At 40.8% G+C, this 71,422-nt stretch overlaps 8 protein-coding genes across 10 annotated transcripts in view; 4 read left to right on the top strand and 4 right to left on the bottom strand.

Moving 5' to 3' along the window:
- The window catches only part of RB195_007434 (uncharacterized protein), a gene marked incomplete at both ends in the record, with an annotated part of 10,372 nt that extends 2,013 nt beyond the window's left edge, over positions 1–8,359 (top strand). Inside the window, 4 exons of the mRNA XM_064181055.1 lie at positions 6,674–6,737; positions 6,820–6,923; positions 8,161–8,213; positions 8,267–8,359. Of these exons, the coding sequence (XP_064037875.1) occupies positions 6,674–6,737; positions 6,820–6,923; positions 8,161–8,213; positions 8,267–8,359 (314 nt within the window). The remainder of the gene's footprint in view (positions 1–6,673; positions 6,738–6,819; positions 6,924–8,160; positions 8,214–8,266) is intronic.
- Positions 8,360–28,179: 19,820 nt separating this feature from the next.
- On the bottom strand, positions 28,180–30,821 carry RB195_007433 (uncharacterized protein; the record flags this gene model as incomplete). The annotated part of the gene is made up of 4 exons (XM_064181054.1): positions 28,180–28,258; positions 28,313–28,360; positions 29,368–29,425; positions 30,731–30,821. The coding sequence occupies 4 exons, from the start codon at positions 30,819–30,821 to the stop codon at positions 28,180–28,182; spliced, it is 276 nt and encodes a 91-aa protein (XP_064037874.1).
- A 9,607-nt stretch (positions 30,822–40,428) lies between these two features.
- Positions 40,429–41,315, bottom strand: RB195_007431 (uncharacterized protein; the record flags this gene model as incomplete). The annotated part of the gene is made up of 4 exons (XM_064181052.1): positions 40,429–40,508; positions 40,654–40,817; positions 41,059–41,187; positions 41,251–41,315. The coding sequence occupies 4 exons, from the start codon at positions 41,313–41,315 to the stop codon at positions 40,429–40,431; spliced, it is 438 nt and encodes a 145-aa protein (XP_064037872.1).
- On the top strand, positions 40,450–40,728 carry RB195_007432 (uncharacterized protein; the record flags this gene model as incomplete). The annotated part of the gene is made up of 2 exons (XM_064181053.1): positions 40,450–40,482; positions 40,540–40,728. 2 exons carry the CDS (start codon positions 40,450–40,452, stop codon positions 40,726–40,728), a joined length of 222 nt encoding a protein of 73 aa, XP_064037873.1.
- A 14,313-nt stretch (positions 41,316–55,628) lies between the features above and the next one.
- Positions 55,629–58,799, bottom strand: RB195_007430 (uncharacterized protein; the record flags this gene model as incomplete). Of its 2 annotated transcripts, XM_064181048.1 has the most annotated exons (4): positions 55,629–55,755; positions 55,815–55,899; positions 55,948–55,964; positions 58,672–58,799. In XM_064181048.1, the coding sequence occupies 4 exons, from the start codon at positions 58,797–58,799 to the stop codon at positions 55,629–55,631; spliced, it is 357 nt and encodes a 118-aa protein (XP_064037870.1). The 2 variants fall into 2 exon arrangements, with proteins under 2 accessions (XP_064037870.1, XP_064037871.1); XM_064181049.1 differs by lacking the exon at positions 55,948–55,964 and having other exon boundaries at positions 55,629–55,758; positions 55,815–55,919; positions 58,717–58,799.
- A 216-nt stretch (positions 58,800–59,015) lies between these two features.
- RB195_007429 (uncharacterized protein) lies at positions 59,016–59,315 on the top strand (the record flags this gene model as incomplete). The annotated part of the gene is made up of 1 exon (XM_064181047.1): positions 59,016–59,315. The coding sequence occupies one exon, from the start codon at positions 59,016–59,018 to the stop codon at positions 59,313–59,315; it is 300 nt and encodes a 99-aa protein (XP_064037869.1).
- Positions 59,316–60,706: 1,391 nt separating this feature from the next.
- Positions 60,707–64,858, top strand: RB195_007428 (uncharacterized protein; the record flags this gene model as incomplete). 2 transcript variants are annotated; one of them, XM_064181045.1, is made up of 7 exons in its annotated part: positions 60,717–60,779; positions 60,842–60,960; positions 61,036–61,277; positions 61,536–61,629; positions 63,505–63,775; positions 63,846–63,884; positions 64,661–64,858. In XM_064181045.1, the coding sequence occupies 7 exons, from the start codon at positions 60,717–60,719 to the stop codon at positions 64,856–64,858; spliced, it is 1,026 nt and encodes a 341-aa protein (XP_064037868.1). The 2 variants fall into 2 exon arrangements, with proteins under 2 accessions (XP_064037867.1, XP_064037868.1); XM_064181046.1 differs by lacking the exon at positions 60,842–60,960 and having other exon boundaries at positions 60,707–60,779; positions 61,047–61,277.
- Positions 64,859–66,184: 1,326 nt separating this feature from the next.
- Positions 66,185–71,193, bottom strand: RB195_007427 (uncharacterized protein; the record flags this gene model as incomplete). The annotated part of the gene is made up of 10 exons (XM_064181044.1): positions 66,185–66,349; positions 66,408–66,560; positions 67,670–67,787; positions 67,870–68,028; positions 68,357–68,472; positions 68,986–69,161; positions 69,782–69,876; positions 69,933–70,036; positions 70,936–71,008; positions 71,069–71,193. 10 exons carry the CDS (start codon positions 71,191–71,193, stop codon positions 66,185–66,187), a joined length of 1,284 nt encoding a protein of 427 aa, XP_064037866.1.
- Positions 71,194–71,422: the final 229 nt, after the last annotated feature.

Genomic DNA, 71,422 nt, shown 5'->3' with positions numbered 1-71,422 from the left:
TTAACCTATACAGCATGTCAATTCGCTACGTAACTCAACAAATGTTCTAGAAAACAAATGCCTAGTACAAACGGAGGAAATTTTGCGCATCGTAAGACATTGCCGAAATCATCACTGGAATGTGATTCCTGAACGAAAGACATTCGCCAGATAGGATCTATCTATAGACCTTGTTCTTTAACACATTAACGGTGAACCAATTTTTCTTTCATGACACGCGTGTGGCACGATGCATTTTCTTTGTTGAAAATTTGTGAATTTTGTTTAAAAAATAAATGAGTAACTATGATTTCAAAAAATATCTGAAAATACAACAGGTGTTTTTTTCGCAATGTTTCGCATGTTTAAGAGAACAACCGGAAATGATAAACACTTCGTTGATTGCCATGTGCCTGTAGCGTGAAATCATGTCACAATGTTCAGTTCATCCGGGAAGTTTCTGCAGATAACGACACGAATACTGATCAATTCTGACAAATGAAACTCGGAACCCGGAATATCGTTAAAGGCATCACCCAACGAAATTGAGGTGGTGTAGGTTTCAGGTGAGTTATGCCTATATAGGGTCGTAGATTATGGACACGAGGGTAACTCCGTCCATTTCTACCTGATTGCCGTAAAAAATGGCCCGGAAGACACGACTTCTAGCGTTCCGGCGTGCTACTTTCCTCAACGAGTTCGATTGGAGCGCGTCAGCTTTCTGTACACGCCTTATCCTCCGGGCCGTTTTTTCCAGTAGTTAGGAAGAAATGGACGGAATCACCCCCCTCTCCATAATCTACTACCCTATATAAGAATACTCCACCTGAAATCCATACCACCTCAGATTCGTGAGGTGATGCCTTTAAAGAAAACTGGAAAGAAACTTATAGGACAAATCAGCAGGTACAAATGTAGTTTTCACTACCAAATAAAAAAAAAACAGAATGTTCCTCTCGAATTCAAGTTGCAATCCTAAGAACATAACTAATGTTTCCAACTAATTTAAAGGCAGTAGCACAAATCTGACGTGAGAGAATCCACTGGAAAAACCGGAGATGGAGTTATAGATTGCTAGATTTGATTGGTTCCGCTAACCTCTTTCTAGTCATCGTAAAAAAAAAAAAACCTGCGTGGAAGACGCTGATTTTAGTTGCAACGCACATCCTCCTGCAACGTGACACGCAGTATTTAATTCCAATAGATTCTTTGCAGGACTTTTCACGCTAACCAATATGGTTATAAAACCCTATAAAATCTTTAAATGAAGAAAGAGCTTCCATATATACGGACATTGGTTTAACAATAGTAAAAAATTATCCGGAATCTACATATTAGAGGCCTCTCCATGGTGGGTTCATGATGATTGCAAGAACACCTATGCAGAACTTTCTTTCACACTCTTTTCCCCACTTCTTTCTTTCTTTCACATTCTTTTTCCTATTTCCTTCCGTATTCTGCACTAATCTAAGTCAAAACTCTGAAGAATGGAATTTGTCGACATGAGAAGTGCTAGAAATCCATCGTCGTGGATTGCAGCTCATAGAATTTAGAATTGATCTAAGTATCATAACGAAAAGGTGGACCATTTCACAATTCCCGAAAGCAGAAGAGCATCACAGTGATCAGTTTTTCTCAACGGAGCATCTGTTTACACTATATGCGCTTTCATTTCATCTTTATTATGAATTTAGAATTAATCTAAATTTTAGGCATATTCCTGACATGAATGATCAATAATGTTGTGTTCGTCCCCTGCACCACACATATGGCCTGGATCTAGCACTTAAGACACTCCTAACCCCGTACCGTTAATCCCCGCAATCCGCAACCTAACGCTCGTAGCACTTTTCCTGACATTTACACAACGGGGGGTCATCCGAGAACAATAGACAAAGACATTGCTAGCGCAAATAACAACTGCGTAATTAAACTGCTGGTTTGGTTTACTGTACCATGCGATACTGTACCCAGCCAGTAAAGGAAATAAACTGTGACTTTATTGGTCACATATGTACACCACCAACTAGCTACAAACATCTTTTAGAGAGTTTTCTGGAGATTTTCTGATTTACAAGGTATTCTGGAGATATTCTGGACATATCCTGGAGATGACAATACTCGCCACCAACAAATTAGAAAATGATATTCTATTCTATTCAGTCAGTGAAACGTCCCTGTCCCTTTGGTGTCTTTCCAGCTTGCACTCAAAAATTCCTAGAAGTATTCCTAGTTTTTGTGAGTAACCAGGAAACGACTAATCGAAAATGAAAAACTATATAACTGGTCTGTTGACGTATTTCGCCGGCGGGAAGACGAAAAAATTGATTTATTTTTGTTATATTTATATTTTATTCCTTTCCTTTATTCTTTATTTTATTTATATTCTATTAAAGCTTATTTTTATATTGAAGATAATAGCAGCAAAGTTCAAAGTCTATGTAACCGACTCAAATGTGGTACTTATTGAAAACCGAAAATTTCGGACTATAAAAAAACTATCAAGGACTACAGGTTCGGCAAGGATGCATTTTTAGGATATGAGAGAAATTTTTAAGTTTCAGTCTGGACATCGGTATCCCTTTTCGAACCTAGTGCTAAAATTTTCACAGCATCTAGTGATTTCTCTTGTTTGTTTAAAGGATATGACCAGCATTATACTTATTTCTAAGCTCCTGAAAAAAATCTGACCATCGGATCAGCGATTTTTCTATTTTTCGTGTGCTTTACTTCCCAAAGGAATAAAATCGCTCACCATCCTTTCTTTCAACGGTTGTTGTTGTTGGAAATTACTACGCACTCCAATGGTGGCGAATCCTTAGCGAACTGACATTTTTCACTTATAGATTTTGATTTTAATCCTTTAATCCTGTAGGGTTAGTATAGTTCTTCTAAAACACATCATTCTCATCTTCTCATCATTCTTAGAAACGTTGATAGCCAGAAAAAAGATCGATAAAAATCTTGGTTCTGCTTAAAAAGTAGTACACAATCATTCTCATCTTATTTAGCAACAGCTAGTGACCGCTAGTGTCAAAAAAGTGAAGCCGAATCCGGTTTCGATTAGTTGGCGTTCATCAGGGATCAATAATTAATGGATGCGTTCCTAACAGATGTGCTGATTTCCACTAATCCTTCTCTTTCAGCAAGGCCAGACAGCTCCAGCAAAGTTATCCATTCATCTACACAACGAATTCCCCTCTTCGTTCCCTCGATCTCTCCTAGTCGACGTGAAATCACGGAAGGTCATTTGTGCGCACACAAAAAAGCACACATTTTTTTTTGTTTGCGATCCTCTCTATACGTGTGACGCAATCCGTCGTGCGACGTAGAGTGCATACATTCCATTGCGTATTTTTAGCAGATGTTAATATAGTTCGGACGAACAATAGCCGAACCGCTCATCAAACAAGCACAACGCGATGGCGCTGCACCTGCTTTAAACATGCAGTCACCATAAACAATAGCCACTATAATTGAGGTACACGCGCAAAAACCTCTCTCTCTCCGTTTTTTTGCGATCAAACATCCTCAACCATCCGTGGTTGTCGATTTCGTTTGTACAGTAGCTGGTTGGTTCAATGTGCGGCTAAATTTAGAGCGAATCCCCAGCCAATGAATTTTATGCAAATCATCCTAATGTGGCTTGACCTTTGCGTGATATAATTAATGACAACGAGCAGATGTTCGGATCGGGAAATCAATCAGATGTTCATCCGGAAATCAATCTAATAAATCCTCGTGTGATGCATTTGATCGCATTGAGACGAATTTTCTCCACTGTAGTACTTTAAAAAAATCGCTAAATGGATGACTCATCGTATTGTGGCGAATTGTTTTTATTTTTTTTTAATAATCATACAAGCAGACAGATGTTTCTTCCCACAGAACAACTCAGCTCTAGCCCCTCCTGACCTTCCAAACTGACTTGTACGTAGTTAAAACCAAACATATGCGGTTGCTGCGTGGGCGACTAGTTAAGAAATAAGAAGGGATGAGCAGAGTTAACCGCTGACAAGAAATCCTAACAGATCGGATCATAACATCCCACCCCATTACACTAAAACCACCCACAACACCCACAAATAATAATCGCCTCCTAAGCGGAAGTTACGTAGACCGAAGATCCGGAAAGATGATTCAGCTGAAGAATTTATCAACCATTTAAACAGGCGTTGCTATATGAGGTTCCTTAAAAGCTACTCGTTAATTCTGGATCTGGAAAGATGATGCAATAGAGATGGCAAGACTTCAGTGAGCCCTTAGATCACAAGTTCCAGTGCTATGTGTTATGGGTCTTTAATAATGAGCCGTTGGATTACAAGTTCTAGTGATATGTGTTATGGGTCCCAAATATTGAGCCGTTAGATCACAAGTTCCAGTGCTATGTGTTATGGGTCCCAAATATTGAGCCGTTGGATCACAAGTTCCAGTGCTATGTGTTATGGGTCCCAAATAGTGAGCCGTTGGATCACAAGTTCCAGTGCTATGTGTTATGGGTCCCAAATAGTGAGCCCTTAGATCACAAGTTCCAGTGCTATCTGTTATGGGTCCCAAATAGTGAGCCCTTAGATCACAAGTTCCAGTGCTATGTGTTATGGGTCCCATATAAATGGCAGGCAAAATTGTTAAAGGATGTCTCGACTAACTAAGCATTTGAATTCTGTCCCCACCAACTGTGAAGCAACAAATGTAATCTTTACCCGAGGATAATAGAAAAAAATGTACATTGGAGCCAATGGGAGCAGAAGGCAGGTCCTTATCCACCATTTCCCCAATGATCTGCTCGTTTACGCTGCGACAGATCCTACACGACCATTGCATCGGACTAAAATCCAGTTTAGAGGGCATTTCCCTCTAAGATATGACTTAAAATGTTGAAAATACGTCCTGGAATTCACATTTCGACCCCAAATCCTACAAAATTAAGATATTGAAGGTACCAGCAGCTACAAATACAAGCAACTTTTCTACTGAGGTATTTTTGAGCGTGGAAATGCATACATTGTGCTGTTTATGAGATAAAGTTCATTTAAATGAATGAGATAAAATGGCGCGGGATACACTCCCAACAAATTCTTTGAAGTCCCTCATTTTTCCTGCTTCCAGTCCTGGATCGATCCGTTCACGCTTTCAAACGACAGAGACGACATCAAATTAGAACAGGCGGACGGCTGTTTGATGGAGCCGTTACCTCATTCTCTAAGCAACGACCTTCTTTACGCATGGCTGCATTAAACAGTAGGAGGACGACACATCAAAGGAGCATCCGTAGCAGATTATTGCGAAAAGGAGCCGCGCTTTTATAAGTTAATTAAACGCAACCGTTGCTAAACACTAAAGTGACTAAGAGGTGTACCGTAGTATATCTGATCTAGTCATGTACAAGATATCTTCATCTTGATCACCTTGACTCCCGTTGATCTTCGAACTGGTCGAGCGGGCGCCAGTAATTCTTCCCTTTTTCCCGATCGCGTGCCAGAGTCGCCCGCTGGTTCCTCCTTTCGCGTGGGACACGAAGAGCATCATAATTTTCTTTGAAAAAATCTGACCATCGGGTCGGCGGTCTTACAAGATATCTTATATCAAAATAACTACTCTTTGGATATTGGCAATGCTTAGGCGATCCTGTAACCTTCAGGATACCAAAAACAATTTTTTCGAAGATTTCTGTTCTGTCGAGTCCCTTTTTTGATATGATTTTATTAATTTAATTTCACTTAGCATTTGTGACGCCGTGTTAGGAAGTTCCATTGCGACAGCATGATTCGTGGATCGAAACCGAACCAGAGCTAACCGAGCGTTTTATGTCAACGGGTTTGACACATTGGTACCAAATGTGTCTGGTACCAATTTGTCCTAAAATATGACGCAAAAACATCGTCTTGTTGATTTGCTTCAGCTCAAGAATAAATAAATAAAATAAAACGCTACGTATTCAACATGCCAAGATTCGAGGACAATCGGGAAAACACTGTCTTGATACAGCGGCAGATCCCTCCAATCCAGCCAGCATTCTATAGGCATACTCATAAATCTTAGACGATTCTGAAAGGGAGTCGAATCCATTCGAGTGGATCATCTCAAAGGGAATCTCACCGACGCCGAACACATTATCATTTATCATTTCACTGATTCAAACATTAATTGCTTTCCTTAACAAAGAGATGCTCTAAAAAGCGAGCAAAATCTCCAATAAAGCGAAGACGTTACAATGAATTTAAAGACAAAAATAATAATGAGCCGAATCTACGCTCCATTGTATTTGTTTTTATAACTTAACTCCTTTCTTTTTATATCTCTTTTCTTTCTTTTCTTAATATTTCTTTTCTTTTTCTTTTTATAACTTAGTGAAGTGGGTTTCAGCGAAGCAAACACACCATTTAAAAACGATCATTGTATTTCTGATGCACAAGATACACAAAGAAAATTCACTGGGATTTACATTGACAATTTATTGAATTTCAAATTGTTAAGGAATCTATAAATTTGATCTACTTTCCCAATCGATTGCATCGTCCACTGAAGAAAATCGTCAACAAATTTCACATAGAAAAATGCCGACCACGTTTTCTCACATTCACGGTGGACACAATTTAGATACGCTGGTTATCAGCACAGGAAAGAAATCTACTGATATGAAGGCAATATATAAAAAATCCTATCCATTAAAATTTAAAAAATCCGATAAAAGTCACCGCGTTTTGTGCTTACTCTACCTACTATGGGGATCCGATCACTCTAAAGCGAGTCTATCAGTCAGTCAGCCTCTTTATTCATTCTTTTTCTTCTCTTGGGCGAATTGCCCACGAGCGAATGAGATTTCGCGTCATCTTTCAGGAAGAGTTCCACTCAAACGAACGCAAGAATTTCCACTGATTTCTATGCACAAGTTACCTACAACAATCAGAGCAGAACTTTCCGACTGACGATACGCCTTCCTAGTGATTCCTAATCCTAACGAAAACGAAAACAACTATAGACTTTCTTTTGCCAATTATCTCATAAACCAGTCTAAACGTCCGTCTAAAGCCAGACTTCAAAGTTAATGTGGTGTTCGCTTCGATCATTCTCACTTTATCATTGAAATTACTACTAACGGCATTTTTTTTGTAAAATTAGCGTTGTTTTCCAACAACGCTTTCTTTTTTTTTAAAATAAATTTAGATGAAAGATTTCATAGTTTTCTTTGCCAGTTCCACATTTGGAGAGTATTCGGAGTACGCGGAGCAGTTACAGCTTTGAAACGCACTAGGTGCAGGGACCATTGCTATGAAACTGTTCACAACGTCTCATTTACCTTTTGTGAAGTGTACACGCTAATTTCATGTGAGGACAAAATTCCTCGGGATCTTGTCTAGTAGGATTAATCTTCTAAGTCGTTACAGAATCCTAATGACTCATGTATCATCCTAATGATTCATGTAACAAATTTACGTCTACATGAATCATTAGAATCATCATTACATCATCACCATTACATGTTTCCAGTCCGGATATGAATCATCGAGGGTGGGTGTAGTTTAGCGATTAGAGGTTCCGCACGATCCTGCACGATCGATCGGAGGTTCGAACCCGTCCTAGTGCTCACCAAGCCCTTCATCTCTAGACCTAGGTCCATAGATTGTTGTCATACTTATATAGGGGGATTTATAGGATAACAAAACACTGACTTGACACATCGGCTAGCCCCCGCAAGACAGATTGTAGGGCTGTACGCGCGCTCATAAACCACAGACGGTTCTGAATTGAAGTGAACGTGGGGGCGCATCCAAAGCGGATTGATTAACGCCAGACACTTTATCCTTTTATGAATCATCGCTTGGTAGGAAATGGAATGAATCATATGCGAATAGTGTAAATCGGTTACATAGCAACTTTAAGGCCTCGATCTTCTTCGATTTTGAATGTCTTGTTGACTGAGGTATATTTTCATGTCCGATTTGTTTCTTTTTGTATTCGTATGTTATTTACATTGTGTGCATCGCTTACTCTTCTCTCTCTTTCTCTTTGCATTCGCTTACTCCTTCTCTTTATTCGCTTTGAAGGATCGTTCACGTTATTGTATCAGTTCTTTCTTAGATCGCGTTGCTTGCACTAAACGTATAGCTTTAGTTATCTTCGTGCCTTATAGTCATGACAATTTAGTATATATTAAGGTTTAATTACCCAAGTTTGAAGGCTCTTCTTTCTCATCAAAGCTCGCGGCAATCAGTTTTGGTTTGGATGAGCAAGTAATGAGTTTCCTATCAACATGCAACTGGACCCATTCCACAACATTTTCTAGGCTTCTGGCGCTGGCGCACCAATCCGACGCCGGGGGACTCGTCTCCTTCTCTTTTTGGAATTTCGTGGCTCCCACACACAGAACACACAATAACAGAATAACCTGTTATTGTATAGCATGAGCATGATGGAATTTCTTCTTAGAGTTCCGATTTATCTGTAGTAAACGATTTTTGTTATTTTGAGACAAGAAGTTCAGGTGATTCCATGTTATCCCAACATATATGTTATATATATGTTGTTTTAGGAAATAAAACGTAATTCTTAGGTAAGTAGTAGCACATCGAAATTCGTGTAGTTGTTATTCGAAATAAATCCACGCACAATATCAATATCAAAAATAATATCATAAATATCAATATCATCGTAAGAAATAATCGTACGCTGTCTAAATATACCTCAGACTCCTTCCCGTTTTCTTCGAGTATTTCCCTATCAATAATGGAATCTTCCTAATTTTTTTTCCTCCAGTATGCGCAGCAGGGAGGCCATAACCCAGCGTCTACTCAATTACTCTAAATTGTGTTTCCCCCCATGTGGCCGTAAAAGTCTCCGAAGATAACGACGCTACAAAGTAGTATACAGACATAGTTGTCTACATTCATAATCCTCATAATGTCGCCCACGCTTAAATTTATAGTTTTTTTTTCAAATACTTTCAACATAGACGTAAAAATGACATACACGTCTTATTTATTTGTTGATTATTTGGATCAATTAATTAAATTATTTGCTGATCGGGGCAAGTGTAACACAGTCCAGTCACAAGAGGTTCTGCGATAACTACAACGTCGATGGTTCGAAACCACTTTAGAACCAACTGAGCCTTTCATTCTGGGGCGATAAATTTGCAGATTTTTCACTGCATTAACTCACTTTCGAATAGGATCACTAACTCTTGAACTCATAGAAATTAAGAAGTTTTATGCTAAAAGTTCCCCCTCCACACCAGAACACCTTTTTGATCTTGCGTTTTTTCCGAGGCGATCATCGCGATTCCCAGTCGTACCTTGCTAATAAGTGGACTTTTCACAATTTTTGAACTCTATCTATCACAATTCAGAATCTCTTCTGTCATTTTCCATTTTGCATCGAAAGAACTGGTTCGAGAAGCGCTCTTGTTCGATCGGGAAAAGTTGACTGTTAGTAAACAGTCTGAACGTTCGTCTAAAGCGGAACTTCAGAGTTACTGTGGTGTTCGCTTCGCTCGTCTTCATTGATCAATGAAACTTAATAGTAGTGGGATTTTCGGTGAAAATTAGAACTGTGGTTTTTTCAACATCGCTTTCCTCGTTTTCTTTGTAAATGCGTAAGTCCTACGTTTAGAGAACAACTATCATTTACACTCCTTCGATATCAATGGAATATAGACACAATGTGAAAACATTATTCTATTCTATTCTTATTCTCCATAATTATTTTTTCCTGCTTTTCCCCAACCATTAACACAGAGTAATGTGTTATCATGGAATGACGTGAAAGTCACCATCGTAATAATGAAGATAAGGTTCTACGTCAGATCACGTAAAGTGTCTGCTACAATGTAAACAGCCGTTCGCATATGTGTCTCCATATTCTTAAGAAAGAATGCTATCAACCTGAGGGAATCGTTTAGGGATATTGATACACGGAGCAGTACACTGTGGTGGAGCGCGACACATGCGGTTTCCACAGCTATGAAACGGTTCACAAAATTTCGATTACTCTGCCAAATCCATGCGAAGCTATTGAGCGATACTACCGCATCCCGCCACATCAGCTTCACGCCGTTCACATTTTTTCACTGCATTGGGAGCGCCGCTCACCAACTTGATGCCATGAAACCTTTCGCACCTCTTTTCACTGCAATGCAGTGCCGGCGCACCAATCCGACTCCGGAGGAAAATGGGGTGGGCCTGTCCCACCTCTTCTTACCGCTTTCTGGCGTCGACGCACTGATCCGATTCCGTAGGATCCCCCGATCCGTGCCAACCTAATACTGGGATTGATCTGAGATCGCATATACACGCTCCACACACACGCACCGGTACTACACTTCGTTTCCATTTATGCCACTCGAGGTATTCACAGCAAATTGCCCAGCGACGGCAATGAACCGAGCCGTAAAGGTTCCGGTTTTGTGAGAAGCTAATTTTAACCACAGTTTGCAATGTTTATGAGGACCGGATAGATGTATGGTAGCTGAATTCATTGATAATCCAGAACAAGTTACGGAGTCAATGATCCATTCCCTGGTATTACGTATTTATAGACAGCAGTACAATCAAATCCCATGATAGCTACCATTATTTGTAACTACCGTTTTTACTAGCGATCTCATAGTGACCTACAAAAATCGTGGTGCATATAACTATAAAAATTTATCGGGACGGGAAGCACAGAAGAGAAATCCTGAATTCGCTCCATGAGAAGTAATGAAGGAATCGAATGATCCTTTTTTGTGATGAAGAAATTCGTCTTGATACAGAGCCAGCTCCTTGGTCACGGCTATACACTCTTTCTTTCTATTCATTTTTGTACCTTTTGCATTTATCCGAAACGCCTCTAGAGTTCTGCGAATAATTTTGGGTTCATACGATAGGATTGTGGCGGCTATGCAGAAAAGAACATTATCATGATATTATCTACGATGAGCTCTGAGATGGGTTACTGCGTTTGAATGTTTCATCCCACCCTAGATGTTCTTTAATACGAACACAAAGAGGTCGCCCTCTTTCGCCGATGGATTGACCCCCACATGTTTTGCAACGACAGATAACAATCTTGGCTCTTATTTCATATTGTCAATCGAATAGTTGCAGTCATTATGCCAAGATTCAAATACGCTCGAACTTTACTCCTCTGTTATGTTCTATTGAAATCATTGTTTGTCTTATGACTTACAAATTTACTGTTTACCCGAATACTAAACTTCTGCGAACAAAAAAGGTCTAAATGGTCAGAAAAAGGAACTGCAACACACCTAAACTACAAGACTGAAGAGAATTTCACAGACAGGAAAAGGCATAGTTGCCTTCTTTTGCAGAATTTTGAGTGCGCCACGTTGTTTTTAGGCTTCACCCTCCCAGGGACTTCTCTCCATGGGCCCCCAAATTGCACTATTTTCAGCGCCTCTGGGGACGGTTGAGTGCGCAACGTTGTTTTGAAGCTCCGTCCTTGTGCAGACTTCCCTTCCTAGGTCCCCGAAATTACCCCATTTAGCGACTTTGGGCACGTCTGAGTGCGCAACGTTGTTTTTAGGCTTCACCCTCACAGGGACTTCTCTCCATAGACCCCCGAACTGCCCTATTTTCAGCGCCTTTGGGCACGTGTGAGTGCGCAACGTTACGTTTATAAGTGCAATATACAATTTATTCTTTTTTTTTCTGGAATTCTATAAATCCCTTCGAGAAGAACTTTTCTGTATGGACGATAGTGTATCGCTTTCTACATACGTTTGATCTGAAATGGGACTTGTCTGAGCCGCCTAGCGAGGGGGGAACGCCTCTTATCGCGCATGAGGATCCACTGTACAGGAACACACAGTTTCAAATCTTCACACGACTCCGTGACGACTGTCACGTTTCACTGCCGCGGAGATTTTCGATGTCGATAAGCGATCAATTTCAAATACACGTGCACGTTTCACATTTTGAGCTCTGCGATACGAATATAATGCGATACGATGCACGACGAAATGTGTTATTCTGCGAAGACACCGAGAAAAATACCGATTATAGTCAACCATAAACTCACCACAGAAATCCGCATATAACCGACCATAAAATCCGTATCAACGTTCGTTTTATTTTAAACGGTGAATTCTAGACTTTTAAAACCCAGGTTTCGAAATAAATAGCCTCGGAAATGCATAAAGAAATCATCTAGATAGATTTCAATTGCTCGCCCGATGAAGGAAGGAGCGCAGCGATGCACAAACCTGCCGCTATCGCTCAAAGTACGATCCACGTCGACCGTCAGAGTAAAGAAAAAAAGTAGAATACCTTCCTTTACGACGTATTTAGCAGTTAGGAGGTGAAGTTATAAAAATTTTGGAAATTAAAAATCTTCCTTCCAGGAAGTCCAGGCCTAGCTACAGCCGACAATTCGGTGCCATTACACTTTTAGTGGGAACTTTTTGGTTCATTGATCTAGACATCCTTGTGACCCTATGAACTCACTGTTAAGCAAGTAAAGTAGTCCAAAAATAAGCTTGAAATATAATTTGTTGTCCCAGAGGGTCCCATTAGAGCAGAAATGACAGTGAATTATGATAGACCAGATGGGTTTTGAAACTGGCCTCACCGCAAACTTCGCGGATTGGATAGGACAAAACGTGCTGCTGTGGCCAGAGTTCAGGCTGGATTTCCTCTTTTTCTTCAGAAATAGAAAGGAAAGTGGGCATTCCGGTTTTTTCCAGTATTCAAAATAGATGGAGGGAAGAAAAGCTTCAGAAAATTTCACGAACTTGCATGAAATTGCGTCAATCACTGGAAATACGTATGAAATGCGATCAGGCGGATAATACAATCATCCAGATAAAATGAATATAAAGTTGGATTTTAAATTTCGGAACAGATATCACACCTATACGACATTATAGCACACGAACTTTGGAACTTTTTTTGAATAATGCACTCAGAAATCTATCGCCCCTGTAGAGACATGGATATATACACATACATACAAGCCGAACATTAGATATAATAGCTTTAAAGCTAATTTTTCTCAATGTAAGAGAAAATGAGACCAGAGAACGTGGTTTGAAAATTTCTGAAATATTCGCATTGATCGGATACTTGTGCATTGGTCGCTTTAAATCCGCTGTATTCTAATTTATTTTTTTCAGCATTTAATTGTAATTATTTCAATTCTTTAACTATACACTGGTTCAACTACAGACCTTATTTATCTTTCTAACCATTCTAGAAATGGTTTGCTTTTTATATGAGTGTAAAGTAGTACCATAATCCAGCCAAACATTCAATTGGAAGACAGAACGACCACATTTTTTTGCGATTTTTTTCGAAGAACTCTCTCTATTCCTGGAACTTGCATATTATTCATTTTTTTAAATTAATTTTTAACTTTGACGTCTAGCCCATTAAAACCTCAGAAGATATGCGTTGATACAACTAGCAAGACGATGGAAAAAAAAACTCCAAAACTTCCGTTTCTCCCAGTATCCAAGACTCACGGTGCCGTGCTACATCCGAATTTCCGGATTAGCACTAAGAACGCCCAAAGATCAATCGCCCCGAGAGGTTTGAAGACGAGTCGAGGAGAAAAAAATCGATGTGGCATGTTTGCAACTAGAATTTGCAGGAAGCGACTAAACAATTCCGGTGCAAGAGTACCCGTAATTAGTAACTGGATTCTGCTGTCATAATTACAACTCGAGGACGATCTCTGTCTCAATCAACTGCTGCAATAATTTATGGTTATTGGTTTCGAGGTAAACTGAAAGTAAGCAATCGTGTCGTGATCATCAATCACCGCAATTAAATATTCTTCACATCCATTGCTTCGCTTTCAGTCAGTACAAATAGGAGATTTACAAGATGTGGAAAAAATTTCACACAGGCGTCCAGAGGAACTCATTTTCGTACCTTTAGTAAGTAGTTTCTTGTAAAAAAAGGAAACTACTAAAACCACACTGATCAAGTAGAATAGTTACGCCTAAGCACAGTTTGAACGAATTTCTTGTCAATCAAAAACAGTAAACAGTCAATAAATAGGCAAATAATCAAACTAGCCAGACTGAATCCGGAGTACAGTTGGTTTCACCCCTGCATGGGCAGCTAAATGGCCCACAGAACTAAGAATGGAACTAAACGGAATAGCTGCACAATTGTTCGCACTTCCAGGTCACTACTACTAAAATTTATTTGAGAACTTCTCAAAATTCCAATGCTCTTTGGGAATTACTGAAGAAAATGCAGAAAACTAACGCAAGCTATAGCTGACTTTTCGCCGTCTACCAGCGACAATCACCTATTATTATTGGTGAATTGAAATAAGAAAAACTGAAAAATTGGAAAAAATTTAAAGAACTTCGCTTCCCAAAATAATTTTTACTCAAGTGATTGTACAACACTGCCACAAATAGATGCCGTTGAGACGTTTTTTTTTCTTTCAGAGAGTTTTTTTTTTCAATTAAATTGAAAATGAATCACTTTTGTTTATACAACTGCTCTTTTCTAAACGAATATCTTCTCAGTGAGAGCTCTTTCATACATTCGCAGTTATCAAGAACTCAGTGAGGTCACTTGCACTTAATTACGGGTTTCCTCTGTACCAGTAATATGTGCACTGGTTTCCCGCATAGAGGGATCACCTCACGAATCTGAGGTGGTACGGATTTCAGATGAGTTATGCCTATACGAGATCGAAGATTATGGAGAGGAGGTGATTCCGTCCATTTCTTCCTAATTGCCGTAAAAAACCTCCGCCTGGAAGATGCGGCACGTGCACAAGGCTGGCGCGCTCCAATAGAACTCGTTGTAGAGAATAGCGCCCCGGAACGCTCGAAGCCGCATCTTCCGGGCCGTCTTTTACGGCGATTAGGAAGAAATGAACGGGATCCCATCCGTGTCTGCAATTTACGATCCCGTATAGTCCTTGACCATCTGAAATCCATATCACGTCAGATTCGCGGAGTGATGCCTTTAAGACTCTCCAACACAACCCAATTCCTGCTATCTCTTGGTGGTTTAAGCACCAAAAATCATCGAAAATTACATTTGAAGAAGATTGAACAACAACAATAACAACAACAATACAACGTTCAATCTACTCTGACCGCATACCGCATGCCACGCCTCTTTCTGCTCCTTAATTCCTTCATATGTAGTAATGATAGAGGTAGTAGAACCTGGATGATCACATTGTCTGGTAATCTCCAAGAAGAAGTGATTTTTGGAATTGATTGACTGACTAGCTGAGCAGCTGAGCTCGGAGTTGATATGAGGGGTAGTTGCCCTTGAAATTATGAACACAACGATTCGAATAAATCCTAGAAGTATTACGATAATTCCATGGAAAAACTAGCATGCTCTTTTCACTCCTGTGCGGAACTATTAGTCAGTTAAGGCGTTTCTAATGACATGTGAGTTGCATCAGATCAAAAATACTTAAAAACTAAAAACTAAAACTCACAGGAGTAAACTTAAAATAGATCTCCTAAAACTTCCTCAATCAGCTAAGAAGAATGAAAACTTAGTGATAAATCAAATAAATCAGATACACAGATAAATCAAATAAATAATGATAAATCTGTTTACTTCAAAAATGAAAAATGATGTCTCCCCAGATCATGAAATTTAAAATAAAAGATCAAAAAGGTAAAGTTCTCAAGTAATATTTTCGGTTAGAATTATCATTCAGCATGGTTACGGCAATCTTCATCACTATAACAAGTATTTTGTCGAATTAGTAAAAATATTCATCAATTTTTTTTTTTGCATTTCACGAAGTATTTCAAATATTAATGATGCCCCGGAAGCTACCTTTGGAAGCTTTCTTTGGATGTAAAAAAACAGTTGTTATCGCTAGCCAAATGTAAAAAAAGTTGTTATCGTTTGTCATGTCAATGAGTTTATTATTTCATTGAATTAAGAGTACTATTCGATTCGATACTTTTTTTTAACATAACAATCCACGGCTTTCGTGGAACCCTCTCCGCGTTTGGCTTTCGAACGGTGAATTGGAACTTTAAAGGCAGCATACCACGAATCTGGCGGGGTACGGATTTCAGGTGGGAGTTCTTATACGGGGTCGTAGATTGCGGAGAAGCAGGTGATTCCGTTTATTTCTTGCTAATCGTAATTTCTAGTAAAAAAACGGCCTAGTAAAAAAAGTAAAATAGAAGTAAAGTAAAGTAGAAAGTAGAAGTAAAGTAAAGTAGAAAATAAAAAAGTAAAAAAAAGTCTTGTAAAAAAAAAGCGGATGAGGCTTCGAGCGCTCCGGGGTGCCGTTTTCTCCGACCAGTTCTATTGAAGCGCGACACCCTCGCCCCGTGCACGCGCCGCATTTTCCGGCCCATTTTTTACGGCGATCAGGAAGAAATGAACGGAATCACCCTCTTCCCCACAATCCACGACCCCGTATAGGTTATTACCCGCCTGAAACCCGTACCACCCCAGATTCGTGGGGTAATGCCTTCAAAGAAGCATTTTTCTATTCGTACGTTCGTTCCTAGCACTGATACCAGTTGTGCTGGTCTTGTCAAGGCCGGATGTGAGACCGGCTCGCGCCTACGAAGCTATTGGTTCGCCCGAGTGGGGTAACGAAAACCACAGCGCACCACTAGCCACAGAACGTTAGCAAACCGTTCTATTTTCCAGGAATTTTCCAGAAACTCCAGCAGAAACACACACCTGCTGGTCTCAGTTCGTAGCACAGGCTGTCCAAGACCGTGCCAACCCAACACCGTTGAACCGGTTCGTGATCAAGTTGCGTCGAACCTGCTTAGTGAACGCCTTAACATGGTCGAATGAGTCTGTAGGTGTGTGTGTGTCTGTGTGTGCGCGCTACGTATGCTATCTATGCTTGTTTTCGTTTATTTCTTTCCTTGAACAGCTGCTTACATATTTGGCTTCAATTTACGCGTGAGAAGGTATGACGTAAACAAAATAGAGTTTCGCTAGTCTAGGATGACCAGGAAGTGCCTCCTATTAAGCCAATGAAGCAAATCAGCAGGGAATCGTGAAGATTTCATCCTGAAAAAAACACCTCTATGGAGTAATAACCCATAAAATTATCTTAGTAGAAAGATTAAAATGTTTGAAGGCGCCAACACAATGATGCAATCCTTTGAAATTCGAATTTTGAACGAAATTTCAATTCGATGCATTTCTAAAACATATCGGCCACTTGAGAGATGTCAGTGTGAGTTCAGCGGTCTCGTTCCCCGTACCCGCTAAACGAGCGGCACCCGGAAAAAATCTACGGAACCGCTACAGATCAAAAATCTCGATTCCGTACGTAAGTGTAGTTGGCTGAGCAGCGTCGAGAGAAAACAGCGTGCTAGTTGAAGATCGCCCTTCTACTTGAAAAACGGCTACAGTAATCAAAAATCAAAAATCAAAAATCTAAATTGCAACAAGGTTGGGAAGTTTTTCAAAATATTTTCTTTATGGGTAAATATCAGATTTTCAAGAAGCTAGCGGTTACTGTGACCTGATAAATCCGAATTAAAGGTGAAATAAATTGAAACCTACATTTATTTATGACTGGTTCAAAAATAGAACTGATTTCATTGTTGCGTCATTTTTTTTTAGTCGAACTCTTATTCTTATTTTAGGAAACAAATCTGCATGGATTATACTTTACCTAGAATAGAACCCTAAATATATCTAATCAAAAACCTGTCAAAAGGGCTCAAAATAGATAGACCCCGTCATACGTAGCCGATTAATCGTAAAGGCGGATCATAACGCAATGCGTCATGCGCTCAAATTGATGTTACGTTTTCAGCTGGACTGGACATAAAATTATGTATTCTACGAGCATCGTTGTCATGTGATATTGGAAATTTCGTCAAGTCGTATCATCAAAAGTAGCATCATTAGTCATCGCTACGTTCTTTCAAACAGTACGGTACCACTAATAAGGCACCACAATAAATACATTTCAATAGAAATTGAACAAATTATAGTTAACAGTTAATGTCACTCATCTTCTCTCGGAACCATCTCAGAATTTTGAAATAACCAGTTCCACACTATCTAAAGAAATAATTCGGAACTATTCGAAAGTGCGGCGCAAATATGTCCGCGTTTTTGACCTTCATGAACGGAATTTTAAACTATGCGGTATTGTCGCGCATAAAATCAACTATATAGGAATCAAATGAGGAACTATATGCTTTACAAATATTATTCAGATCATTTTCTGGATCTCATCAACCTTTGAACTAAGTAGCACCTGCAGTGTTTCGGACTCATCCACGCATTAAGGATTTATCATCTTCGTGATTCATAAATATGCACAAGTGAAGGTGCTTGAAGGAATCACCCCACGAATCTCAGGTGGTACGGATTTCAGGTGGAGTATTCGTATACGGGATCGTAGATTATGAAGAGAGCTGTGATTCCGTCCATTTCTTCCTAATTCCCGTAAAAAACGGCCCGGAGGGTGCAGCGTGTGCAGACGGCTGGCGCGCTCCACTCGAACTCGTCGTAAGAAAAATAGCGCGCCGGAACCCTCGAAGCCGTATCTTCCAGGCCGTTTTTTTACCGCAACTGGGAAAAAATGGCGGAATCACCCCCTTTCCTTAATCTACCATTCTCAGATTCGTGAGGTGATTCTTTTAATCATAGTCATGCATGACTTTGTATGGTTTGTACCGCTTGATCTTCTGCCCAAACTGTAGTTCTTGCCATTCCCATGCTTTATTCTTAGCATCAAAGTTTGACGATAAAAGAAAAGCAGCTGTACGGTAGAAAACCGTAATACTGGAGGAGACGCGTGCATAATCTTCTTTTTCAGTCCGAACAGGGAAGAAAGAAACTTTGAAAACGGTTGCAACTCTTGAAATCCATATTATCCTAGGAGAATCCAACAATCCGAAAGGGCAATTATGATCTCGGCAGCAAATTCTGCGCGCCACTCTCCTTCCCGAACGGGACTGGAACTTTATTGGATGGGTTTATACGTTAAAGAAATTGGAGGACAAATCTTCCGAATGTTTTCACTCAGTAGTCAGAACATTACACCACCTGGTATAGTTTTTTGTAAGCGCTATGGCAGCATTGATGGCCAGAATCTATTAGGATCCCTTTAATACTTCTCGTAGGATAAATTTTATTTGAGAATACAACGAATTAGATTCGTTTCTGCGTGTCCATCGAAGTGCAAGCAAAACCACGTCCAGTTGGGTGGGGTGAAGAAACCGTTCAGAATGCGACAGAAATCAGGTTAGTCAGGTTACGACGATCCATCGTATGACTCAATGCTTCATCCAGAGATGAATGAACCGAATGAAGTACTGAGTTCAGCAACTACGAAAGTTAAGAACACAAAAATCAATGTAATACTTATGGATTCGATCCACAATCTGTGGAACCCCAAGCTATTGCATCATGTTTCATTGACTCTCTGCGTCCGAGTGCAATCATGTGTGATTTATCTCATATACGAGAACTGGATCTATCTCAGTGAATTTCCAATAGTTGCTTTTCCACTTCTTCGTGAATAAATCCGGCATGTGCTATCTTTACCTCTTTCTAAAAAAAATAGCTGGCTTTCTAAATCGTCTATTCTAAAATATGCCAGTAGCCCATAAATTCACCAAACCACTATGGCTGATTAAATGGAATGAGGGAAATAGTGCCATCGTAGGTCTGGTCCACATGAGATCGATAGGAGCGGACGAACACAGTTCTACAACTGGAATTTTCCAGAATGTTTCTCATTTAGGATGGAGCAATCAATTCCATGCAATTCTCATTTTTTTCTCACATTTCTTTCTCATTTTTACAATTTTTGTTCTCAATCTCTGTCAATTCAACAACTTCAAAAGTACAACTAACTTCACTTGGGATGCAGTGGGATCCTATCCAGGGGTTTACTATATTCTAGATTAAGACCACAACCTTGGCTCTCCTGAAACGGTGGCCTCCTGAAATCCATGTTCACGTTGGAATGTTCTGTATTCCCATTAAGTCCCGGTCCATCGAATAGTTCAATAACAACATCACGCGGAGTGCGGAATTGTAGAGTTAATTCGATGAAGGACACAGTAGGGATCATTATTCTCATCCGATGCCTACGGCTCTTCGGACACCGTCGAAATATTGCTAATTTCGACCAATCTACCAACAATTCGTGGAATTTCAGCGCTTCCAACAAGTGCTGTTTCTTCTTCTGTGAAGCGTTCGCTATCGCTGACAGTGACACTCTTTTCGTCGGCACAGTTATCTGCCCCGAATGTCTGTGTGTGCTGATAACATCGTTGTTTACATGATTATCGCCGAGAAAAAAAACGCGGACGGCAATCAGAAATCATCGGCAAACAAAGCGCCGCCAACGCTGTCGGGAAAAGCTGCGCTGATCATTTTGATCACAAGACGTCAGTATGATCAGCACATGGTGTAAAGGACATGTGTTGATGAGAGATCGTAAAATGGATTTTCAATTAAAAGGAACCCGAATGCCGCCATAAAAACTAACAAATATATCTGGGAGATTCATCCCAACCCCAGTTAATAATTGAAGATATATTAGCACAGCTATTTGGAACCTCTGGTGGTTAAAACAGTAAACTTCATAATCGAAGACTTACGAAGTTTTTAAGAACTTGTCAGAGCGAACCATGAACTGAAAGACTGCTAAAAGTGAACTGCTACTCGTCCTACGATGGACAAGTATTCGAAAATCTAGAAACATCAAAACAATGTCAAGTCCGTGTGTTCTGCATCCGGGAATCAACATTTCTGTCTTCAAAAAGCTTCGATTCCTGGAATTCAAAATACATTGACCGGAAATTGACAAACAATAACTGGATGTTGCGAATAAATACAGATCTCTCTCTCTCGTTTTGGTTCCTTTTTTCAGTTCGTTTGGCAATAATCACTTCAGGATTGATTCGAACTAAGGAGAAAGACAAGTGAATAAATGTTGTGAGTTTAAAGTTACTACACTACACTCTACAGGGTCCACTCCCCAGTTCCTCCAAAAAAAAAAATTAATTCAAATGCAATGTGTAATTGTACGTATTCGCTCAAACTACAATTTCTTTGTTTTCAAACATACTTCACTCAAAGAAATAGATATAAATTGAGAAAGTAAAGCACCATATATCTAAGATTTCAATCTAGAAGAGTAAGCAATAGATGGAAGACTCAAAAGAAATCCTTGTGATCTCAAAGGATTGAAAGAAATCCACAAAAATCTCGAGGAAATCCTATGAAATAACCTGCGCAATACTATCTGATTGTCACCCTCTCAGATGGTAAACACTCCGTATAAGTTCAATAAAACTCAGAAATACACTGACAACCAAAATAAAATAAAAACAAGTCAATCGTGTGCACATGACTGAGTAAGGTATTTCCATTTCAATCTGAATGTACTTCGTCCAGAACTATTGGGTAAAACTTACCAGAAAATAATTATTAACATCCAAGCAAAATGCAAATAATAATAAATAAAGATGTAATATAATAATAAATAATAATAAATGATAATATAACACATAATATGTAGTACATAATACATAATATACAATATACAATATATAACATTATCATATATTATATATTATATATTATACAACAATAAGAAATAATAAAATAACAATAAATGCACGTGAACAAAGTAAAAAGAGAAAACTTATAGAAGAAAACTGGGTAAATGATGTAGCCATCACCGTACGAAATGAGTTAAACGCAGCGTATCACGCTATTGATGTAGCGTATAAACCTGATGGAAAACACAGAATTCGGAGTAAAGATTACAAATATGACCGATGCCCCCGTTCAACTTCCTCTAATCTTCCTGAAAAATGCAGTGAGAAATAGCGCTCGTTCCTACGAGGTGAATTGGAACGTGCTACGCTTGTACACGCGTCGCATCCACGAGCGAGCGGTACAGAATCAATGAGGGTCTCCTCAGCAATCCATCCAAGTAAAAGTAATGAATAGGTTGCTGAGGGAAGTGGAACTGGACGTCCAGAAAGGTGGCACGTCCTAATGCACATCTTACGAACGAACTCCATCCCCACGCGTTTCCTTTAGGACGATTACATGGCGATTGTTTTCAATTGTGTTTCCTCACTCAATTACTCCTCACTACGTCAATTTCGTCATACGCTGACAACCACTAATGTAAACCAATGTCCACGATACAAACACAGTCCAATCAGTGTGATTTCCGGTCACTCTCGGGCCCAAGTAACCAGAGATTAAACAACGAGAACTAGATTCTCTGCTCTGTTCCGCTCATACATACTGCCAATTAGCAAGAAAGCAGTCCAGCATCAAAGAACAATCGCTATGTAGTTATAACGTTGAATTTATGAACGTGCACTTCAAAAAATCCATACTATCATTTCTAAAACCACACAATATTCAACCCAGCATTTAAAAACTACATACTTCTCCTAAGTTGCTCAACAAGTTAGCTGATTTCGATCATCAAGTACACGAGTTTACCAGAGGGGAAAAAATTATCCATATCGCTTCCGACTCATACTCATACTCGAGGTCCAAGTGAATCAAACACGATGTGTTGTGTTATTGATTTTTAGAGTTATTGATTTATGTTGCAGTCCCTAACCGGAAACCGGCAAAAAAAAACTCAACTACTCCACTCCGACCAACTTACATCCGTTGAATCATAAGCTGATCACAATTCCGTGAATGTGGTTTTACAGAAATTTTATCCTCATAATGAATTTTCTCCTGATTTCAAATATCAAGAAGTGGCTTCAAAATTACATTCTCGGGGGAGGTCGTTACCCACATCCGATTATGTGCAGCTGAATAAGTACCTAAGAGGCTGTCGGTAGCCCAGAGGTATATGTTAGGCTAACTGTGATCATTAAGCCATTTTCAAGACATTTTGTAATGTTAAGTTGGATTTTTTTTTTCAAACAACCATCCATATGCCATCTTTTTCTTTTTTTTTCTTCTTCTTTCCTTCGTTACTTTCTCCATTTTTTTGAAAAACTTCTCCGATGGAATCCAAAGTCGTGTGTTTGTCAAAATGCGAATCCGTCCCTCGAGCGAGGAACTCTTTTGAAACAACGGTGCCCCGCAGCACACTCGAAGGCATTTTCGCCACCTCACCCTTTGATTCAATTTTGAATTGGATTTGCTTGCGTGCTTTGTGGGTAAACTTGAATTCATCAAGCAACAGCTGTTCGAATTTCGTGCTTCGATAGCATTTAGGATTCTCTGAAATCCAATAAAATAAGATCCTACAAAATATTTACTTATTTATTTACTACGCTCAAAGGCGTGCCCAGAGTAAAATATGTTGGTATTAATTGATACATCTTTTCAATTTATATTCTTGAGACTTAAAATTTTCGACTTTGTTTGTTTTATACAACTGAAACACTGTTCTTTTCTATTTCTGACATTTCGTGTGCAATCGTTTGATATATCTCTATACGTAAACGATCGAAACTCCGTACAGAAGCAGTAACGGCGATGGCGTGCCCCTGCAAGATATGTTTCACACATCATTGGGCGATGAGGGAAGTTATTGGACTACGTGATGGGCGGGGCCTAACGCAGCGCAATTAACGACCACCGTTGCCAGACATTTCTCCTAACGAAAGTTGTCGTGGACGCTGTGGGCACTTAAAGGCATCACCCCACGAATCTGGGGTGGTACGGATTTCAGGTGGAGTATTCGTATACGAGATCGTAGATTAAGGAGAGGGAGCGGTGGAGGGGGGAATGATCCCGTCCATTTCTTCTTAATTGCCGTAAAAAAACGGCTCGGAAGACACGACTTCGAGAGTTCCGGCGCACTATTTTCCACAACGAGTTCGATTGGAGCGCGGCAGTCGTGTGCACACGCCGCATCTTCCGGGCCATTTTCTACGGGAATTAGGAAGAAATGGACGGAATCACCCTCCTCTCCATAATCTACGATCCCATATAAGAACTCTAAACCTGAAATCCGCACCACCGCAGATTCGTGAAGTGATGCCTTTAACGATACGCACCCACCCTAAATTCTCAAATAAAACTGGAGATCCATAGAAAAACATCCATCCTCCAATCATAACAGTAGCATTAGGAACATTTCTGAAATGTGCTCTTCTTGTATATTCGATTACCGGCAACGAATTAGCCAAAATTTGATTTCCTTTTCTCCGATGATCCTGTAAATGAGTTATTCATTAACATATTCACGAACGACAACAAACATTCAATTACGCATTACTACTTTTTTCCTTTTTGTGTAACTTTGTGAATATTGAAAAGATTTAACATCTACGCATCTATTATGTTTCGCCATACATTGTTACGAACAACACCTACGGGGGAAAAAAAATCCGCTAGCACTACCCACATGAGCGTTCTATGGTGTAGTCGACAACACAACCCTCGTGTCTCATTCAATCTACGACACGCGCTCTCTCTCTCTCTCTTTCTCCCTCCCTCTGGCAAAAAGGCACACACGGACACACACACGGACACAAAGCACACCTTTCAGTTGTGCTGATGCTACGCGTCCACCATGGATTGGCACGTGATCTACAACTGTACTCAATTTTTCAAAACACTATTTAAAAAAGAAACAAAAACGAGGAGTCACTTGTGCACAAAGAACTACCAGCTAGCGATGTTGTGGAAGCGAAACCGGAATATAAGTGCACATCTTAAAGAAATACGAAAACAAAACACTCCATAAGTGTTATTGATTGATTTTCTTGAGCTGTAGCCAAAATTGTTATTGATCGTCTTTATTAAACAACAGCTAACGTTTCGGCGTTATCATAAGTGTTCAATGCATCATACTTAAATTTCCAGGATATTTAAGCAAACAATATAAATTGTGAGTGATAATGGCCGATTTCCTTGTCCTATTAATGAATCCAAGGAAATTTCCAGGGAATGTTTGTTGCTCAACCTTTTTTCCCCGATGTATGGGACCTCTTTGCGTCCGAAAAACGAAGAAAAAAGTGATTTCTATAGCAATACAGTCAACTGTTACCCATTAGGGACATGTAGCTTTATGAGTTCTCAGCCAGTTAAATGAGAACAAAAATAATTTACATAAACATCCCCGAATACATAGAAACACGTTTAATTTAGACGTCTCTAAAAGAAGGCTAGAGAGTTTGTTCTGTGGATATACGTTAGCTTATTTTGCCTGCTCCTATCCTATTCCTATATCCTATTGGAAATTTTTACAACTTCACTTGGATGTACTTTTCCTTAGTGAAACTTGAGTATGGAAATTGACACATTAGAATTAAATGATATGCAATAATGGCTTCCACTGTTCCCAACAAATCCGTAATTATTTGACATAATTCTAATCACATATTTTAAACTAACTATGGCACTCGATGTCTTCTATTTTATACACGGATTATTCAAAGCGCTATCCCTTAGTAAATCTTACATCTATGATTGACATTTTCTCCCTCCTAGAGTTACCCTTCCTGATTTCTTATAGTTTTTTGCAAAACTCGTGATCTTCAACAAAATCTGATAAAAGATAAGGCTCACATCATATACGAATAGAATTTCGAAATGTAAACGAAAGATCCCTGGCAGAAGCACACTTTCAAAGTGCAAACTCCACAGTTGCGTGTTGTACAACAGCTTTGCCCATTCCCAAGAATTCCACCCAATTTGCGATGGATTTTTGGACAGAAGTTACCAGCGGTGTTGTAGGAATGTTTCGACAAGGAGTTCAGAGTATACTGCTACGATTTCTCGTGATTTTCTGGATGAATTATTGATGTTGCACATGAAGCCTTAAACAAAAACTTCCAAAGTGCATAATTTAAAAGACAGATAGTGATATGAGGCTTTTTTTTAGCTGACATTCAAAGTTTCGCAAATAAACAAATTAAGCAATAATTTCAAGAAAACCTTGTTTTCAATCATTTAATGTCCAAAAGTCGAAACCTCAATCATTGCAAAAATATCTTACCATGCTATGAAATATTTGCATATCCAGAAATCGATTCTAGAGTAGAATCTCTTTTTTTTATGAATAATTTCCGAAAAATGGCATGTAAAGTTCAAACAGTGTGTATGAACAGATTATATGTAGATTAATGCGGATTATAAAATTCCAGAAAAAAAAACAGTGAGCTAAGAAAAGAACGTCACTGGATGTTAGAAAACTGGGTATAGTGGAAACCTTTCAGGTTTACTCATCTCAAGGATTTATAATTTAAAAAATCATACTAAAAGAAAGGACACTTCTTCAAAAAATATCATTTCTGTCTTACATCGAACAAGACGGCAGAATTGCCTTATCTTAGTTAATTACTCTTATTCAACATCATTTTTCCTTTTTTTCCTCTTTTTCACATTATGATGTTAAAATTGCATTCTCCTCTCAGTAACATTTTTTCAGGAAAGAGAAAAATTTGACTCTTAATCCAAGGTAGTGTTTATTAGTACTTTCTATGATTTGGATCCATTTTGGCATAAAAGAAAACCCAAATGATGGATTGCCTGGAGAAATTGGTTGTCACTTACGTCTTTCTTCCACGTGCGTTTAGTTTTGCTATGATGAACATGATAGAATCTTGTTCCATGGACAAAACCTCTTCCCTTTCGCTCGCCATGCAAACTTCTTGCAGTTCTATCCTGATGGGCATGTGGGCATGGGAACTCAGGGAGCCAAATCTTTCTCATTGTTTTCTCTTTTTTTTTTACCTGGTCATCATCAGAAGGAAATTTGAACGCTAACCTTAATTTCTGTGTATAAAGAGCACTTTTTCTGGCATTTTCTTGCTCTCCTCACACATTCTCTATCCTTTTACTTATTGTAGAGTATGAAAACAAGGAAAATAACCGTCGCGACATTTATTTTCGTATTATAGTTGTTTAAGAAGAGAAAAATTACCCGACACAGGCATCGATCTCATCTTCACCGGTGTCGTGCTGTGCTTGCTATCTCTGCGGCTAGAATTCCATCGGGTTCGCAGCCGAAATGATCATAAACCAGCCGCATGAGATAGGTTTTATTAATCTCTAAGCGATGTTTCCAAATATCGTTAAACCAAAACCATTCGGACAACAGTGCGTAGCACTCCCACACCCACCAATATTCTGATGATCGCTCGGATTTATAGCATAAGAACAATTCCGTGGAAATAAAAGCAATATTACATCAAAACCTCGTACATTTATAAAAGCAAAACAGTTCTGGACAGATAAGGAATCCAGATTTTTTTTTTTGATTTGCTGCTTGTTACACATACAGATCGTTATTACATGTCTACATAAATCTGACTTCACAGAACTTCCTAAGAATATCCACGCAATGCATGAATCCTAAAAGAAAGTAGCGGGTATGTGAACACCACTACTTTCTTTCAGGAGTCATGCATTCCAATGAGGCCATACTTCCAATGAGGCATGCAATACGAATAGTAGCACAGAAATAGGCTGCTGTTTCAGGAATTTTTGTCAGCGCAAACAGTCCAGCTAGCACTCTGTTTCCCACTCTTAAAGCATATTGATGTATTCAACAATATCGAAGCAGTGCATAATTTTCTTATACGCAACAATCTACTATATTGAAAATTTTTAACGCGAACACGAATTAGATTAAATTGAACTTTGTTTACAACTTATGACACAAAACTATAAAAGATTTCATGCACGCGTTATGCACTTTTGCAGCAAAAGCCAGCTGGTGTTCGTTCTTTCACAGACATATGGCTCTGCAAACATTATTTCAGAGCAATTAATATCTGACAACAATGATGCCGAGATATCGGTGCTCCTTCTCATCCTGCTGTGGAACATCTGTTGAAATGAACAAGGAATAGGATAATATGATGAATTGAAAACTAGAATAGGCTATGCATTATTCATGACTATATTTGTTCTTTGTTCAGAATTATACGGCACCCGTTTACAAAATACGTCAACAACTCAACTGTTTTTGTGCTTGTTTGTTAGGATTTGTTTGCGGTATTTGTTATTGTTCGATATTTATCTGTAAATGCACAACATTTATTTTAAATGATCACTTCGTTAGAATATCTTTTACAGAAATTTCTTGTGTATTCTTAGCCTAGTTCAGTTCTATCTTGCATGTGGCTAAATATAAGAGCAGAAAATCTAAGCATTCCCTCAGCACCCGCATTTTCACGAAAATTTCGCCGATCCCCAGAACATACAGAGTGCAGCGATGTGCACGGCGAATCGTATTTCAAAACGCATTCGTTCCGTCCCATTCGACCTTTCATTGTGTGTTGGATTGCGAAATTTGCAGCTATTTACAGTATCGACGGATGGAAGGAACATCAAACAACTCTATAGTTTGTGAACGCCGGATAACAGCAAATGAGGCTCTAAATTACACATTGACGCATCCCTGAGCAAAAAAAAAGTTTTTTTTTTCTAACCTCTCAACTATCAGGGCTATCAGGAGAGATCTCGTGATTCTCTCATCGCTGAAAATCACAACATAAAACGTAGGAATTGGAAAAAACTGTTACTTCATCGAAAAGAAAACTCCCCGCCTCCTTGAGAGCAGACAATCAAGTAACTAGAAATTTCATCATGAATGAGCTCAACTAACGGGAATATCCTAATCGGTCTTTATCCCAGCATAAATTGTGGACCTTTCTCTGAATAACAATGTATTTAGAGAATGGATTTAACTGATTCAATGATTCCCTTCATTCATCATTTCAGGTGCACTTTCGTTGCTAAGCACTCGAAGCCACTAGCTGACGAGAAAACCTTTTTGAGTTGTCTGCCTTCATACGCATAGACAAGCAACTTTTTTCATTAAAAAAAAAACAACGACATAAAGACAGAAATTTCTTCTATTGTATTAAATAATCTCGATGAAAGTGGCAGCTATAAAACGTGCACCATCCCAAACTCCTTAGAAATCTCCTGCATTTGCATTATTTATGCTTTGAAAACAAGAATTTAGAAATTTCCTGTATTTGTATTATTTATACTTTGAAAACAAGAACATCTTGATTTTTGATGGGCTTCAAACTCAAACAAAGCAAATCAAATAGTGAATTTTCCAACTTATTTAACTAACTTCTAAGAGTGCTGTCAGGGAAACAAATTTCTTCATTCTAATCAGTTATCTTAGTCTTCTTAGTTTCCACCATTTGTCTCAACCATCACGACTCTAATGTAAAAAATACATGTAAAAAAAATAATTGAATTGTAGTATCTTGCAACACTTTCAACAATTTCTTATGTGCAACAAATATGCAAGAGTGAAAAGGTGAAGTGTACTATAAAAATATGCACACAGAGATAGATATTATCGCTGCAAACACGCCAGAACGCAGAACGTTTGGATTTCGACATTGCGTACGATGACAACGCATGGACGGCCAACGGTACGAATGACAAAATCCAATTCTGCACTTTGTAAGCAACGATGAAATAGATGAGTAATATGGAAAATATATAGAGAAAAAAATATTACCTGAAAATTTGCTGTATTTGCTTTCGTATAGTAGAAAAGCCAATACTAGAACGATCTTCTAAAATAGCCAATCTGAAACAACAATTCAGGTTAAGAACGTTGTGTAGAATAAATAGCACATTACGATCAACATAGATAGATCAGGAAGAAATTAGAAATCGCTGGGTAGTTACATTTTTTCTACAGGGAAATACAGAGAACACGATCCAATACAATACAGAGAACACGGGAAGAACAACTGAAATTGGATAGTCACGAGAAAACACCTCAACTGCACGTATTCTTTCACTGTCAATACCAATGTGTTCACGAGAACCGGGGTAAATTGTCGTTGGGGGCTGGGGGGGAGGGCACTCAGTGGCGCCCTTATTTCTCGAAGTAAATAATCAAATCAATCGGGCCCTAAAGCCTAAACATTAGTCTTAGAGGATCTATGACATATAAACTTAAGTTACTAAGAGAAAAAAGTAAGTTGGAATTTCGGGAAATAAGGGCGCCACTGAGCGCCCCCTCCCCAACGACATTTTCCCCGAGAACCGAAAGCGAAAACCGAGATCTTCATCCAATCATTAATCCATCACGACACCGGAACTGAACAGTGCTGTGACGGGAAACACGTGTCAAGAATAGATGTTGTCAGATACAGCTTATTTATCACATTATATCTGACACATTATTGTTATCGCCGTTGGTGTATAGGAAACACTATGAACGCATTCTCTCCGCTCTAAAGTTTATGGTTTCCCGTTATATGAGAAAACATGCTCCTTTTTCGTGACGCTAGAAACGAAACCCCGCAACGGGCAGCTTAACAGCTGTGATAGAAAGCCAACATTTCGGAAAGATGTTTTTCTTTTGATTTTACGAAAATCTCAGTTCTTTGGAGCCTTGCTTGAAACTCCATTACCACAGTTGAAGAAATCATTTGTTTTTGTTAGCTATATGTTCAATATCTACAATCAAAACAAAATAAAAACATAAACAATGAACTTCAACAAACAACAAAGCAGAAACGTAGAAAAGAAGAAGTAAATAATGCTTTTGAAAAACTCCTGGTTAGAATTGGACGAAGTGTCAATGAAGACAGCTGAAACCACCACTCAGCCACTAGGACCGTAAGAATTGGATTCTCAGAAGGCAAACCTGTGCAATATCGCGTCGGATGCTAATCAGTTAATCAAATATTGCACTCTCAAAATATGGGTGAGAGCAAGTTTTTAGATTGGTGGTTACAGCAAACACTACGAGGAGAAGGCAATGCATTTGTTAGTCTTTGAGAAGAAAACACACTTAAAATAAACTAATAAGATGTTTTCATATGATTTCCGATATTCTGACAGGTTCAATCAACAGTTGTACGTACTTTTTTCTGCCTCTATCGGTGCTCCGGCGTGACGTAATTCGCAGAGTTTTATTTCTCCGTTCACGACACATAACTGGTTAAGAGGTAACATGCCAAAGCAGCCGGGTAATAATAGAACTGTTAGAAATGGGACGGAATCCAGTTCCATGTATCCCAAAATAGTCGTATGGTCTCTGCTCTGCTATAAGTTTTCGGTTCAACTCAACCATAATATCCCGTTTATTCCATCTAATCAATGTATTCTGCATGTTATGCGCGTTATGTCTAGACCTACTAAACTGCGAATTTGTAAGTAATTTCATGCACCAATTCATCCATAAATATGGGAAGTGTTGTGATCACCCACGGCTGCTCACCACTCAGTCTTTTAGTGCCACCACCTTCTATCTACCAACTAACACAATAATTACTCCTAGAGAATTTTCCACATCCGCGATATGTGATCCACATTCGATTTATTGGGCCATGCTCCTCAAATTCACCAATAGCGTAAAATTTGCAGCCTGACACACAACAGTACATCGCACTACCAAACAATAGCTGAGATTAAAAGAGAATTTTTGAAAGAGCCCTTCACAAACGGGGACTTGCTGCCGGACCCAGTTTGGGTCATGTTGGATTGACTTGACAGTTGTGAGGATCGTAGCTAAAGATTTTATCCAGATAATTACAGTGAGAGTTCTGGTTCTAAGCCGTACGCCATGGTTACGTCATCATCGAAGATAGGCCGTTAAGGAAGATGTGGCAACAAACTGGCTTAGGAATTAGTAACAGAACATTTCTTGGATGTTCCTGGATAAATTACGCATAGATTACTATATGAGGGATTTTGTAGGTTTGATTTCTAACTTCACAGTCCTCTTTTCCGAGCACATTTACGGACACTGCAATCTCATCAAAGCTGACATTTTTCTTCATTGTGGTGTATTTTTGAGCATCACGGAAATATATTTGTCTGATATGTGGTACCAGTAAATTGTCAAGAAAATGACAAGTCACTACATCGCCTAAATGGAACGAATTCCCTCTCCAGTACACTTCGAAAACAAGAAAAGTCCACGTTGCTTTCAACGTAACTATAGCTTTGTCATAAACTGGACAGCTCATTAGCACCTCAGCTTTTTACTGACATCAACGATGACTCAGCACTTTTTTTAATGCTTCCATTCTGAGACTGCGATAACAGCTCATCGGGTGACAAACGTAGATGTTGCGTTAACAAGGTACTGCGTGGGCTGTGTGAATTTGTGATATATGTCTGAACAGTCATTTGGTGGTTATGAGTGACAGGTCGCAACTAATTGTGTTGCTGACCCAATGGATGTCAGCGGATGTGCAATCTGCTCGATGCTATCCGCCTACGAAAGTCCCAGCTATAGCATACTTTCAATTTCATCGCGTTTAGACCGTAAAACGTTAAAATCAATGGTTTAGAAATAAGATTAAATAACCATGACTCATACACAGATCATTCTGTTCAAAAAGAAGATTAGAACTGCAATCTTCCAGCTCCCAGTTACGTTACCACACATGAAAAACCCATTTTTAGAGGAAAAAAAGGCGTAAAAATGGAAAACAATCTCAAATAATTCTAAGAATCTCCATATAAACCGGTTAATAGTCCTTAAGGCAAGCGTTCTTTGAACTACATATGACCGATGTCGAAAAAACGCGATAAAAATCACAAAATCAAACAACAAGAACAAAATCTATGACCGATGTGAATCTGTCACATGCCATCATAACAAAAAAAGTAGTGAGTACATCTAGCAAAATTCAGACACGAATAATTACGTTGTTGGATTAATTTAAAGGCATCACCTCACGATCACCCCTACGGGTTTCAGGCGGGTTATGCCTATACGGGCTCGTAAATTATGGGGAGGAGAGTGATCCCGTCCATTTCTTCCTAATTGCCATAAGAAACGGCTCGGAAGATGCGGCTTCGAGCATTCCGGGGCGCTATTTTCCCAACGAGTTCGAAGGTAAAGCGTCGTTGGTGGGGGGAGGGGCGGGGGCACTCAGTGGCGCCCTTATTCGTGGGGTGATGCTTTTAAAGTGAAGAATGCCCTTTCAAAACAAGAAGAATTAAGTCTACGGAGTATAAATCCACTTGGGATGCGCCAACGCGGTCTATGACTATTACTTGAAATACCATTTCAAGTCTTATGAACATGTGTCTAGCCTATATAATGATTTGTGCGAGCCAGCCGTTGTGTCAAGTCAGCGTTTTCATCCTCACAGACGAGTCTGATTCCAATTTATCGACTCCGCAGAGATGAAAGGCTTGTTGGGCACTAAGGCGGGGCGGTTTCGAACTATTGTGCAGACATAGCGGAACCTCTTACTGACTGCTGTACACCCATCCCCTTTTTAGAGTAAAGTCTATACAAATGTAAACTTTTGGTCTGAATGCGCATCGTTCTTTTCATCTAAAAACTAACAATAAAAGTAATTCATATGTTTGCTCGTTCGCTGAAGGTGATAGAACGAAATGATCTTCTGATTCACCGATGAAATTCACCGATAGACATCCTACTTGGTGTATACTATCAATCTCTCTGAGAAAAAGATCATTTCCAAAATCATCACGTATTATTTTAATCTTTAGAGAAATTCAAACTAGTGAATGAAAAGGGCCCTTGAAAAAAAACAATCAGAAACAAACAATAAACAACAACAGCATGAACGCAAAACTTCAATATATGGAGATTTCTTTTCCTAGCAAGAGTTGGTTACTCCAAATTGAACATATGTCGGCGCATTTCGCCGGATTTCTTCAATCATCCTGCATCGGCGTGCGACCTGAATCGCTCAGACGGTATCTTTTTCTCGAACAAAAACGCCGACAATGCGGATTATTAGAAAAAAAAAATACTTGAACCAGACATAGACACACACGTATGTGCTCCCCATTTGCCAATTTTTTCTTCATCATGTGCAAAAAAAAAACACATATAGTCAGTCGGCGGGGTGGAGCGCAGCGGTTGGAATCGAGGTGGGACCGTGGAGAGCTGCAGAGATGGGTGGCGGTAGCGAAGATCCTTGCACGATCCTAACCACTGCACTCCATCGCGCCGCTTCGAGCGCATCCGCTTACGCGACCGTACGTGCATCGTTTCATTTTCACCCACCTATAAACACACTTTGCTTCTACGTGGGTGGATGGTGGCGGCTGCTTGAGTTCATAACTATCTCCGTGCGAATCGCATCTCTCAATATTGGTGTAAACACTGCGTCGAGTCACAAGGTCGAGAACAACCACAACAGACTCGAGACAGTAGACTCACACTGACGCAAAAACGTCATTCGTCAAGTGAATGACGTCGTGGGGAAGACAATACGTCCTTTGATACTGATCCAAGTCACGTCATAGGTTCTGTACATTACCCGTTACTCAAATTGTCGGATGAGACCTAAGCGAGAGATTCGGAAGACCCGCTTCGGCAGTTTTTGCTGGCCGGAGGCCTGCGTCTGTAGAGTGCAGAACATCGAACTATACGCGCTTCAACTTCTATTATAGTGATCGAACTATAATAGAAGTTAGAAGATTCGTACGTTAAGCACTTTGAAACTTTACAATCCTTCGTAGTGCAAACTACTACCACAAAGTTTCAGCAGAAATTTGCGACTAGGCGATCAAAGAGTGTAAATATTGGAGAAAAATGTCATCTTCAAAATTGATGTTAGCAGATGTCTCTAAACAGAGAACGTTCAAACGTTGAAACTGCAAGGGATAAATCAACTATCCTGAACTGATGTCACTTAATAACACTGCGATGAAACCTTTAGATGTGAGCAACGCTTTCGATACATACTTATGACTCTGCCATCACAAAGTACTTGAACAACAAGTTCCCACGTCATCACGTGACACTTCGCTTTCAACGATATTGCTCTGAATCTCGGGTAAACACCACGTTGTTATAAGTCTACAATACAAGTTCTTATCTGCCAACATAGGAGTCTTGTGATACTCATCACTTAGATTGGGATTTTCCTTTAAAGGCAACACCCCACGAATCTGAGGTGGTGCAGATTTCAGGTGGAGTATTCGTATACGGGATGGGAGACTACGAAGAGGGGGGTGATTCCGTCCATTTCTTCCTAATTGCCGTAAAAAACGGCCCGGAAGATACGGCTTCATTCGTTTTGGCGCACCATTTTGTACAAGAGGTTCGATTGGAGCGCGCCAGTCTTGTGCGGCGCCGCATCTTCCGGGCCGTTTTTTACAGCAATTAGCAAGAAATGGACGGGATCACCTCCCTCTTCGTAGTCTCCCATCTCGTATACGAATACTCCACCTGAAATCTGCACCACCTCAGATTCGTGGGGTGATGCCTTTAATATTACAACGCTACCATTCTAGCTGTGATCTCCAAGTCTAGATTTACATTTTTACCATCACTTAAGTGGGCATAACTATGAGACGGTAATCTTTGTAATTCTATTGGTTTTGTTGGTAGTCCAGGTGAATCACGCAGTTGGAGTGATTCGAGATGCAGCCACAAAGCCGAGGTAGGCTAAGTCAACAAAAATCTCCTACTCTCTCTCCGTGTTTTGATGAGTCATTACCGAGACGAGATGGACAGGCACTACATTTCAGCTCACTTTTGGATAAATGAATAAAGCACATATTGATCGCCATAAGGATTTGGTGCCGTATTAGATATATGAATGATGAAAGAGTAACTTTTGCGATTCAAATGGAAAATGCTACTATAATACTGCACAAAAGAAGTTAAATAGAGCTGTAGCAACATAACCCACAAAAGGAACTTATTTGAACCTTAAATATAAACAACAACTGAAGGAAATGTAAGCACTAATTGAAGTAGTTCAACAACTTCCAGATTGTTTGTGGAAACTTACTGCGCAAAGAAATCAAACTGGAAAAAAAAAACTAAACTTGAGCTAAGTATAATATGTCACACTTCTACCCAACAACAAAAACAAAAACACGAACTTTTAGGACCTAGTGTCGAATCCTTTTTCTGGATTGGTCCGTTTCTCAACGCTTCAAAAAAAAAACAAGTCCATAAGTAGAACGAATTCTATTTATATTTTCAAAGAACTCAGATCAACGAAAAAAAGAACCTCCTATTTCTAGATTTAATTAACTAAGTCGTCGTTGACGTCAACGGCGCAACTAGTGTATTAGGGCAAGTAATAGGAAAAGACTGAAATAAGAAGATTTTTCAATTATTGTGCTAACATTTGGTAACATTGAAATTTAAAATTACGTCGCTTCTAACTGGAATTCTTTGAATGCACCAGGTGATTAAGAAGAATTCAGATGCCGCTCAATAATTCCCACAACATAACAAACGGTCTAATGGTATATCTGTTGTTAACATCACCTACTCACAAATTATTCATCGTTGACTAAACCTATAACATACATTCCTCTCATCTTGTGATGCCACTGTCTGTCTCAATAGACGTATTTAATCGAGCCACTAGTCTAATATAAATCCTTGCTGACGTAAAATTGCGCGTCTGTGCTGAACGATGCCGCACGTATCTCCCAAAGAACTACCACTTGTCATATTTTCCTAATCAAAACGTTCGACTATAAATTGAGGCTTGGGAAAATCGTAAACAGGAATATTTCACGACGATGTGTCATCCGATGAATACATTGGAGTGGAATAAGTCATGCGTGCCACCCTATTGCTCTACTCATGACTTCCGCTTATTATTATGTAGTATGTAAAACTCTAGAATTTAAATGAGCCTACACTTCATAACTATGCAAAAATACACTACGATAACAAATAACGGAAACAATTTTTTTGCAATGGAACAAAGAGTTCCTTTTGACTAGGAACTGAATCTCCATTCAAAGTAAAAAATGTGAACAAAATATAACTGCCTCTGTTCAAATTGATGGCTCAGGTAGAGGGTACGACTTCTGCTGATGAATGCTGTTTAACCGTAATTAATAATAATCTAATTTTAATTATTAATTTTTTAACTAATACATCAACAGGTGGAATATTTCATCTTTTCTCTACTGGTAAAATAACGAGAAACGATGAATATTCACATTCGCAATAGTTGAGAAGCTGTACTTGGGAACCATAAGCAGTAAACTAAAGTAAACTAACTAAAAAGTAGCAAACAACCCATGTGATCTAACACCTTGTGACGTGTGACCGGTGATCGATTCGGGCGCGTAAGTTCTGGACTTTTCGGGAACATTGCGTCACCTTTACGCGCGCTGGCTTAGTCAATCTACGAAACTTGATATCGATCGAGTGCTGGTCGATAAGAGCAGGTTTTTGTGATCGAAAAAAAGAGCACTATAGCAAAAACCTTGAAAGTCAACTATGGCCAGGTCACCAAACCAAAAGTAGCGCTTTCCAGGAGTGTGCGAATATAATATTTATAATGGTTCAAACAACTTTAAACAAGATTCAGCATCTCTGAATCACAATATCATAACAGTACTGTGGTGATATAGGTGTTATTGCAGCATTACACTTTTTAAATCTGTCAACTTCTTACTCCATTAAATCTATTGAGTCTCCCATTTCTATTTTTCAATAGCACCTTAGAAGCTCCACAACGCATTTTGTTACCACCTCCTAGGATTCAAATTAGATTAATGGCTAGCGATATCGGAGAACAGCCGTCTGGATCAGTTTACTCCGTTTAACTTTATCATACTTAAGCAAAGTAAACTAGCCAAATTGTTCCTCGTTAACTAAACGGTTCAGCTTAACTTGATGATCATAGACGTCTACGACTGACTAAAACTTTCCAGATTTCTCGAATCTTAAAACCAATTTCGGATCCTAAACACTGAAATAGTAATTGAAACGGATACTAACAGAGAGTGTAAATCTGTTACTGTTTTCGGATCTCTGGGTGTAAACTTCCACAGATACTCTTAACAATAGTTTAAGGAGTTCAGAATTAATTACAAGGGAAAATTAATCGGGGTGGCAATCATATATCACAAAAAGATAGTACGTACCACTGCGGGAAAATCATGACAAAAAACTTCTTTGATGGGACGCTTCTGACAGGAGAGAGAAAAAAAAAACTCCATATTTCCACTTGAATAAAGGATGAGAATTGAACAAAGAAAAGAGAACAATAGCAGTATCTAAAGCTAAACGGCGTAGTTAAATTCGGAACAATACATTTCTGTTCGCATTACTAAATGATTAGTGCTCGTTCAATTATTTGAATGATTGTAGTGATTTTTGAGTGAACACCGCTAGTCTTCGTTGATCCATACCGTCTTCTAAGAGAAAAAAAAGTGACTGCATTGGAAAAGAGCTCATTATATCAAATATTATGTTGGCAGCTTTCCATCCGGACACGCGGAAACCACCAAAAAGTGGATCTTTTCGCCTTCACCATTTTCAACGACTTTCCTGGAATCGACATCGTCACACCAATACTCTACTCAACTATTGTTTGAATTATCGAACTTTCCAATTTAGTCATGAGATGTAATATCCGTCAGCAATGCGTTCACAAAGCTCGTGACCACGTGTTCAAGAAAAAAAGTAGGTTACCACCCATCCTTATGAAAACATGATCAATTAGGATAACCATAACTAATTCCACAACAAACAGTAACTTCCAGTCAATCCATAATACAATGTTGAATATTATTGTTAGAGAAAATTACGTGCATAGAACGCAAGCCGAACGCAAGGCAAGGCAGTACAAACAACAAACAACACGTGCCCCATAAAAAGAGGTCAATTAGACATCTGTGCGTCCAACGATTGCATCAGCTGTGGGGATTCTGACCCTTCACCACAGCGTAACAGTCACGCACCTGTTCTAAAACGGCGAATACCGTAAACATCATACAAGTGGTTAGTGGATAGGGACGATATGATATACAAGAATAATATTAAACGAACGAAAAGAAACGAAACAAAAAGAACACGTATTTTCATTGAGAAAAAACCTCGTCCCCAATATAGAAATACGTGAACTATTTGTATAATGTATATTTTAGAAAAAACGCTCTGTTTGTTTCGAGAGCATATGGTGAAATCCGCCACGACAGATGTTTTCTTTTTCGAAGAATGCTCAGCCAATCGCGTTTGACAATGGTCGTCGTTGATATGGGGGGAATTATGAAATGTATGAGTTTGCGCAAGCCATTTCGATAAAGTATGAAAAAAGCCGGAGAAAGTTCTGAAATTATGAAATGCCAAAATAGATAACAAGCATCACGCGAGACCGGACTAAACGACACGGTGCACGTGACACCGATGTCGAAATCTTCACCACCGTAACGGACTTTGTATAGAAATTGACACACTGAAAAAACTGATACTGGTCTGAGAAGTACACCATACAAGTAAATGAGAGGAATGCTGCTACGATACGCTGGCACCATCAGTACAAAAATTTTGCGTTCTTTTATAAAATCAATACGTCAATTTGGTTACGTTTTGTGCATTGCGATTACATGAAAACCAAAAACTGCCGAAATACTACAAATTATACATTATTTCCTCTCCTACATATCTAGTTTCTTCCACTATGGGTTGAGTTTTCTTCGAAATTCTTTTCCTCAGTCCAATTACAAAAAATACGTAAGTGCTATAGAACAGAACCTCACTAATATCAGACGACACTTTGAAAAGTAATTCTCTCCTAAAATGGTCTGCTATCAGCTTCAATATAGTAACTCAGCACAAAATATCAAAGAAACTACATCGCAAACAAAAAAAATTGTGTAGTGAGACGAACTGAATGCTATATTCGTGATCAATACCTCAAATAACCACGTTTGTCAAAATTTCTTTTTTTTTTCAAAAGAAATATAGTGTTCTGAAGGACCCCTAAACAACTCTATTTGATATTTAAGACATGATCGAAACTTAAGATACCACTTAGCTTCTGCTGCTTCTTTTTAGGACGGAGAAAGATTTTGGGGTATGAACTATGAGGTACTGATAGATAAATGTGGTAAAAACATGACATGTAATGAATTAATTAAATAAATAGACAAATAAATATAAAAATAAAATAATGCAAAAATATAAGTAGACATATAATAAATTAATTAAATTAGAATAAATCGGCTAAAACACGAAGAATTGAGTTTAGATCGTGGGAATAAAGTTTTCTAAGTTTTGAGGACCTTGTAAGACTTTAACAAATTTCAAGATATTAGTCATTCTGATTATATGTCAATACAGTGAATATACGATGAGCTAAGAACGTGAAGAATTGCATACATTTAATAAGGATTGCGAAACTGAAGACTAAATTTGAATAAATCATAATAAATAATTTCAATAATGATAATAATTTTAATAAACAATAATAAATCTGCATATACAACAAAAATCGTAGTATTTCTATGGAATCCAAATGGCATGAAACGAGCAAAAAGATGAGATCTTCACGTAAGTTATGGTGAAGAATTCGAACAAAGTAAAGGAATCCTGTTGAACGTATCGCTGTCATGAATCAGTTGATCACCAAGGACGGGTGGTCGTGCCATGTTGGTCTCCTCGGGAGCGGCCAGGAGGGGCGTGCGGTTGCGCTGCGGACGGCCACGCCCCCGTCGGTATATAACACCCCGTCGGCGCAGTCAAGTCACGCCGTCCAGTTCGGTGTTACAGCTCCGCCCACCGCCGAAGTGCTCGCACAGAAGCGGGTGGTCCCACCGTCCAGCCTGATTCGAAATCGACCAGGCGGGACCACCTTGGTCATGGCGGTTTCGGCGTGAGATGAGACGGCTCTTGCTCCCCGTATTCGCTCGGGTACGTCTTGCAGCCCCGTCGTTTGCCTCATCGTTTGTCTACTAGCCAATATTCAAGCTATGGACATCTCCCTCTGGTCCCGTATATCTGTACATAGCCCCACATCGTGCGCTTCAAATGCTGCCGCTGAATCCTCCTGCTGCCGCGTCTGAGCCGTCCATATTCTGCTACCATAGAATGCAGAAGACTCCAGAGCCGCATCACGGGGCTGTTCCGTATGTGAGCCGCCCGTACATTCCGTACTAAATCCATCTTTCGCCATCGTCAATTGCTGCTGCAGCCTCGAATCTTCGCTAGTACTCGCTATTTTTATGGGTGTCGACCAGTTATGATGCCTGGAATTCCCAGCATCTATGTGCGTAACATCGGAGTGTCATCGCAACAAAAGAAATCACGCTCCATCGCCAATCTCATTCATATCCATGTCATCACAAACGCCTTTTGATCAACACTCATCCTGCCCTTGTAATTTCGGGTTCTTAGACGTAAGGTACAGCTTGTTATGTTAATTTGTTGGTTTTGTTTACTTTATCTTGTTGAGATTTACCTCCAACTTCTCATTTGTGCTAGTTGTACCGAACGCAAAGTGCATAGTGGATCGTATGTGAGCTGTCCTCAAACTTCCGGTCATACGGTGGACCAAATGGAGGCTCCCGGACGGTGGACATACGATCCTCGATGACTAGCGTGGTTTGAAGATTCTCTCTAAATGAGGCCTTTGTGCATCTAAGGTCAGGTCCGTGGTGATCGTCGTGTGTGCCGTCTTACTCCCGATCATACGGTGGATCAATGGGAGTCCAAAAGGCCAGGACACGATCACCTCGCGACACCATACAGATGCCTCCAGCCAGCTCTTAATCACAATTCTCATGTCCAGTTCCGGACGTATGGGGTACGGGGTAGCACTTTCAGCCTCTGTGTTGCTATCTGTCTGTCTTCTGTTTGAAGGGTAACGGGTTTTCGATAACTTAGAACGGTCCCACTTTTCAGCTCCGTTTGTTTAGCTTTCTCATACTTTGCTCAGCGGGGCAGGCCCCGGACCGTTTTGTGTATATTTTTCGTATAGCGCTTTTTAAATCTCCTGACCCTCAGCATCGTGTTATAGATTTGTTCACTACTTTTTTTTAGTGTTCATTGTAACGTCGTTGAGTAAGTAATTCGGAGAAAATGTACATAAAAATAGAAAAATGCGGATAGAAAGTGTACAAAAAAATGATAAAAGGTTGCAGAAAATTCTGTGTCTTTCCCGGACAACAAGAAGGATTTTAAACAATTTGCTCTTCGATTGTTCTTTTTGTTCTAAGTCTGGTCGTTTCTTTTTGATATGTGTATTTGTTTTGTTCTCTTTTTTTAACTTATGATTAATGATGATGAGATTTTATTCGATTTTTATATCGAATGAAGAAGTAAACATCTTCTTTATACATGTCGTAATGTTCGATCAAGAAGAAAAGCGAGCACACACACACACACGCACGTTAATATCGATCGACCTTGTTCTCCATTGTGTTTGTACCTTGTTCTTCATTTTAAAAAAATGGTGAAAAAAAGAAAAGAAATAAGATGTCGAAATAGGGCAGAATTCGTACAATCAAACGACCAGACTTTGTTATGGAATATATAAACAATATTACAAAAAAGTTCATACCGGCTTCACCGATGCGTATGTAGTTCTATTAGGCTTTTGTTGTGTCTTTCAACGAAAAAGTGTTGTGATGACCTTTCATCCATTCGCGCTTTGGTGTGTCGATCGATATTAATGATCGCTGGGAGACGCAGTTGTGCGTGATTTTGCGTCAACTCTCATCCGTCAGCCGGAGCGATTAGCTGGAAACGACTGTTACTGCATCATTTCTAGCTATTTCCACTAGAAAAAAATACAAAAAAAAAAAAAGATTTTCCCGATGCATCATTTGGTCATTGATGCTGGACGTCTTCGCCTATGATTGTTGGTCTTTGATGAATAACTAGCCATTAGCCATGTAACAGACGACATTTCCGCGTTGTGTAATCATCAAAGGTATTTATTAGTGAGCTCTCTAGCTGCGTTGTAGGTCACTTTGTTCGGATTTTCGGTGTGGAACTACGGTGGAAGGTATTGTCATGTATTCAGACATGCATAGGTGCGATATGGAGAAGCCGGACCTTTCTCAGGTGAAGGGGGTTTAGCCCATGGGGTGCAGCTCAAGTGAGGGGGGGGGGGGGCTTTCGCCAACCATTCAAAAGTGAAGGAGGTCCGTTTCCCAACCGCTCAAAAGTGAAGGGGTCAGAGCACCTGCTCCGACTATCGCATCCATGCAGACATGCAGGAATTGAGAAAAAAGCACCTGCTTTCTGTTCTGAATTGCTTAACTGGTTTTTGAGTTGCTACAGTCATCAGCCTATCTAATGGAATTGTTGATATCTATCTCCTAAGACGCCAGTGTTCTCCCCCCTAGGATCTTCGATCATCGTGGCTACTCTCCGCCCAATTGACTCATCCTTGGGATCCGACAACAATTGCTATCTATCAAAACTCGGACAGTCTCTGGTTGTTAATGCAGCGATCGCGGCGCGTTACATCCTCCTCTCACAACCAGTTTTTAGTCGAACGAGTGAAAACGCTGGGGGAAATTGGACGAGTTCTTATGTTGAGCCTCATAGATGCGCGACGAGCGATACAACTCGCAATGCCGGCCGCGAATTTTCCCTCGAAAACCCGTCGTGGGGAGGGGGAGGGGGGAGGCGTATGATCTATGAGTTTTGCGCGTCTGTGCACCTCTTCGTTCTTTAAGCTGTTTCCACCCCTTCGTACCTCCACGTCTCCCCGTCGATTGTCCGCGTGTTGCGCTGCTTTTTCAATGAAAAGCGAATCGCAGACGTTGCAACGCGAGACAGAACGAGAGAAAGAGAGCCACCAGGAAGATATCGAATGTTTGAGAGAATGAAATGCTCTGAATCTTTTTTTTTTCATACCCACCATTTCATCTGGTGATAATCAATACTTACTGCTCTCACTGGTCACGATATCATTATAGTGTTCGAGAATATGGACCTTATTCAGCTTGCTAAAGACAAAATCAATATTTCTACACTGACCGATTAATGAGGTCATTCGGTCATAAAGAGGGCGTTCTGCGTACCTAGTACACTCTATTTGAAGGACATTCTAAATGTAAAGTGTTAAATAGTTCTTTGCTTTCAAGGTATATAAAGTGCTATTATCGATCCCAATATTATAGAAGAGTATAATCTTGTAAACATCTAGTTTTGCGGCTCCCAAGCTCGTAGTCGTCCAAAAGTTGTGCCAAGTTCTATGGGATACTCACCAAGACCACTGTACTTCTTCATTATCTGAATTCGCGATAAATATTTTACTGAACAAGTGCTTCAGGAAAAGGAAAATTCAGGAAAATGTACAGAACTCGTAGTTTTTAAGCACCTGTTACAATAATTGATGATTTTGAATAGTAAGAAGAGGAAAATGGAAAAAGAATGAAGAAATAAAGAATGATAGTCCTAATAGTTGTGCTTACTTAGCAGTGTACCGCTGTGTACAAGGAGATGTAGCGCAATCGGGTAGTGGTTCCGCTGTGGCTGCACAATCGATCGCTTGTTCGATACCGCTTAAGTGCCAAGCAAACCTTTCATCCATTCGTGGTCAATGGATTGGTACCTGACTTATCCGAGGGATTAACTGACACATTGGGTCGCCATCGCATTTCATTGTAAGACTACACGCGCGTTCATAGATCTCGAAAGATTCTTGAATTGAAGTCGAACGCGTGGGCGTATCACCATGGAGATTGATCATTCGTTATGTATCGTCTTGACGAATTAATGTGTTGGACGTTAGAACCTTTGTATAGTCGGGTTAAAACGACATGATCAAGGAACCAAAAAGTCAACAAAATGAAATTCCTGAGATTCTTCTTCATCAAAACAATACTGTACTAAACACAGTGATATACATCCTATACAGGACCTTTTAAGAACAACAGTTCACAAGAAAGAATATTCTGTTCATCCAGAAAACTAAGTTCACTAAGCATATGGTAGGATCAAAACGATATGGAGCACGTTCGCAATTGCGTACGAGGCTTCTCTTGAGGCGGTGCGGTGGAGCGCAGTGGTTAGAAGCGTACTGGAACCCTTGCTGGCACCACCCATCGCTGCAGTTTGCGACGGTTCAGGCTCGGTCCCAATCGCTGCCTCTGCCGTATCGTTTCGAGCGCGTACGCAAATGCACCGCAACTACACTCGTGATTTATGTCATTTTGACCCGACTATACTAAGCACAGTGATATACTCGATACAGGACCTTTTAAGAACAAAAATTCTTGGGAAAAGATATGGTGTTTATCCAGAAAGCTGAATCCACTAAGTATACATTCAGTAAAGTACGGATTTTTACGACAATTATGAATCCTTTTTTGAGAAATAGATACGATTTTTGTTTGAAATCTGCATGGTCAGGCCACTTGAGACCTTTACTTGTTCACCTAAGAACATTGGCCAGGGTAATATCTGAGTTGGGGTTACATCAACACATCTAAATACAATAGCAACATGAAGAAAAATTCGGTTGCTAAGAAAGGGAGAGAACAGAGACTTTTTTCCGAAGCACGAATTACTTGCGCGATATATACATGGACGGGCGGGTGTGGCGCTCTCGGTTAGAGGTCCGTTGTAGCCACACGGTCGAGGGTTCGAAACCGCCCTAGTGCAAGCCAAGCCTTTAATCCCTCCGGAGTCGATAAATTGGTACCAGACTTGTCTAGGACGCTAAAAAACACTGACTTGATCATCGGCTGGCCTCCGCAAGTCATTGTATAGGCCAACACAAGTTCCAAGATCTCAACGATTACGAATTCCAGTCAAACGCGTAGGTGCATCCCAAGTGGATTGATACGCCAGTGACTTTATCCTTTTATCCTTTTTATATACATGAATGATGCTTGTTTTTTTGTTAGAGCACCGCATGATATAATGCTCATCTCATGTTTGGATTACATAATCATGGGATTTGTTCTTCCTCTTCCTTTGATTATATTTGCCCATAAACATAGCTTATAGCCAGGGTCATGCGTGGTGGTCATGGGTCATGGGATACGACCCTCTCGAATTACGACGCCCCCACCCCCTTCCATGTTCTCCCGCTCCTGCTTCAATTTTGCTGCGAGTTCTTTGCTGTTGCCAATTCAATATATTTTAAATTTCGCATGTTTCAAAAAACTTAACATCGGAAACTAGCCGTGGAACACAGAGGAACAAATGGCGAATGTAAAGTTCGATAGTTGACAGCAAAAAACAAAACACCAAGTAGTGGAGGAAGTAAATTTACTGAAATGTTCAAATATTAGTATTGACATACCTTCAATTTTATTTTAAAAATTGAGCAAAACTCGGGATTTTGTCAAGTTTTCCCATTCTAAAGAAACGATACGGCGTTTTCAGAAATCACTCATATATTCGGATACAAGGGCAAAGAAAACCTCTACACGCAGAATTTCTTCTTTTCGCACCCTCCGGTTCTCTCAAAATACATTTTTTTTGATGACATCGATGAATGTCACTATATCTAAACTCTGCTTATACTTTATTAAGTCCTCAGCTCTTAGAAGTTAACCTTACTAAGCTACTTAAGTTTCTTCCTTAAGTCTGGGTGGAATTACCCGGGCTGGAATCGTACACGGAACTGATCTTTGCTCGTGACATTCCATTTTTCTCTTTTGACTACCTATTCACTACATTTGTTTTTTTTTTTGGGAAAAACCCAAAAAAATCGAAAAAGATCTAATTTTTCTAGCGATACCATCCCATTATGTTGTAACCGAGGATTTTCTCTATCAGATGCGATATCACACTACTTCCAGAGCCACGCCGTTTTTCCAAATTTTTGATGGGACAAAGGTGGGAACAATGACATTTTTTCCACCTTTGTCCCATCTAGATTCCAAAAAGCATAGGAGGTAGGAGGAAACAGCCGTATGACTGTTTTGTAAGGGAAATATCGGAAAGGCTACCTAAAATATTAGTTCTGGTCTTCTTATCATCAGGTTAATCGCAATCCCTCAGACCTAACGATGTGAACAGCATCTGAGCTTTTTTGACTATTAAATTAAGTTTAATCCACGTTCAAACTGCTGAAAACTATGCATAATTAAATTCCTCACCTTTTGGAAGCGGTGTCAAGTTTCGAACTGTTTTACAAAAATTTGCCTCAGCGAGGTGTCGAACCTGGGTGTTCCTGTTGTCATTTTTTCAACACATTGTGCATTGTCAAAATGAAATGTTGGTCCTTCCATGTTGCTGTCCTACGCCTTGAACGTAAAGTATGTAATTGTATGTAATTACGTAATAAAAAATAAAAAAAATTGTAATTACTCAATACTGCATAATATATTATCCTGGTTGTCATGCTATCCTCCATCCACCACTGGCCACTTCCTTATGATCTCCTTCCCTTGCGCCCCCTCCTCTCACGAATCCCCGAGGGGAAAATCCCATCACACGTTTGACTTTGCTTATAGCTACGCTGACAAAAACGTAGTTTTCAGATGTTAGAAGATAAATTCCGCTTGAAGTGAGAAAGTTTGCACAGAAAGAGCGCATACATCAGTCGTACTTTCAAACCAACGCAGCATTCACGTATCGCAGTCGGATCAAAATGAGCTGAAGCGTGTTGCGATTGCGTAAGTCGTGTGGGACACTTACTCATCTCTGGAGTGCGATTGGAGCTGACGAAGATCCCACCTTGAGTGCAACCGCTTCGCAATTGCACCAGGTCACATGTACATGCGACGCGTGCGCAAGGCTAGCGTGCTTCAGTCAAACTCGTTGTAGAAGATAGCACCCCGGAAGGCTCGAAGCCGCATCTTCCGGGCCGTCTTTGCGGCAATTAGGAAGAAATGGACGGAATAACCCTCATCCCCATAATCTACGACCCCGTATAGACTTAAAGGCATCACTCCACGAATCTGAGTGGTACGGATTTCAGGTGGAGTATTCGTATACGGGATGGGAGACTATGGAGAGGGAGGTAATTCCGTCCATTTCTTACTAATTGCCGTAAAAAACGGCCCGGAAGATACGACTTCAGGCGTTCTGGCGCACTATTTTCTACAGGGTGTTCGATTGGAGCGCGCCAGTCTTGTGCGCGCCGCATCTTCCGGGCCGTTTTTTACGGCAATTAGGAAGAAATGGACGGAATCACCCTCCCCCCCCCCCTCTCCATAGTCTCCCATCCCGTATACGAACACTCCACCTGAAACCTGTACCACCCCCGATTCGTGGGGTGACGCCTTTAGACGTAGCCGCTTACGCAGCGGCACTAATGCCGAATTTCACGTAATTTTTATCCGACTATATAAGAAAAACGATAAGAGGATACTCATTGGCAGTAAAGGTCTAAAATTCGACCCGTGTCATAGCTTCAGAGCATATATACTCGGGCATTTATTTTTATGTCTTAGGAATCATGGAGATGCGTAGCCATTCTCCGCATCAACAGTTATTTGTATGTGCTCTGTTATTTTTGACATAACAATACTGCGACCATAGGACAGCGTTAGCGATAAGCATTAATCACGTGCGGCAGCTACAGTAGTATCGGATTGCGGGAATTCTAATTCATGTAAAAACTGTTAGCGCATATTTTGCATTGCTATTCCATTACAATGGGCTATACTATGCTTGTTAAGCAATTATTACGCTTCACGTGCATTGCGAAATGTCAGGTATGTCTTATCGCTCTGGATAGATGTGGTAGAGTCAAAATGACATGGAGCACGGTGGAAAAAGCAGTACCCGTACCTAAACTTACGCCCGACTGCGAGAAGCTCAGCCCATTGGACCAGTGGTAACGCGCCGCGAAATTCAAACTGGTGCACCAACTACTTCTTCCGTTTTTCCTGAGGAACAGGCTGAGGAAGAAAACTTGGACGTGATGGACAATACGCTTCACAATCTCTTATCTTATCACAAAACAGTCGAGGGAATAAGGATAAAGGATAAAGTGTGTGGCGTTAATTAATCCGCTTGGGATCCATCTACGCGATCGATTTCAATTCAGAATCGTTTGAAGTTTACGAACGTGTAACTGGCCTATACAATGACTTGCGGGGCTAGCCGACGAGGAAAGTCAGTGTTTTTATCCTCACAGACAAGTCTGGTATCATTTTATCGACCCGGAGGGATGAAAGGCTTGGTGAGCGCTAGGGCCGATTCGAACCTCCGATAGATCGTGCAGGAAGCGGAACCTCTAACCGCTACACTACATCCGCCCCAGAAGACGAGAAAGGAAGTGAAAATGCAAATTAAGTAAGGAAAATAGTGGGAGAACAAATGGAGCAAAGAGAAAGAAGCTGGAGAGAAGAACAAGAAAAGATATCAGAACTTACGTGGATTCATAGCGATCAAAAACCCGGATTGAAATTTCAATCCCTATTTCAAAATTCGAAGATAGTAATCCTTTTTTTCTGCTGTACTACGATTTTTCGTGATATTCTCCTCGTCTATTTTATGATAAGAGTTCGTGAAGCTTCTTATACTATTCACATCCAAGTTTTCTTCGAGCCTATTCCTCATGAAAAATGGAGGAAGTAGTTACTCGCTGTTCCACTCTGAATTTCGCGGCACGTTCGGAACCGTTATTGATCCCGCAATCTACAACCTCATCTCTAACTTTTGTCGTGGATTCCCTCACCATGTCAGATTTATGGCATGCTGCCTTTAAGATGGAAAGCTTCGGAATTTTAGGAGAGAACTGTAAATAACTTCTTTCAGAGTACGTTTTTATGTGAAGAAGAGAAATCGCACAGCTTAGCCGAAGAGTTATGTTACGCAGTGTACGAACTCTGCGCTGTCTTCGTACCAGAACTCAATCGAGACCCTTCAGAAGTTTCGATGTTAAAAAAGTGGTTCTTTGTACACATTCTTGTATGTTTTTCGATCTTCGTATGTGTTCTGTAGACACATCTTTGCAAGTTTTTTTTTTAGCTCAGCGAGGCCGGCTCAATCAATGTGGGAAGTGCATCGTTTTTGAGGGACGGAAAAAAGTGGGAGTTTTTTTTTTGGGGGAAAGGAAATTCTTCGAAAAAAAAAAACGTTTTGTCCCTTCACTATCGCGAATAGGCCTCAGGATTAGAGTTTTTGAAATGATGATCGCAGAATTTAGTCAAAAATGTTGTAGCGTTCACATCCAATGAATAGTCATTCATTACCATTCAGATTATCTGTATTCATTCAGGACAGATTTATTCGTTTCATTTCTACTTTTTGTTTTTCATGTTGTCTTGTTGCTATTCATCGAACCAACGCTTCATCCATTAATTCACGCATGGGGCACAAATTTGAAAATCTGTGAGTTGAATTGATAAAAGCATAACCGGAGGCGAACATCTTGACAGAGCCCGGTTGTGTTTTTATGAATCTCACTAGAAGTGACGAAGTGTTCTCAGAAATTGAGAGGAAACAAGAACATCGGCATCTAGTATGGAGTTGTGAGAGTTGTCAATTTAAAGTATCACCCCACGAATTGGGGGTGCTACGGGTTTCTGGTGGGTTATGCCTATCTGGGGTCGTAGATTATGAGGAAGAAGGGTGATTCCGTCCATTTCTTCCTAATCTCCGTAAAAACGGCCCGGACGATACGGCTTCGAGCGTTCCGGGGCGCTGTTTTCTACAACGAATGGGATTAGAGCGCGCCAGCCTTGTGCACGCGCCGCATCTTCCGAGTCCCTTTTTACGGCGATTAGGAAGAAATGGACGAGATCACCTTCCTCTATAAAGGCATCACCCTAAAGGTGAATGGGGGGTGGTGCGGGTTTCAGGTGGGTTATACCTATCCGGGATCTACGATCTACGATCCCGGACAGGTATAACCCACCTGAAACCCGTACCACCCCAGATTCACCTTTAGGGTGATGCCTTTAAATAAATGTTATGCATTCACTATTCTTCGACTATTCTACTCAATAGGAAGGTTTTAAAATCTTTCAGATAAAGGTATGTTTTCTTCTGAAAGGCGTAATATATGACGGAAAAGGGAAAGGAAAAGATAAAACACGAACAAAAATATCGCAGAAATTCTGCTATCGAATTTGGTTCGGTCTGGCTACTACGTAAATAGGTTGTCAAGGGCTATACACTGAAAACAGAACATGTTGGTTTTTTTTTTCAGTAATATCAATAGCCGAATCTTCATAGGTCAAACAGATAAGCAGTTAAGGATTGTGCCTCCTGCGATGTTCCATCCTGCGAAGACGGAGAATAGGCTAAATCTCGACGTTCATAGTCATTTTGCACTTTGTACCATTTTCTTATTTTTCATTCTCACATTTGTTTACTCTGTACGTGTGTTTACGTTCGGGAAACTCTTCATCACTGAGCTATAGATGAACCTCGTTTTCGTACTAAGCAAATTTGTGTGGTCCTCTTTCTTCCTTATCGATGATACGCAGCTTTAGTGTGATTAAGCTGATGCTGAAAGCTGCCAGTGCAAAACCTGCAACAAGCAGTGTTTGCAGATTTGCACTTTTGTCGATCTGCAAACAGCACGCATCAACGCTCACAATTCACCGGCTAGTCGAATACAGTGAGTATTTCGTGCTTTGAAATATCGTAGGATTCATTTAACACAGTTGAGGTGAGGGGTTTGCATTTGCTGATTTCTAAATTTTCTTTTCTTTTATAAGTCATAAATTTCTAGATACATAGAGATAGAGGTATGTTTAAATTTTTTTTATCTATCTCTATCTCTTCTAAAATAGTTTTTTTCTTTTATAAATCAAAGAAAAAAAGTGAAACATTAACAAAACGATACCGGGAGGTGGCGTGTTACTCTCCTGAGAAGGTGATTCATTCTCATGAAATGTTTCCACAAAGTCAGTACCGTTTCAGCAATCCCACGCTTTTTTTTGAACACTGTTATTGATGTTCATTGTTTGGATGTGTTCCATTTCATTTTTTTTTTTAATTTATGGCTTAGACGAAGTGCCAAATCAAGGCAAAAATGTTCAGCAAAGCTGTCGGACGTATTGTTTAAAGACAAAAGATTCAGACAGAATAGAAAACTCATTCAAATTTTCTAAGTATGTCATCCGCGCTGAGTTTATGAGGTTCTTTGTGTTGGATATGAGCACAGATATGGTTGGCACCACACGTTATCGGGAAATAGTTTTCTTCCATGATTAAAGGCATCACTCCACGAGTGGTATGGATTTCCGGTGGAATATTCGTGTATGGGATCGTAGATTACTGAGAGAAAGGTGATTCCGCCCATATCTTCCTAACTGCCGTAGAAAACGGCCGGGACGATACGGCTTCGAGCGTTCCGGCGCACTTTTTTTCCACAAATAGTTCGATTGGAGCGCGCCAGTCTTGTGCACGCACGCATCTTCCGAGCCGTTTTTTACGGCAATTAGGAAGAAATGGACGGAATCACACCCCTCTCCATAATCTACTATCCTGTGTACAAATACTGCACCTGAAATCCGCACTACCTCAGATTCGTGGTATGCTGCTTTTAAAGTCAGCTATCATTATTTACAAGTATATAAAACTACATCTTAGCCATTGGCACGGTTCCAAGACCGCTTACAATCTCCGACTATGACGGAAAAATCAGATTTTGATGTATCACAACGTGAACATCTATGAATTGCTCCAATTTCGTAGCGCTAAATTAGGATTATTTTATAATTTCATGTTTCCATGCGTGTAGATCGCAATTCGACTCAGCGTGTAAGAATCGACGGCTTCCTGCACGATCATCTGTCATTACGGTTTGTACATCTCTACTATCTGTGGATTGGAGGCGTGGGTGGGGTTCTGTGAAAGACTCCTAATCACATGTGAATACAAGAAGACGAGGCATGGAAAAACACTGATTTTCAGGCACACACTTCATTATATTATATTCATTATGTTATTATATCCTCATTATAGAAACGCAGGGAGAAATATAAAAGTATTTACTATAATGATGCGTCAAGGATCAAACGTGTAGCTGAAAAAAAACCCTACTGAAAATGATCCCCCATAGAGAACCGTAGTGAAAACGACCCCCTCATCTCATTATTTTTAGTATAGCAACCCATATAGCAATCAAAAATTATTTATAGTAAAAAGACAGTTCTGGCTTCAACTAGAAATTCTATGTTGAAGTTTAAAGGCAGTACACCAGGAATCCGAAAAGGTACGGATTTCAGGTGGAGTATTCGTATACGGGATCGTAGATTATGGAGAGAAGGGTGATTCCGTCCATTTCTTCCTAATTTCCGTGAAAAACAGCACGGAAGATACGGGTTCAGGCGTTCCAGCGCGCTATTTTCTACAAAGAGTTCGATTGGAGCGCGCCAGCCTTGTGCACGCGCCGCATCTTCCGGACCGTTTTTTTACGGCAATTAGGAAGAAATGGACGGAATCACCCCCTCCCCCCTCTCCATAATCTACTGTGCCGTATACGAATAATCCACCTGAAATCTGAAGTCCGTACCACCTCAGATTCGTGGGGTGATGTCTTTAAGGGCAGCACACCACGAATCCGCAAGAAAAGCTAGAGATGGGGTAGATTGCGGGATCCGGCGTAGTTCCTCTCATTTTTTCCCAATCGTTGTAAAAAAACAGATTTGAAACCTCTTTAGCTCTTGCGAGGTACGTTATAACGCGCTTCTGTATACACGTCCCGGTCCTCTCAACACCCTATTCATTAGTTTCACTTAAATATGCTGGTCAGAAGACATCAAATGGTCTTCGACTGCTCGCATTTTGATGCGGGGCGTGCGCAAAAGTGGCGCGTTGCGGCTGAAATCGTCATAGAAAACGTCTTTTTCGCTCCGTTTTACGATAAACAGGGAGAGATGAGCGGATCCATCCCGAATCCCGCATCGATCTACCATCACATCTCCAGCTTCTCCTGTGGATTCCTTCACCACGTCAGATTCATAGTATACTGACTTTAACTTACGTGTAGTATCACACCATGCTGAAAACCCTATCATGCTGAAAAGGAAAATATCCGCAAAAAAAACTTGTGGTATCCATGAGTTTGGATTTTGATATATTTTGCAAGTGTTAAGTACACATGAACTTTCAGCTGAATCCGCAGGAGAAGCTGGAGATGCGATGAAATGTCTAATCTATCAGTGCTCGGGAAAGCACACAAAATTTCAGTTTCGGGATTTGTAAAAAATGTGAAGAGTCTAAATAATTGCTCCACTGTTTCATGTAATCTCTGGCCATTATTCATAGCTCGCTTAGTGAACAAGCATAAATGCATGCATGCAATAATAATGAGGAACTCCTACGAGATAATCAGGGATGGCGGCGGTCACCTAGTCACTTAGTCTTTGATATTTGGTTCTGAGTACGTTCGAACTCATTTCCTCTCAGAAAAAAGGAAATCATGTGTGAAGAACAGGGATTCTGCATGTGAAGAAGCTTTTCAAGAACTTGTTTTTTTTTGATAAAAAAAGGAGAAGAGATAGAGGCAATGCTTGTTGTGCCAGTAGCTGTGAGCTTCACATCCATCATCGGAAGAAGACGCGAAACTGAGAGCTCAGTGACTTCTTTCGCGTGCACTCAGAGCTCAGGGGTTGTGCAATCGACTTAAGATGATGGTCCTGAGTCTACAATGCATCTTTGACCGTTGTTGATCGTAATACGGAAGCTTAGTGATTTTGCTATTCCTGACATAACACAACGAGTTATAAAGAAAAGCGCACTCATCAAATCGTGATGGGGCAGTTTTTTTTCTAAAAAGAATCATTCGCGTGTAAACTTTGTTTTCCTTTGCTTCCGGAAGAATCGAATATTGAAGAAGGACAAAAAAGCTCACATAAAGGTTTTCTTTGCTTGTCTCAGAGATCTGAATACTGCTTTTTAAGCGCGTTGAGAACGCCATAAGCGATTGATTTTGTCGAAGAAGATTATTTCTCGAGAGATGCAGTGATTCCAAGGTTCGCGACCATCCGGGCCTCCTGCTCAAGTCTGGCGCAAGTCGCTCCACCTTTACTTCTAATTCTGCCAACAAAAATCTATCAGCTACTAGCTTTGATTGGTCTCTTCCTAAACATCCTAATTTGGTCTGTTGCAAAATGGAGCCATCATATAAAGTGAACACTTCTTGTAACAAAACGAAGGGATTCAGAAAATTTTGCAGAAGACAAACGGGAGAAGAAATGATGCAGGGAAAATGCCAGGAATGCAGGATACACTTAAAGGCATCACTCCACAAATCTGGGGTGGTATGGATTTCCGATGGTTAAAGACTATACGGGGTCGTTGATTGCAGGAACGTGTGGGATAACGCTCATTTCTTCCTAATTGCCGTAAAAAAAAACGGCCTGGAAGATGCGGCGCATTCACAATGGTGGCGCGCTCCAATGGAACTCGTCGTAGAAAACAGGGTCCCGGAACGCTCAAAGTTGTATTGGAGCGCGCCACCCTTGAGCGCGAGCCGCATCTTCCGGGCCGTTTTTTACGGGAAGTAGGAAGAAATGAGCGTTATCCCATCCGTTTGTGCAATCGACGACCCCGTATAGTCATTAGCCATCGGAAATCCATACCATCCCATTCCAGATTCGTGGGATGATGCCTTTAAACGTAACTGTTGCGTCCTAAAGTTGTGCTGCAAAAGCACCGACCCGCTCAGTAAAAATTTCATAGAACATTAACGATTTCTGGATTTGTTTGGCTTCTACACTTCTCCATACATTCTTCTGCATGTAAATACATCACCTACTATTTTCAACTCTTTAGTACATAGTATTTATCCGGCGTATTGTGTCATATGCTCACAACTCTGCTGTTTGTGCTTGTTTTCTTCTGCAAACAGATCAACAAACGTTGATTGTTACTTACTTTGGTTTGTTTACAGCGCAGATGCAACGTTTTCATGTCAAAAACATCTAAATAACAACGTTTAAGTGATCAACCACTCCTGATGATTAAGCGAGTATTTGTTTGGCGCAATAGCGGAGCGGAAATAGGGAGATTTGATTGTTAGTTGGAATTTTTGCAATACATTTTAAAGGAATTAGTTATCGTTCTCACACTAGGGAGGCAATATTTTCAAATCACAATAGGAAAGAAAAAATTCGAGTAGAAAATCAGGTGGAAATATGCGTTTTCTTTACGGCGATCGAGCGATCAAAATGGGACCATTATTCATCTCTGCAGTCCGATTGCAGCAATCGTCGCTCGCCAACCACAACCACAACTCCAGGGCGTTTTGACACGATTATATCGTCACCTATCATCGCACCTGCTGCCAGAAATTGTAAGAAGGAACTGCTAAATGAGAAATCTAAGGTGGTTCAATCTAAGGTTGTTAATGTCGTACAACTTACCAAAATGCAGAGCTTTGCAAAAGTAATGACCAGAAACGACCCAATGAATCAAGTGAGAAAAAGAATTGAATATCCTTGAATGTTCCTTGGATTTTTACATGATGACTACAACTAGTCGATCATAAATGCTAACGTATGTCTTCTCGAAATCTGGAAAGTTAGATAATTTAAAGGCATCATCCCACGAATCTGAGGTGGTTCGGATTTCAGGTGGCGTATTCGTGTACGGGATCGTAGACTATGGAGAGCGGTGTGATTCCGTCCATTTCTTCCTAATTGCTGTAAAAAACGATCCAGAAGACGCAGCGCGTGCACAAGGCTAGCGCGCTCCAATCAAACTCGTTGTAGGAAGTAGCACGCCGGAACGCCCGAAGCCGTCTCTTCCGGGCCGTTTTTTACGGCAATTAGGAAGAAATGGACGGGATCACCCTTCTCTCCTTAATCTACGATCCCGTATACGAATACTCCACCTGAAATCCGTACCACCTCAGATTCGTGGATTGATGCCTTTAAAACATGACTTCTCAAAGGCCTCATTCAGAAGAGGTTGCCATCTCATAAGATATTACATGGGAGAAAAGATCGAAAAGAGGCCGAGTCGTTGTCGTCACCTAAGAAGCTGCGCTGTCGTGACATTGTCGGGCCACCACATGGTAGAATCCCTCCACTGATACTAATTAGAATGCGACCCGCGTATGATATCGCGGATCAAAATTCGTAGTGGTCTTGATATCGAACAGACTCGTTGTTCACCCTTCCACTTCCTACCGATTTTTGGACCCTTGGCGTTAATAGAACCCCTCCAAATCTCTGCGAACCACAATTACAGGTTCGTGCAGGGTCAAGTTTGGAGAATGGGCACGACCCTCTCGAAACCGAATGGGTATATTGCGCAGTTTGGAGTTAGTCGGGATCGATTGTATATTCTGTTGCGAATCAACTGCTTCTTGAGATGCTCCTTATATTCTTCAAATTTTCATTGCAAATATTGGAGAATAGAGAACCATAGAATGGAAAAATATAGAACTACTAGTAGTTGAAATAACGGGTATGTAAACTCTTTGTTGTCCTTATTCTCGTTTTTCTGCTGGGATTTTTCGCAATTTTGAAGCACAAATGTACATGTTAAGTCTGTGGTGCAGATGAAATATTTGTATTTATGAGATTGGTGGGCTCTGTTTCTCATTTTTGCAGTGTAATGTAAAAGCAGTGAATCAAACTGAGGTTGTTAAGATCCTTTTACAAACAAGAGTCGCATGGGTGTAGTTCACGAATTAGAGCATAATCACCCCGAATCCCACTAAAAATCCATGAGAAGATACGTAGAACCACCATGTACGACCTCCAATTTCTGGCGTTAATCAATCCACTTGGGATGAGCCCCCACGTTTACTTCAATTCAGAATCGTTTGAGGTTTACGAACGTGTTATTGGCCTATACAATGACTTGCGAGGGCTGGCCGACGGGTCAAGTCAGCGTTTTTATCCTCCCAGACAAGTCTGGTACCAATTTATCGACCCCGGAGGGATGAAAGGTTTGATGAGCACTAGGGCGGATTCGAACCTCCGATCGGATCGTGCGGAACCTCTAACCGCTACACTACACCCGCCTCTTCTCATTTATTAGCGAAGATAATTGAGTGCTATTATATTCATACTTGTGAACTGCGTCTTTATCCCCCTCCGTACTCGTAAAAAGTCCCAAACACCATCGGTTTCGTCATGCGCTGCCTTTGATTACAGCACAAGTTTCCTTTTGAAGATGAAGATTAAATTTGCTGTATTATTTAGTGCAGCAGATTCTAATGATCACGACTGCAGTAACTAGAAGTTTCAGTGGAGTATTTTAGAAAGGATACTGATCAACGTTCGTTTTCTTTTTTTTTTTTTGTTTCCAAGGAATGATTGGCTGATATACGAAAGCACAACCAACAATGAAATCCACGACAATCTGCTAATACGTGATAATATGCGCAAATACACGATTATCACCGCACAACAACACGACCAGTATGTGTTAGTCACGCTATTCGGTCAATGGCCGCTGGTTGGTTTAATATTTGAATCGTTTTTGTAAGCAAATATGTTCAATGTCTACGATAATTTTCTGTGCTTCACGTCACACACTACGAAAAAAAAGGTACTGGCGTATATTCCAGCACACATTCCAGACCTCATTCCAGAATGCGGGTGTGGCGCAGTCGGTTAGAGGTCCGTTGTAGCCGCACGGTCGAGGGTTCGAAACCGTCCCAGTGCAAACCAAGCCCTTCATCCCCCCGGGGTCGATAAATTGGTACCAGACTTGCCTGGGAGGATAAAAACACTGACATGATCACCGGTTGCCCCCCACAAGTCATTGTATAGGCCAACACGCATTCCAAAACCTCAACGGTTAAGAATTCCAGTACAACGCGTTGGCGCATCCCAAGTGGATTGATACGCCAGAGACTTTACTTTAGGGACTTTTATTCCAGACCTCAGCGAAATGAGGCAATTGTTGAGATTACAGGTTAAAAAGAATAGAGATAATCATAAGATGATTAATATGAGCAGATTCAAAACTACAGTTTTAGAAAAAGTGCAGAAAAAATCAAAAATTCTTTCACAATTATTTTCCGGAAGTTTTCGTGGAGTTCTTTCCAGTCTCGCGGAAAGCGTTCCTTGCATTAAGATTATTCAACACGGATTCGAGAGAGGAATTGTGCACAGTACAATTATATTAATTAACTACTACCGGTTGTACAACCCTGATTGTTACCTGCTAGTGGTGGCCCTGCTTTTGCTAAACGCAAACAGGCACTTGAGTATTGTCTTAGTTATACACCCTGCACTGTTATATGGCAAAAGCTTCCCATACCTTGCAAAAAGGTGCTGTCGTCCAGCACCATACCAAAGCACATACCCTGGTGAGAGGTCGAATTCTTGAGGGAACCATGGAATCTTTCGCAACAAATGTCCATCTCGTAACACTGAACTATCGAACATTGTCGAGTGAACTCCAACAAACCGCACTATCTAGGTTTTACTAGCAGGCAACGATATCTCTGTGTGCCGTTTGCTGCACTGCAGGAAACACGCATCAGGGATCGTCCTCTTATCAGCATCGACACTTACACCATCTTCTGCTGATGAAAGAAAAGTAAGAGGCTGTGCAATAGCTATCAGGAACGATTATAACAACCTGGTAGGGGAGACGTCAAGATGCGCCTTGTACGATTGCGGGATCGCAGAAGACTCAAACTCCAGAGCGTAAGTGCTCACGTACCTACGGAGACCGCAGAGGATCTCAACAAAGACACGTTTTATGATGATCTCAATACGTTGATAAGATATAAGATACCAAGCCTGCAGGCGATAATTGTCGGAATTGATACGAATGCGAAGGCAGGACTTCACCAACAATCCGAATGCATGGGAAATGGTTCAACCCCATGGAGCATACATCGGACATCTGATGGACCTTTGCGAGCAGACAAATCTCATCATTGCATCCACATTTAAGAGGAATCATCGACGCCATCAGCTTACGTGACAATGTAGAATCCCATTTACCCAAGAGCAGCAAAGGCGGAAGATACTGACTCTAAGCTTCAGCACGATCACGTTCTGACGAAGGACACCTCTGTCAGATATCCGAAAATCTAGAGCTGTCTGGGACTCCGCACTCGATCCCGACCACCGCCCAATTCTTCTCAGCTTTATGCTACGGTTCCAGAAAATGTATCGGGGAGCTCAACATCAGCCGAACCTCGACTTGGCAGATCTGAAAAACGAGGAATGCAGAAAGAAGTTCCGCCAATATTGGATTATAGACCAGGGAGGTAGTGGACGACGCTGACTCTTTCACTAAATGCATTCAGGACGCTGCAAAGAAAACGCTCCTGGTTTTAGCAAGAAGGAATAAATTCGCCTCCGCGGAGACAATATCCACCTACAATTCTGTATGTGTAGCTAGTACCACCGGTGATTTCAGCCAGGAGAAGCGCCTGTGAAGGAGGTTGCGTCAACTACAACAACACCACGATAACGAAGGCCGTCAAGAGCGAAGGAGGTTGAGAAGGCATGGGAGAACAAGAACCCGAGAAAAGTCTACTCGGAGTCGCTGTCGGGAGGTAACCCTTCCCATGTGGAGGGAGCATTTTAACAGTTTGCCGACAAGCGCCGTCAGTCTCTGAACTCGTGCACCCCCAAAGACAGGCATACACCACAGTCAGCGAAGAGCAACCGACGAAGTCAGAAGTTCTAGCACATATTCAAAAAATGAAGAGTGGGAAATTTGGCGTGGACGTTAGAATTAGCGCAGAAATGCCTAAATCTCTTCCTCCTTCTAGGATTCGTGAGATGGCGAAGATCATCCGTTCAAAATGGATTGACGAAAGGATTCCTGACTCGTAATTACCGAGGAATACCATTGCTGCCTGTAATGTACAAGGTTCTTCAGCGGATCATCCTGGATCGACTAATCCGACATCACGAAGAAACCACCCGTGACGAAAGAGCCGGCGGTATTCGAAGCCTCTACAGCTAGTACTTCGCGCCTATGGAACTTCAGGAAAATTCGTGCGCCTAACAAACGACATGAATAGAAAACAAATGCTGCGGTCCGAACACCAGCTGGATGTACTACACCGTTTGAAGTGGAAACTAGAGTGAGAGAAAGGGCTGAGCCGGGACCCTTTCTGTTCACCTTTGTCTGTTGTTGTTCTGTCGATGACATAATGCGAAGAGCAGTGTCCCGCCGATGAGATTTTAACACCGTCTGCACGTTCCTTGGTGGATCTCAAGTACACCGACGATGTAGTAATATTCGCTTCTAGAAGCGCGAAGTTAAATGTTGTTAGCCTTGTATCGAAATTAGCTGCATCCTGCGGACTGCGACTCCGCCCTGATGAATGCAAGCAGATGTGGGTCTCTTCGGAATCTTCAGCGGAAATCAAGGCGATGGGCAACCTATCGAACTCGTGGGTGAGTTCTGTTATTTGGGCTGTATGCTGCAAAACGATGGCAGCTGCGAGAGAGATATTCAGCAAAGATGCGCTAAAGCTAACTCGGCATTCAACTCATGGCCCAAATGCCTGTGGTCTACCCTCATCGCCAACGAAGTCAAGCTACAAGTTTACTTATCTGCAATTCGTTCTATTATGATGTAAGGATCGGAGAGCTGGGTAGCGCCGTCGACGGTGATGGAGAGGCTTGACTGTATGGAAAGAAAGCTGTTTAGACAATTGCTAGGCTACTTTTGGGCGATGGCGTGCCATAACAAAGAACTTTACTCGGAAGTGGACATAGTGTACTGTCAGATGACACGTGGAAAAAGAAAACTACATCTTGCCCCGACTTCTAAAGTAGTCACGGAAAATCGTCTTCGTTTCTTTGGTCACGCTATGAAGAGACCGTCTGATCATCGTGTCCACGTTGTCCTGAGGGTGGTTCCAGAACCTAGTTGTAAAAGACCACTTGGTCGTAAGTTCTGGACGGAGGTAGTGGAAGATGATATGAGGACACTTGCCGATGACAGGTGGTTCAGTAAAGACCTAAAACTCCCCCGCTTGTAGAATAGATTCTGTGCGAACTCTAGTTGAATATTGAAGAGGATGGGCTTGGATATATTCAAGGACGACACATCCCAGCGAAGATGCAGATAGCCTTATTAGGCCGTAAAACCCGCCTGCCGACTAAGTCAAGTAAGTCAAGTCACTACCGGTTATGATATAAGTTCAGGTACCACTATTAGCCTGAAAAAAACGAATATTACAACAGAAAAACACCAAGTACAGGACAATGAGGAGTCATACGACGAAATTGAAGGGCAAAAGTGAGTCCAAGGTGGTTCTGTTTTTAAAAAATGCTGTCGGTTACTTTTTGGCATTTTATGGGTACTTCTTATTAGATCATAAGAAAAAGGAAACTGTTTATCTGTGATCTCTCGAACACAACTGCTTTCCAGTTTGAGTTGGAGGATCTACACCGCTGCTGACATGTGCTAAAGTCAGCGTCACAAAATTCGTATCTTATCATGATGTGGAAATCTGAACTTGATAGAAACCACTGATTTTGGGGTATAGATTACGAGTATGAGCATAGCTCCGCACAATGTCCCTTATCGCCCTTAAAAAAAGGGCGTGGGAACGGCATTTGTTCTTAGAGATGTACTAGAAAGCGGCACCTCTCTACACGTTCCGGTTCCCTCAGCACCTTATTCATTGCATTTAATTGAAGGCTGCTAAAGAGACCTCGTTGATTTTTGACCGCTGCGACATGGAGGCGGCGCGAGCACAGTAGTGGGGCGTTCTAAGTTACATCGTAGGAAGGAACGCCGTTTTCTATGGCGTTTTTAGGACGATTAAGGGGAAATTGAGTAGGGCCACAGTCATATTCGTAATCCACACCCGGAACTCTGTGTTTTCAATTAGGTCTCCACACACTGTCAATTTTGTGATACTCTGCCTCTGAATGTTGATTAATTGGTGATGGAACCAAATCAATAGAACAAAAATGGAAATAGTTCCCTCATTACTAGGCGGTAGTTTATTCGTCTAAGCGTTATTGTCGCATAGCACTGAAGTATAAACATAATGGGTAGGGATCAGAATAGCGCTCTCCTTTGGATGGTCATTGTATATTCTTCCTTTTAAAAAATTACATCTTTCTTTTTTTCTGGAGAAGGAGGTGAATTGATCTGAGGATTCTTCACATTTTTCTGATTGGAGGGCGACTGTTAGAAATCGGACTCAGATATTGACTATTGCGGTGCGATATGCCTAGTCCTACGGTTAAGATGAATTCCTGATATAGATCTTGTAACATGGGTTTTTGGGACAAATGAATGGACCCAGACGACTACGACCATCTTTGGGGGGCTGTCGTTAGGTGCCCGCATCCGAATAAGTGCCTGCAGAAGTGGCTGTCAGCAAACCACAGCAGGCATATCTTAGGCTGCCTGTGATCACTAAGCCACACTCATCTATCACCACGTCACTGAGGTCATCTGGCGTGTTCGTATTGCTATTACTTGGTAAAGTTTAGCTTCTAGGAGGATTCAAAGAACAAAAAGATAAAAACGTAGCAACGTAGAAAGTGAAAGAACGTAGGAGAAGAAAATGCCAAAATGAAGCAAAAGCAGGAAAAAAAAACAACATCAGAAAACATAAATGAAACTAAACGTTCCAAAATAAACGTAAAAAAATGTACAAACGGGAACTTGGTCGTTGTAAGACGTAGATTTGTGATTGAAAAAAACTATATAGAAGATGCAGATATACATTTTTACTTATACATAGCATTTAATCCAGGTAAGATACTGCAGTGGTTTGTAAAAGTTTCGATTTGTTTATTTTACACAAATGAAACACTATCATTTTTATTTCTGGGATTTCGTGTGCAATTGTTTTATGTATCTTTATACGTAAGTGTAGCACCTCATTAGACGATGAGGGCCGAAGATGGACGATATGATGGGGGGGCATAGGCAAATGCAGCGCAATGATCTGCTGACACTATTAACTGTTGCGCAGGGCAACTAACGATCGCCGTTGCCAGTCGTTTCCCCTAAGGATAAGTTGTCGCGGACGCTGCGGGTACCTAACGATACGCACCCCATGTTTGTTATGTTTTTCTGGTTGGAGCACCGATATATAGTTAGGAAATTCTACAAAATACAAGCTGCACTATTTTTATAGGGTTTTTTTAGGTCTTCCACCAGTCAATTGAACAGCAAGAGTATTGTTATTATTGCTGCAAGTGCATTGTTAATCGTGTTCGTGCTGATCAGCATAATTGTATATTTCGTTGCTGAAAGGAAAAGCCACAAAAGAAAAATGAAACTAAGAGAACAAATGGATAGAGAGGATGAAATACGAAGAAAAAGAAAACAAATGAGAGGGAAGTCAAGAAAGAAGAAGAAAAAACGACGTAAATCAGACACTGATTCGAATGATTCGAATTCTGGAAAGAAACGGAAGGTATGTTGATTTGGGTTCTTCAGCATATTCTATACATATCATTTTTCTCATCTTACTTGATTCATTCTAGAAAACACAGGGCACACCGTCGGAGAAAAAAGGAAGCTCGGTTTGTATTACATGTGATCATCAATTATCGAATGGCGGCTAAAGTCACTAAACGTTTTTTAAATCGCGATCGCGAAAAAAAACGTATCGTATCATGAAATTGACGATGTTAGATCCTGTCCACAAATACATGTGGTGGTGTAGCTTACAACTTTGAGCGTGGGCTCAATTTTCCCTTGGACTTTGAAAAAAGTGCGTGTGAAATAGTCGTGATCGCACCTGCAACCCTTTACGATGCAACTTATTAAGGGCATCACCCCACGAATTTGAGGTGGTGCAGATTCCAGGTGGAGTATTCGAATACGGGATGGGAGACTACGGAGAGGGGAGTGATTCCTTCCATTTCTTCCTAATTGCCGTAAAAAACGGCCCACAAGATACGGCTTCAGGCGTTTTGGCGCATTATTTTCTACAGTTAGTGTGACTGGAGCGCGCCAGCCTTGTGCGGCGCCGCATCTTCAGGGCCGTTTTTTACGGCAATTAAGAAGAAATGGACGGAATCACCCCCCTCTCCGTAGTCTCCCATCCCGTATACGAATACTCCACTTGAAATCTGCACTACCTCAGATTCGTGGGGTGATGCCTTTAAGCGCTAAAACGCCTAAGATTCTGTGATCACGTCCACGCTGTTCTACTAAACGCCTATTCTCAAAAGTCTGTGTACAAATCCCAACTTCGTTAACTTTGTGATACGCTCCTTTCAACCGGGCCTAGACGTATGGAGGTTACAGTGACAGCTGTAAGTACTGACTCCAATAAATTACTCGATATATTTAGGTGAGGAAAGCAGTTGCCGACTACTTGGAAGCTCAACTAAAAACTTGTGTGATGGCTGTCGATCCTGAAAAAGCTGGAGGTGATGTGGGAACAGTGAAACCAGAAGATCTTGAGGATGGCGGTTACTTTGGAACGCCGAAAGCAGAAAATAAACAAGAAAATGCTCCAGATAACAAGCAAGAAACTCCAGCAAAGTAGCACTTCAGCGGATTCGTGACGTACAGAATCTGAATTTTACAGCACATCGTTCTAATTACACTATAAAATAATATGTTCTTAGCAAGAATAAATCTTTTTTTAAATGTTTGTTTCACTACTGGAAATGGTTACGCAAGCATTCCGCTTTTACCTTTGAAATGGTCCTTCATTAGATCCGGATATTCGGGCGAAATCCGCGAAAACCCAGGGATTTTGATGTTTCTTATCTCCTTGCACTTATTGTCAGAGTGTAGGTTCGAGGAAACCTTCACAAATGTGGTTTAAGGAGGAAATTCTTTTTCAAATGATCGAGAGAGGGTAGAACTAAAATTGAACGGCAAAGCGAAGTCCTTAAAAGCACTAAATCCTCATAATGTGACAGATGACATGAAAGTGACGAGATGGTACAATGAGTGCTATATGTATGGATATTCTAAAGCACCAGAATAATCCGTAGCTAAATGGAGAAGAGTAAGCCCAGGAATATAACGTATCAATGAAAAGTGATTAATCGATGAGCGAGCGAGCAGTGACAAAATCGGAAGTGGTGGCGAGATATTGTCGTTGGTAAATCAATAGATCACGATTTGAGTCTTTTAAAGGCATCACCCCACGAATATGAGGTGGTACGGAATTCAGGTGGAGTATTCCGTATACGGGATCGTAAGTTAAGGAAAGGGGAGCGATTCCGTCCATTTCTTCCTAATACGGCTTCGAGCGTTCCGGCGCGCTATTTTCTACAACGAGTTTGATTGGAGCGCGCCAGCCTTGTGCACGCGCCGCATCTTCCGGGCCGTTTTTTAGGGCAAATAGGAAGAAATGGACGGAATTATCGGAATTATCCCCTGTCCGTAATCTACGATCCCGTGTAAGAAAACTCCACCTGAAATCCGTTCCACCTGAGATTCATGGGGTGATGCTTTAACACAGATGAATACCGTATTGATGGGACTTCTTTTTGAAAATTCCCTAGTTGAAATGCAAAAGATACTTTCCTTTTTCTTAAAGATGGAATCACGTACTTGCATTGTGAGGTAAGCAATAGGCTAGAAAGAGGAGAGAGAAAAAGAAAAAGGAAAAGAAGTCCTCGTGAGAGGAAAAGCCACAAGAGTGACGGTGCCTGCACGAGATCGGAAAAAAAATGGAAGTAGGTTCTGTATACTTTATTGCAACAACGTACGAAGTAAACAAAAGTTCTACAAACAAAATCTTACGCTACTTCAAATTGGCGTTCCTTTAACAACTCCCCGTTGCGAACATTACGGACTATCGGAAACATTAAAAAAAAACTAAGGAACAGGCACAAGTATCACCGGTTAGATCCAATCACAACTCATCGTGTTTATATTCGGGAACCTTCAAATCCGGATAGACATTCTTCATATACCATTCCATATTTTTACAATTAAGCCGTTTCTTTAATTCCAATCCTACACTTATGTCACCTACATCTGTGCTTGTAGGTAGCGATCGTGCACGGAAGAAGTGCTTCTGAAAGAGTTCATATTGAATTAGCTTAAAATACACGTGTTATCTACGCGAAACTCACAGCATGATCATCCATCCATGTTTTAGCCACTCGTGCTGAGTTGTGTACAGTTGTATCCATAAACGGTTTACCTTTATATGGTCTTCTGTATCTGAACACGTGCCCGACTCTACTGCACGGAGCTACAACAACTCGACCACCACACATCCATGTCTAGAAGATAAATATTGATCGAATACGGTTGGATAATCGTTGACCGAAGCTGTCCTGGAGGTTTTTCAGGTTGATTTTGAAATAGCACAAATGAATGTCAGGTTGTGTAGAGTAAATAGAGGGATGAAGTAACAGGACATTTGGATATCCATATCTGCAACTCCTTCCTTCCTGGCGCTAACGTACAAGTCTTCCTTCCAGAATCAGGAGACTCTTATTACTGCAAGATGCATATAATTTTAAAACCAGGGGCAGGTTGCGGGCCTCTGGTTCCATGAGTTTTTAGGAGAACGCTGCGTTTTCCTGGGCTGAACAGGTGGAGCTTATTTGTTAGAGGCGACTCCTAACCGCCTCCCTTGCACCTCCCAGTCACATTGAATGCAGACTTTTATCATGTACGAATTGCTGGTTACAAGAATGTTATGAGTGATTCCTGGCAAAGCAGAAACAGGGAATCCATCGCCTAAATCCATCCGCGTCTCAGGACAGACGCAAGGTCGGTTTCGGTCTGCGATTAGCCCCCTATCCGCCATTTGGAGACGCGCCACGTACCCTAACCGGCTGTCATTCCTTTAATGAAGGAGATTCGTTTATTTGAATAGGGTGGAAAAAAAGGCGACGTTGACCTTGCACTGCTCGTCTGTGGACGCGGCGCATGCAGAAAGGTGGCGCGCTGCTGTTTGCGCAAGGAAGAACAGCGTTTTACAAGACGTTTTCTGCGATGATTAGTTAACGGAATCATCCCACGATGCTGAGGTGGTACGGATTTCAGGTGGAGTATTCGTATACGAGATCGTAGATTATGGAGAGGTGGGTGATTCCGTCCATTACTTCCTAATTGCCGTAAAAACGGCCCGGAAGATGCGACGCGTGCACAAGGCTGGCGCGCTCCAATTGAACTCCTTGTAGAAAATAGCGCGCTGGAACGCCCGAAGCCTTATCTTCCGGGCCGTTTTTTACGGCAATTAGGAAGAAATGGACGAAATCACCCTTCTTCCCCCAATCTACAACTACGTATGCGAATATGCCACCGGAAATCCGTTCCACTCCAGATTTGTGCGGTGATGCCTTCAAAAGGTAATGATGTATGCTTATCTCAAATGACTTACCTTTAATGAAAGCTCAATATTTTCAGCTCCCCAAATCTCCATACCCATATCGTACTCGCCTAGCGTACGGAAGTACTCACGACGAACTGCCAAAAGCCCTCCAGGCATTGCAGGCGAGCTGGAAGCAATTTATGAATGTTTTGTTACTATTATTACCGTGAACCTTATTAACTGAATTTCAAACTCTACAAAACCCATACTCGAATGGTTTCACATTATTTTCGGGAATATCAAAATATTCCCAAGGGATATACACCCATTTGAACGTCAGTGTCCAATCAAAGCCGCTTTTTGTCACCATCGCTTTGGCATAGTCGAATGTGAATGGATTAATCAAGTCGATTATCGGGAGCACAATGCTAAAATAATCGTATATAGGCTATTAGAAAATTTATACTAGAAATACATAAAAGATGAAGATGATTCTATTGAAGGATCGAGAAAACACTGAAGAAGAAACCAAACTAAAAATTACCCAGATTTCATCAGAGAGAGGGAGGAATAGCCTTAAAAATTCAAATAAATCCCATTGTAGTCAAAAGTCGAATGCTTCAATATACATCGCTAGTATATTCCTTTTTGATGACGTCACATTGACCAATGAAATGCGAGCAAAAGCCACTCCCCCAAAGCTTTACCAATGACATGTGAGCAAAAGCCACTCCTCCAAAGCTTTCCTAACCTAACCTGTTGGGATTTTCTTTGATTGGTGCCAATAACGGTTCCAACCAACGTTCTGTAACTTCACAATGACTATCCAGGAAAACTATGATGTCACCGGTTGCTTGACGAGATGCAAGAGTCTGGAATTTTTGATTTTTGAGCCTCCACACGCTATTAGCGTATCACGATTTCGACATGGTGCGGAATTCACAACGAAAGGGTAACGTTCGTGTAGTAGAGTGCGAAACCTTGCGTGGTTCTGTGCATCTTCCCCTAATCGTCGTAGAAAAACGGCGCTAAAGACGCCGTCTTCTACAATGATTTCAGTTGCAGCGCGCCATACCCTCGTACGCGCCGCATCCAAATGCGAGCGGTCGGAGATCAATGATGTCCTCTCACCAGCGTACTCAAGTGAAACCATGAACAGTCTCCTGAGGGGGCTGGAACATGCACATAAAAGCGCGTTCCAACGCACCTCAGAGGAACTGAAGCGGTTTCACGAATTTTTTTAAAGGACGATTAGGGGAAGATGAGCGGAACCACGTCGGACTCCACAATCTACTATTCCGAATTCTACGCCTTCGCTGTGGGTACCGCACCATGTCAACGTCCGTGGTACGCTTTCTTTGACCATTAACGACACAAAACGTTACTTTGGCTCGAATAAGTCCTTGACGTTCTTCACTCCTTGTCACACGCATTTTGTTTGTATATCCCATTACTGAAGCGAACTGGTTTAGATGATCGCTCAACGCATGTTCTTCTTCACTGGCGTCCTCGTAGAGAATCACTTCATGCAGTAAATGAGCTGGTGTACGTTCAAAAATCCCTAAATTCGGATATATTACTGGGATTTGTGGCATTCGCCTCGGATACTTGGTGAATGTCAGCACAAATGTATGATTCAATAGAACTCCGATGAGGTAGAATTTATAATCAGATGTTGAAACGACACCGGAAAAAAAACTTTATCTTCGCCGTCTTTATAGTGGATCCAATTGCACTCTTTGCTCTGCACTACCGTATTTTGCGAACTGGTAAATCTCATAAAGTGGATAAAATGTCTGGGGTCAATCATTCCGCTTGGGATGCGCCACCATGGGTCACTTCAATTCGGAATCGTTTGAGGTTCACGAACGTGTAAGTGACCTATACAATGACTTGCGGGGGCTGGCCGATGTCTAAAGTCAGCGTTTTTATCCTCGCAGACAAGTCTGGTGCCAATTTATCGACCCCAGAGGAATGAAAGCCTGGTGAGCACTGGGGCGGACTCGAACCTCCAATCGATCGATCGCGCAGAATCGTGCGGAACCTCTAACCGCTACACTACACCCTCACGTAGATCTATTCTTTATCGTAGATCTTATATCAAACGCAAAAATTCAATCACGTGCAGGTTCCGAACGTGCAGAGACGCGAATACGTACGTCTGCTTCGCTGTGCTCTCACCTGTCAACATACGGAGCAGAACAGATAAAGCCTCATTGTGATGAACAATTACGACAGAGGTGGAGAATTCTGCGTCGAATGTTGTGTTTTTACATCTGAAATGGGGACGACTTAAAAAAAATGTTGGCATAAAAACGAATTTGAGTCCTACAGTTCATGAGCTTGTACGCCAAGATCACGTCGAACGCCAAGTCGATCACTCGCTAAGACATCAAAAGAAAAACTCTTGAGACCGAATTTGTAGTAGGCTTTGTCCTGAAAACAGATGTAAAGAAACAAAGAAGCAGAAGTAACTTGTTGATAGTCGAATTTAAGCAACAGCCAAGATTGTTAACAAACTTTATTACGGCTTAGTTGCAATCCCTATGGCAAGATTCAAGGAAAGTCGAACTTTCGCACTTCTGGAAGCAGAAGTAGTCTGCACTAGGATGATAAGCGTGCAGGATGCATGCTAATCGACCCGCAACTTTTGCTTCATTATAAACATAGCATTATTGTTTTCTAAAAAAAAACTACAGCTACCAGTGGACAGCTATTTTAAATTTTGTTTTCATCCCTTTCTCCAACAGGGTGCGACGCACTTTTTGGCACATGTCCTACAAATTCGCGCACTCGTACCGTCATTGTAGACGACTATGTATTCTGACGGAACTGTATACTACTCATGATTCAACTGTTTTCGCGAACAGTTGTGATTAAAGGCATCAACACAAGAATCTGAAGTGGCACGGATTTCAGCTGGAGTATTCGTATACGGGATCGTAGATTATGGAGAGGGGGGTGATTCCGTCTATTTCTTCCTAATTGCCGTGAAAAATGGTCCGGAAGATGCGTCTTGTGCACACGGCTGGCACACTCCAACCGAACTCGTTGTAGAAAATAGCGCGCCAGAACGCTGGAAACCGTTCCTTCCGGGCCGTTTTTTACGGCAATTAGGAAGAGATAGACTACGATCCCGTATACAAATACTCCACTTGAAATCCGTACCACCTCAGATTCGTGTGGTGATGCCTTTAATAAAGCATTTTTTAGACAATATATGTAGCTCTGGGCCAAGCCAACCATGGATTAGGAAGATCGAGTTTTCTCTGCGAATTCTTCTTCAGACTCGGCTTCTTCGTACCCGTCCAAAGCTAGAGACGCAGACATCTTACCTCGTCGTTTAGTTCCGCTTCAAGTGTTGTGTGATTACAATTGTTTTGTGAGTAACCCAACCAGCCTGCTAAGCTGAAATGAGCAATACCAAGATTTGAAGCTGGTATAAATTTACCAACCGTTAAAACTCACTTCTTGTAAGGATTCACGTGCGGACAACGCACTAAAAGTGGTGGTTCCTCTTTTTTTGTGCTAGATTCGTCCTGATCACAGTGTACAGCTATGCAGTACAATAGCAACAGTACAGGAACTCGCATTTTCTACCCTTCAAAAGCTGCTTTTTACGAAATGTTGATGATGTTGAGGGTCGCTGTGGGACAATATGCAGTTCAGGTTGTACAACTAACAGCAAAAGCGTAGCCACTCCCAATGCTTCCTAGTGGTCCTGAAAAACAGTGGGGAAAAACCTACGAAGTTCCTACGAAGCTCGTTAGAACTCGCCCCCTCTCTACACGTTCCTATTCCTTCAACAGCCTATTGGGTATT

Source organism: Necator americanus, chromosome I (genome assembly GCF_031761385.1).
Source record: "Necator americanus strain Aroian chromosome I, whole genome shotgun sequence".
Classification (NCBI taxonomy): domain Eukaryota; kingdom Metazoa; phylum Nematoda; class Chromadorea; order Rhabditida; family Ancylostomatidae; genus Necator; species Necator americanus.
The sequence above is the reverse complement of the archived record's forward strand: the minus strand, read 5'-3'. Positions and strand labels throughout refer to the sequence as shown.